The 72,089-nt window shown below is 38.1% G+C and overlaps 2 protein-coding genes across 2 annotated transcripts; both read right to left on the bottom strand.

Moving 5' to 3' along the window:
• Positions 1 to 48,311: 48,311 nt before the first annotated feature.
• LOC131924586 (protein NYNRIN-like) lies at positions 48,312 to 49,322 on the bottom strand. The gene has a single exon (XM_059279875.1). It carries the CDS (start codon positions 49,320 to 49,322, stop codon positions 48,312 to 48,314), a length of 1,011 nt encoding a protein of 336 aa, XP_059135858.1.
• A 13-nt stretch (positions 49,323 to 49,335) lies between these two features.
• LOC131924585 (uncharacterized) lies at positions 49,336 to 52,283 on the bottom strand. The gene is made up of 2 exons (XM_059279874.1): positions 52,118 to 52,283; positions 49,336 to 50,801 (listed from the first exon to the last, which is right to left on the bottom strand). Exons 1-2 carry the CDS (start codon positions 52,281 to 52,283, stop codon positions 49,744 to 49,746), a joined length of 1,224 nt encoding a protein of 407 aa, XP_059135857.1. The 3' UTR covers positions 49,336 to 49,743.
• Positions 52,284 to 72,089: the final 19,806 nt, after the last annotated feature.

Raw genomic sequence — 72,089 nt, 5'->3', positions numbered from 1 at the left:
TAGTACAAGTGTTTCCAGTTTATGGCTTTTGATATTCTGGGCAAATGATGATGATAATATAGACCATTCAAGCTGAATGATTGCAGAAAAGGTCTTAGATAAACTTTGAAATCATTTGGTAGAAGAAACAAAAACTGAATAAAACTATGGCCTAAAGAGTATTTTGGTTAATATGTATAAAAATAAACCCACTAAATTTTGTCAATTTCTTTGAAAATGTTCTGATGTCCTGATAAAAGTTTTGAACAAATTCTGACTATTTCATTGATTTTTTTCCATGAGTATTCTGATGCAGAATCTTGCCCATTTCAATTCTAGGATCAATACCATAGATAGCTTGTTGAAACTAGTTGTTAAAGTGGTACAGTGTTGAACATGATAAGATTTCTGAAATTGCTATATTCTATCATGATATGCCTCAAGGCTAAAGAAAAAACCCAGAAATTTGATCAGTATCAGTACAAGAAGTCTTAATGTATTGTGACCTCTGTGTTCTTGTCCTCTGGAAGAATTATAATTGCCACAGAAACACCCACTTGTTCTAAAATGAAAGGTGCATTTAGTAATCTAAAACTACAGGCGTGGTTAATGACTCCATTAAAGTCCTAAATGACAGGAGTTAACACTGGACATTTTAAGCCAGAGATTGAAGATGTGCTGTAATTTTTTAATTAAAACACTTTCATTGTACAAATCAGTGGTAAATAAATCTGAACAGCCAAGAATGTGTGTTGCTTTGCCCATCTGTGCTTCGAGTCCCACTACCATGGGTGAGGAAATGTTTCTTGCCAGAATTCCACATCCTGCTCTCTAGTGAATTAACCACACTTAGGATTTTTATTACAGATGAACACGAGCCAGCTGGGTTTCAGGCAGATTGGTGAAGTGAGACTACTTGAAGAAGGCATATGAAGTGGTGTCAGCCAATGGAGATTATTTCAATTTAGGTAGTTTTTGGCAAAAGCCATGTAAGCAAGAGCCTGATCATTATACAGTGTTATAATCTTTTCAAACATCTGACATTTGTGCATTACCATTATAGCAATCCAAAGCTATTAAATCATGTTGAAATCAACTGGAACAGGGTTCACATATTCTAGACTGGTAAAAGAGGGAAAATTTTCTTTCTTTTTCCTGCATGAGTTATGAGTAGCCTGACTGTAGAAAAGGCAGCACTTGGACAATTACATTCCCACAATATGATAATCAACACATACTTGGCTTGATATAGCCAGGAGCTTCTCTTCTCCTTTGCCATATTGTTTAGAGGCAGTTGACCTCTTCCATTGATGCTGCTCTTTCTTGTACCTCTGCTCCTCTGAATAAATCTCTCTAAAGATGAAACAACAGTGTTCTCTGTTCTCTCTTGTGCTTTTTCAAGGGTAGAGAATCATAAAATACCCCATGATTCCTGGGAGTAACTTCAAAGCCACATTATTTGTGCTTTCAAATTTTATCAAACTGTAATTGACTCCACAAACTGCTTTTTCCAAGTTTTATTTGGGTGCCATAAATCTTGGACCTTTGGGAGTTTGTTATTTTAGAATATTCATATCTTTAAATTGACACATAAGAATTATGTACCTGGGCTGAATAGATGGCTCAGTGGTAAAGAGTACTTGCGGCCCTTCCACAGGACCTGAGCCCAGTTTCCAGTACCAGCAGGCATATTGCAACTCCTGTGACTCTAGTTCTGGGGGATCCACTGCCTCTGAGGTCCTTGGATGGCTGCACTCACATGTATGTACCCCAGCTCCACACAATACACATAATTAAAAATAATATATAAACATAAAAATTGTACATACTTTATATGGTTTCTAGTTTTTAATATCATTGAATAATTTCAATACCATTGCCTTTGTATTTGAAGTATTGTTTCAGCTTAAAAAACAAGTTTTTTTTCTTGACTTGCTAATCACATAAATATAAGCAGAGAATAAGAAAATTATGTTGGAAGCTGGATGATAGACTTCTCTGCAAGCTATAGTTTTTTTGTATTCTGTCTCAGCCAGATGACTTCTTTAACAAAATAGAAAATATTAAAAATTACCACATGCTTCATACATTGAGTTCCAATTCTAAATCCACCAAAACAATTAAGTGCATCATATTAAACATTTAATCTTTTTAAATTACGTACTACTTTATCATTTGTGTGCTTTATTATATCTCTGCAATAAAATCAATTAAACTTTTGGTAGGACTTGTGTCACAATGTGCTGTAGCATGAATCTTAAAAGTTCTTATTAATAAAATCAAACCTGAAGCCAGGTATTAGGGTGAAGCTGGAAAATAAGAAAAGCAGAACAAGCCACAGCTAACCTCACCTGGCCAACTTCTCAGCTGATCTTGTTTCCTCAGACTGGAAGCCTCTGTGTCCTCATCCAGAATGAATCTCAGGTGAACTGCTGCTCAAAAGCCTGAAAGCTTAACCAGCCAAATGATTCTAGTTTCTGGTCTTCATGCCTTTTATATATTTTTCTGTTTTCGCCATCACTCCCTGGGATTAAAGGCTCACTTCTTGGGATTAAATGCGTGTGTCACCATGCCTGGCTGTTTCCAATGTGGTCTTGAACTCACAGAGATCCAGAGGGATTTCTACCTCTGCAATGCTAGGATTAAAGATGTGAGTGCCACCATTTTCTAGCCTTTGTATCTAGTGGCTCTTCTGTCTCTGACCCCAGATAAGTTTATTAGGGGGCACAATATTTTGGGGAACACAATACCACCACAAAGTGCCAAAATAATTTTCTTGGGAGACATGAAAATACAGCATGATATGATATAAAACAATAGTGTCTTTATCACAGATTAAATAAAAATGTCTTATCACACCATTTCTGACTAGAATCTGCAAATAAAGGTAGATGTTGTTACATTAAAGAACAAGTAAGGGAAACTATTGTTTCCCAGTAAACAAACAACATGCAATGTAAATATTTAATGGTATAAATTTCAACTGTTTGTCTCAATCTATCCTTGTAAACAGCCATGCATACCTACAGTTTCCTATATGTCAACACTTCTCAGGCTGACAAAGCTCCATTGAGTAAATAAGCCAGACTCAGAAAAACCAGACTCAGAAAGTTATCAACCACAATTTCCCTCATATGCCAAAATGAAAGATATATCATACCGGAAAATGGAAGAAGAGTGTTTTCATAAAAAGAGAAAGGAAAAATGAGTATAAAAGAGAATCATATGATTTTCCTAACAATACAGAGACTATGGTAATTCTGCTGGAGAAATAAATTTTTTTAGATAAGCTTTGCTCTGGAAAGCATTATACTGAAGTTGTCATGGATTTCAAATCAAAACTATAGTCTAACTAGAAAAAGAAAAGGAAAAATTTGAACAATTTAGTGAACTTACTGTGGATATTGCTAAATAATATCTAGAGTATTATGAGATTATGGGGAAAAAAGAAATCTACATAAGTATGCATTCATGAGACAACAATCAGTGATAAAAATGGAGTTGATAACAGTGTTGTGAAGCTCAAAACCAAAGAAGCTTATGATCATATTAGTAGCATCTTAAATCCTTTTAAATTTGTACTGGCTCACTTAGACAAGTGAAAAAGAGATAGGACATAAAAATATTAAGCCACACATAAGGCAAGTTCTTCAACATAAATTATATTTGATTTATCCTTTGCTCGAATGTAGAAAAGTTCGTCGAGGATAAACACAAATGTAATAGTTGGATCTTAGGATATGAACAACTCCCATGAAGAGGTTACATTAACAATTACATTACAATGCCATGAACCAAACCATCACAGAACTCAATGGCATATAACTTGTGTTTAATTTTCCACGTACTTGTCTTCAAGACATCTGATGTTCCTGTTGACTACATTTGCTTTACCTTAAGCTGAAAGTTAAGTCCCTTCTAAAACACCACATCTTTTGTTTCCTTAAAATAAACAGATGTCTCTAATGTATGTTCTTATGAGTAAAGAACTGTAGACAGTACATTTGCAATCTCTACTCATTTGCTATCAACTACTGACTAAAATAAACCATAGCCCATGACAATGCCAAAGATGTGACAAATACCTTCCTTCCATGAAACTTAGCACAACAAGGGAGAGTGATTTTTTTTTTTTTTTTTTTTTTTTTTTTTTTTTTTTTGGTAAATACTAGTCAAGTCTATCACTTTAGATAGTGGTGTCTTTCTATGAAAGTGAATATACCAATTCAATCTCCTGGAAACTGAGTCTGAGGCTAGATAGACAGGCAGGGAAAATCTTAGGGAAACCAGAAGGAAAATGAACCTATCATCCAGGAGTCTGGTTGAATCCTCTCGCCAGCAAAAATGCAAGATTCAGCACAATTAACAATCACTTAAGGCCTTTTCCCCTTCCCAGGTACAAAACTGCACTTTTCTAGTAATCTCATTAGGAAGCTAGTGAAAGGACACATCCTGACCAACCCGTGTAACTCCAGTGGCTCCTGGATTTATTTAGGAGATTATAATTCCATCCATGGCATTTTCAAATCCACCTCACTGATCTTATCAAAAGACAGAAAAAGACAATTTCTTAGGGGGAGCCAAAATGGCATATGTAACTAACATTAAGACAATAAATTACAATTCTCCTTTGAAAAGCCCATAACCACACTAGGTTGGCTCACGTTTCCCTACTGTTGTTTGGAAACCCATTCAAATTCTTAGGGATTTTGCACTAATACAGGCCCGTTAAAGAAAACCCCTACTGGTTCAGAGAATAGAATCTCTTACCTAGGTGGAGACTTAGTATGCTACTGGGCTGTGTCAATCATCTAACCAAGAGATGACCCCTAAGGAAGGAGGAACCATACCTAAGAAGTAAGGTTCACTGTAAGTGGTATTGAAGAGATAGGCACAGTAATTCATCCTTGAATGAAACACTGTGCTTTCCTTTCCCAGTTTTCTTGTCCCCAGTACCATAGCTTATAGGGACAGTGGAATGTGGCTCTATGAGTCTGCCAGGTTTTCTAAATTACTTAGGATATTTTCTTTTCTTCTTTCCGTGGCTGTCCTATTCATGCTTATACTGGTATGGAGCACATCATTGCCCTTTTTCTAAAACCCTCCTCCATGCCATATTGTTGCTTGTCCACCATATAAGTAACAGTTCTGTACTGGTTTAATTCAAGCAGCATATTTTCCATTCTCCTACTTGGGGAAGCTGCTGGGATTCATAGTTTGCCTGCTGTATAGATATATTTTAAAACATTTACAAAATTGTCCTTAAGCTCCATTTGAACCCCCTCCTTAAATTATACTAAGAACCACAGTAGAGGATCCTGATTTCCCTTGTAGGGACCAAAAATGGAATCCCAGAGTAACATTAGTTTATTATTACTGACTTTCTCCTAACCCTCAAGCTTCAGCTGTATTGAGAAAGCTGTAATTAAAAGTTCTACCTGTGCTTCATAGTACTGGGTAATTCTAAATTTTTTTTCATTTTTGAAACCTTAAACCTGAGTTTGGTCTGAGTTGAGGTCCTTAAAACATTAAGGGAAAGTTGGTCTGTTGAAGGTGACAAACAATGTTGCCTCACCAATGATAAGCTTACAGGCATGTGCCAGCATACCCTGAACTCTGTAATTTCTAACAGTAATGCATACAAATTCACTTTTCCTATGCTTATGAAAATAATGCTTTGTCAGACAGTGAGTTCCATTTCTGAGCATTCTTCTTTGGAATTTGTGTTCTAGATAAATGTGTTTCTTTGTAAGGGCCAAGACAACATCTCATCATCAGAAACTGAAGTTGGCCCCAAAGAAATGACCAGAACTGCTTAGATATTCCATCTAAATCTAGACTTAATATTAAATTTTTGAAAGTCAGCCCCTGAGTATGTCTAAAGTAAACAAATACATCCTATAGTGGAAAATATACTGAAAAGCAGAGCTAAATCAACATTTCAAGGGTGCCACATCAGCATAGGAAGAAAATGATCCTTGTCTGGGGAGAAAAGCCGGTTGCAGGAGATAAGGGAAGTCAATAGAAATTGAACTCAGACAATGTTTCCCTCGACTGCCAGGGAGCTTGTGCTCCTAAATTCTGAAAATGGGAACTCAAACTCTGCAATCCCAGATTTATTTATTTATTCATTTATTTTGTAAGCAAATCTTGCTTAACATCTAAGGAATGTCTGTATCTGAGGGTCCTCAGCATATTAAAATTTGCCTGTTTCCTTTTGTGAAACTCTCAAGCCTTTCTGAGGCACCATTTGTAGACTCTTACTAACACATGCTGGCATGTTAGGTCTTCCATGGTTTGGGCTTGTAAAAGCCCCTAAATTCTGTCTTTGTAATTAAATAACATTCACGGAAGTATTTATGCTTATCCATAAAAAAGGATGAGGGGATAACATCTTGAAACTCACGCTCCAGATTTATTGCTGATGGTTGCTGGGAAAATAAAACTGAAACTTTTAGTTTTGGATTTTGCTACTTAGAAATCCTCTTACTAAAGATACTAAGCAGTTATGTCTAGGTGCTAGCATACCCACCTTCACGAAGGTGATAGAACAGTCCTTTCATTTTCAAAGAAATCAAAATGCAATACTCAGTAGAAGCATTCTGCTCCAAGATTGCAAGGACAGAAAGAGAGGTCAACTCATCAGATGCAACCTACGGCTATATTTTCTCAAGTTGAACAAAAAGCATCTCTCAGTGACAGGATGTAATGGCGCCTTTGGATACAGAGTTTATCCTCATTTTACCTGGAAACTTTGGTGCCCACTCATTTTGCTAATTGGACCCAGTTACTCCCATGAAGGACCAAACTACTTGCATCTTCATAACAGGAAGCACTGTGAAGCTCTAGGAAGCATTGCTGACCTTATGTTTCCAGCCTCCCACACAAACTTGAGGATGGAGTTGTTAGCTTCCAGATTTTTACATTTCAAAGAGATGGCTTTTGTGCTTTTTTTTTTTCAGATAGGATTCTTAGGTAGGAAAGCTGACAAAAGATCTCTCTTCTTTTGAAAAGGATTTATATGCATTTCAGAAAGGAGATGATTTTTTCCTGGCTTTTTAACTTAAAAGCTCTAAAAAGAGGAGACAGACTTTCTTCTCTTATTTTCAGCATAGAATTAAGCCTTTAAATTTTGTTTCTATCTGATCTGTCCTCGTAAGATGATGCAGCTTGTAAATAGAGTATTAGAACAGCACTGGGCCCCAATGTCTTAATGGTCTAGACTATACAATCTTTGTCCCTAATGTGATAATCAATAAATATGATGAATGAGAAAGGTTAAAATCAGAGGAGGTTAACAAATGTGCACAGTGGTGAGATATTTGGGTGTCTCTAAAAGTGACAGAGTGTCAGGAAGCTAGGATCCTGGAAACTTGTTGGTAACCAAAAAAGCCTGGATATATTGGCTTTCCAGTTCTTGTCTAGTGAATTCCAAGAATGCAACTCACAGGCTGTAGGGGATGAGTCATAGACAGAAACTCATTATAGGACCATAGGTGGGAGCTGAGGAAGAGCAGAGCTCCTATATAGCAGAAGGAGTCCAGAGAAAAAGGGCACCATAGAGTGATAATCTGTAGTTGTAGAAATCGGGTGAAGTATAAGAAGAGAGTGAGAAGGTCCATACCTTCAGCATATTCAGTGGAGTGTCCATGTGTTTCCTCTCAGTTACAATCATGTGCTTACCCATAGATATTAGGCAGACATGCTCATATAGGAGACAAGAAAGATGCAAGAAGCAATACTTTCTTCTGGAGTTCTTGGTGTCTAGCAAGGACGTTCTGGGAACTACTTTTTTGAGGTTTATATCTCATGTATTTGTCAATGAGAAGATGAACAGATGAAGGGGCCATCTTTGTGCAATGACATCAGCTTTAGGTTTAAATACAGGAAGAACTGAAGTAGTGAGGTCAAGATGTTTGCAGAACTAAGTGTAACGGTCAAGGTGTGGTTTGGGTATCTCATTTCTGCTACTCTAAATTCTGTTACTGCTCACTGAAGATCATTTTACCTTTGCTACCAGAAAACTAGACAGAGTCCTTGTCTGAGTTAGTCAAGGCTAAGGCACTCCCTATGCTGTTACAGGATTGGAGGTCATAGTCTGCTTTCCAAAAAAATCAAGTTCATGTACTTTTCCTTGAGAAGCCAATTAAAACATAAAAAAGAGAGAGACAGAAAAGGAGATTCATTCAATGTGGTCACATTGGGAAGAACAGCAAGGAGATCCAGTGACCTATTCCAGTGCATCTTCAGGACTGAAATTAAAGTTTAGAAGGCCAGGGATATGTACAAGTCAGCAGTCCTGGTAAAGGTGCATTCTCAGCCACCTCCCTGCAATACAGTCTCTGACAAGTTGTAAATGTATTGCAGGGAGACAAGATTACCTCCAGGTGGCATCTTTTCCCTCTCACAAGATTCCTCAGGGGGTGGGGATAATTCCCATTTATTGTGGTCCAGTATTTCAGTAGTCTAGTCAGATTAAGAAACGCAAATGTCTTTTAACAATATATTCATTTCTGCCAGGTGGATTACAAGACCAGAAGAAAACTAGCAGTTTTTAACAGGATGATTAGAGAATATACTTTATAAGGGAATGAGGCAGGGAGGTCAGAAAAGAACTGGATGCCCAGAGCTTGGAGTTCTGTAGTTTTTATTGCAATTGCTGTGGCAATCTTCAGATGGCAGTACTAAGCCTGTGCTGTGTGGAAGGTGAAAACAGGCATATACAGCAGCGTCAGTGTGTCTACAGGTTTAGCTTGAGGAAGGACACGGGACAATATGCACAAAATGCGTCAATAGAGCCTTGAGTAGCCAAAGAGCCACGCTGTGTGCATAAACTAGGCAGAAATAACTAACCATTTGCTAGCACTGCTGGTGTTGTCTTTAACCTTGAGGTTAGTGAGCTGCCTTGGAATTTGTGTTTCTTAAAGAAAGGCCATGACTAGAAGTCTCACCCTCTCACACCCTGATTACCTTACGCTAACTCTTTGCTTGCCTCAGCGTGCATAGACATCTTCTCCCACCTAGAAATATGGACTTTTTTTTTGAGACAAGGTTTCTCTGTGTAGCTTTGCACCTCTCCTGGAACTCACTTGGTAGCCCAGGATGGCCTCGAACTCACAGAGATCCGCCTGGCTCTGCCTCCCGAGTGCTGGGATTAAAGGCGTGCGCCACCACCGCCCGGCAAGACTTATTTTTGAGATATGACAATATGTAAGTAGGATTCTTTGACCTTGATATATAGAAATCATATACTGGAGATTAAAATTTTATTCTATGCCCTTTTATCTTGAAATTCTGTAGCAGTTCTAATCAATGGTGGTGCAGGATTTGAAGACAGGAAATTTGCACAATATTCACATGGACATTTACAAAGTATAGCTTTGGCAATAGTCCTTACATTCAAGCCCCAGATATTGGGCAATGGCAGATGGAGAGGGTTTTGTGAGTCCTGCTTTATTTATTACACAATTCTAGTTTGACCTTTGTAGTTGTTGAGAAGAATGAGGACAAAATGCTTTCATGATGCTTTTTATTTTTCAGCCTCTTCATATGATTTTCTTTTTAAGATTTGGAATTCAGAATTCATACTAGGGTATATTGAGCAATTAATCACTTTTATATTGCTGTGTGTGCACCAATGAATATTTTTAATATGAAAATAATTTTCCTACTTTAATGATTCCTCTCTGAATCCTTTATAACATACTATATAAAAGTAGAGACACGTCTTCTTATCTTGTGTGGATAAAAAGCTACATGATTTAAACAATTTCCCCCAACTTTACAATAATTGCATTGAACAAGAATATTTTTTCTGGTTGCTTATATCGGCACTTTACACTTAAGAGGCTGTAGGCAGTTGATTATCTTTACTGGAGAAAGGCTTGTTCTATCTAGCACTGGGACATGAGCTGACCAAGCTGGTAAGTTGTTTTAGGCTTCAGGGAAGAAGAGAATGTATTTGCTGAGTTTTGAATGTCCTGGTTCTGCATTCATAACAGCCCTAGCAGAGAAGAGGTATGAGCTGAGCAGAGACAGCCAGGCCAGTTTACCTTTGAGACCACTAGTGTAGCTGGCACCTGGAGGTGGAGTTGGGAGCTTCTCTCTCTTTCTCAGCTGATTCCCTCATTCTAAGTCATCAGTAATAATGTTTTGCACTTTGCTCATCCATCATCTGAAAGTGGATTAGGAAAGTGACATAAACTGTAGTAGCTTTAACCTGCTATGCCCTTCCCAATGTAACTGCTTCTAACTCTAACTGCCTCCTAGCTACCCTACAGTCAGCCTTTTTTTTTTTTTTTTTTTTTTTTTTTCAAAATTACCGAGATTCTATCAGGTCACAGTTTGTTTCACATAGGCATAGCAAGATGTTCTTTCACGGGCTGAAAATATGATTAAATCCCCTTCCATGATTAAAACCAATTTTTAAAACATATACAGCTTAAGAGTTTTGGTCGATCCTGCAGGGTTGCTACTCATCTCTATTTTCTCAATCAGATGAAGATGTTTCCTGATTTTATATTCAGCCTGGATCCCAGTGGAACAATTGACGGAAGGAGATTAACACTTTTACACAAGTTATCATTAAACTGAGAAATCTACTTCTAAAAACAGGGAATGAGTGGTGGACATCTTTTTTTACTTTCTTTAAAATCTTCTTTATAACATTGCTTTGTAGCATAAATATATATATATATATATATATAATATATATATATGTATATGTGTATGTGTATGTAAATATATGGCTGTGATAATTTTAGTGGAGGTAAAAGACAGTAAGTAATTTCAACTACTTGCTAATTAACTCATAACACTGAACTTCAGCTATCAAGTAATTAGCCTATGGGGCTGACCACAGAAGGATGGGGCTGACAGACAAGATGGGGCTTATTCTGTTACAATAAGCCCTTTAGCTAGTTCTAGGTGTAGGATCTACTATTCTTGACATCATAAACATGGAGTTAAGCAGGTTGATGAATAATTGATAACTATTATTCTTCCAATTAACATATGTATTAAAAAGCATTTTTCGGTTTACATTTTCTCTCTTCTGAATCTCTCTGCAAGTCCTTTACCAGTTTTTCTTTCTATAGTAGCTTTTGTTTTTATTGATGTCTAGGGTTCCTAAAAATTTATCTCCCTTGTGTAATTGCAAATATATTCTCCCAGACTGTTGTTTGTCTATTAACTATTTTTTATAGTCTTCCCTCTACAAATGTTTCATGTTTTGTTGTAGCTGAATTCAACTATTGCTTCTATTATGGCATATTCACTCTTACTGTTCATTAGGAAGGATTTTTTCAGATTCACGATCATAAATTTGTTCTCTTAAGGTTTTCTTATAGTGGTTCTAGCATTTCATTTTGTCCATTAACTGTTTGATTGAATTGGGGACCCCCAATTCTAATGCACACACCCATTAGAAAATAGAAACCTATTTTTTTGTTTAAGGAAAAGTAAGTCTTTAAAACATGATACAGACTAAAGAAGTAATTTGATGGCAGCATACATGCCCAGTGTGCATAAAGATATCTAGTTGATACACACACACACACACACACACACACACACACACACACACACACATACAGCAAATATATGTTTTCTCACAAATTACAACAAATGCTTCCAGATATAAGGCCCTATGTCATTATTTGATCAGCTATCAACAATCAAGGTTTTTGCTTAAGTTAACTCGGTAGAATTTAAAGTTAAAGATATTTGGGTCAAAAACAGACTCATCAGTTGTACCTAGTCAATAATAAAGCTCAGAGGAGTGTGACTCAGTTTTATCCAATAAATTATTTGTCACTAACTTGACAAGGCCATTAAATCTTGGAAATTAATACATCTCACAATATTTTCTTGTCATCTATAAATATTATTACTTAAGAATGTTATAGATAATACTGATTGTCAAATTCATTTAATTGAGAAGAGCTTACTGGATTAATAAAACAAACCACCAGATGTATCTGTGAATGCTTTTACAGAGAGGAATGAGGGGTAGAAGATTTTACCTGAATTTGGATGGCATTACCCAGCTGGCTGGGATCCAACTGAAATAAGAGTGGAAGCCAAAGGGAGCTCTTTAGTACAGACATTCTCTCTCTATGTTTTCTGATTACCTTGCCCCACCCTGATTTCCTGACTTGAAACCTCCAAAATCATGAGACTAAATCCTTTCTTCCTGAAATTGTTTGCCTCAGGTATTTTGGTCACTGACAAACACAAATTCACATCTTCATGCATATACAAATATTACTTCAATAGATGTAAAATATGTGTCATGCTTTTCAGTAAAAGTCTATACAGAAGTCACGAGTAAACAAAATGATACGGAAAAGTGAGGTGTCCTTAAGAGTAGCATAGCCTTGGTTGCCTCAGGAGGGCATGGCTTGGAAAGCTAACTTGTCAACTAATTAAACAGGACAAGACCCAATGTGAGCAAGTGTCCTTCGGGTTCCTTACACCATAAACTAAAGAATAAAATTTCATAGAAGATGAGTTTAGGAAGGTTTTATTACAAGAGTATAGATGGCTGCTTAAGAAAAATAAGTTAGAAACCCTGAAGAGCAGGAACACATCCCAGAAATGTAGCTACAAGCTGTGAGCTTATAGGCTCCCTTTCTTTTCTTTTCTTTTCTTTTCTTTTCTTTTCTTTTCTTTTCTTTTCTTTTCTTTTCTTTTCTTTTCCTTTCTTTTCTTTTCTCTTCTTTTCTTTCTTTTCTTTCTTTCTTTCTTTCTTTCTTTCTTTCTTTCTTTCTTTCTTTCTTTCTTTCTTCTTTCTTTCTTTTACAAGACTTAGGACAGAAACTGGGTTGATTCATAAAGAAGTAAGAGTTGGTATATAGAGCTAGTCACTCTCCTTGCCTCGAACATGAAGTGTCCAGTTGCCTCTTGGCGTTTATTTGGTCCTCACATACGGATTCCAGGGAAGGATATTCATTGAAGAGAAAAAAATAAAGAGAAACCTTAGCAGGAACCAGAGCTCCCTTCTAAAACTTCAACTCTCCCATCTAAGAGAGAACGAAGGTCATCTCTAGTTCCTGACCAAGGACAAGAATTAGAATTGGGGTGCTTGCTCTAAAACTACCTGATGTATTTGTATCTCCTGTTCTCTCTCACACACATACACAAAAGGCAAGCTTATCTTTCATTAAAAACAGATAGTACCCAAGTGAACATAAATACAGAAACTGATTTGAGATAATATAATGGTGCTATGAAGAAATTTAAAGCAAGGTGAATGGATAGTGATATAGAAATGTAGGATATAGATATGATAGGATAAAAGGGTAGATTATTGAATATACTTTTAAAGAGCAACAACTTGTTTAAGGTATTATGTTTGTGCAGCTCATTTGATATATAATTAAGAAATACAGATTAATAATTAGTCATCTCTGATAATCAAACTTATAGTCATGTTAGTTAAGTTTTCCAGGTACACATAGATATATTTCAAGTAGGTAGGTAATCTTCAACTACATCAAAGACCCCAGAAGGATATAATATTATCTAAGTAAACAGGAAGAACATTGTAAGCAGCTTCCAAAAATCTAGAATGACAGAGACAGCTGCCTGCCTGGACAGTCATCCAAAGTTCCTCTGCAAAATTGGGGCATCTATCTTCACCCCATTGGCCTAGAGACTCTCAGTCATTTTTCTCTGTGTCCTGTAGAATGTCTGGCACTTTCTTCTGCAAATCAGGAACCTGAAGGACCTTTTTTGCCTTGCAATGTTCAGTGGTCACCTTCCTATGTGTCCTACATGTCCAGTCGATACAACATTTTGTCAAGCAGTCCAGGCAAGAACAGTTTTTTGCCCAAATGGCTATCTTTGCCAAGAAGAAGACAAACTTCATATGGAGTGTCTTCAATGCCCAACTTTCTCTCTGAAGTAAATCAGTGCTGCCTGGAGCAGACATGTTTAATTGTCCAGGAAAGTTTGAGTTTTTAAAACATTTTAAATGCCATATTCTGTAAGTCTTTGAAGTGTTTGAAGATTATTTAACTAATTGAATTATATCTATTTATACTTAGAAAACTTAATATGACTATAAGATTAACTATCATAAAAGACTAATTATTAATCTGTATTTCTTAATTATCCATTATAATTTAAATGAGTTGCACAAACATAATACCTTAAACAAGAGTATAAATATATATACAGTATAACAAAATTTACTTCAAATTTGTATCAATAAACTAAAATCCATAGCAATGCACATTATCTTAAACAAGTTGTTGCTCTTTAAAAGTAAATTCTATAATATACTCTTTTATCCTATCATATCCATATCCTATATACCTATATCATATCCCCCTTTCTTCTTTAAGAATCCACGTCACACATCAGGATAGTAATTGATAAGTGCAGTGAACTTTTTAGTGCAAGAGTCACTGACTAACATTTTTCTAAGAAGATGGTATTTGCTTAGAATTTGGAAAGAAATGTAATTCCATCTGTAAGATAGCAGCAAATCAAAGACTTTCAGGCAAGAAAGTCTCCTGTGTCCTGACTCAGAAACACATGGCAGACATTACAAACCTGGAGTGGTAGGCAGAGAAAGTAGAGTGGGACTGAGATTGGGTAGGGATGGACAGGAAAAGGGCTGGCAATCAGTGATGGAGAACTGAGCATGGGCATCAGCCTCCAACTGTCAGTAAGAGAGTGCTGGAAAGCTTTGGATGGCATAAAAATATGATCTGTAAATTCTTTAGAGCAAAACTATGGATCTTTGATGAAAATTAAAAGACAGAGGAAGAATATATACAAATTAATTTTCATAGATGGATTATAAGTATTCCACACAAGATGTTTATTTTATTTGAATAAACATTTTCTGGATGCTGCTAAGTTTAACCAATATATTAGATGTCATTAATTCATTTATTCTCTTACCTACTCAATTCTCAAAAATTTATTGAATCTTTACTTTGGTATACCTTGCTGGATACTAGAAGATTAACAGAAAACAAGAGATGTGATTCACATGGGGCAATGACAAATATTTACATTAACAGTAAAAATTACCTTATTAATACAAAATAAAACTACTAAGCAATCGCTGGAAAGAAAGCATAGAAAGTATATTTTATTAATTGACTTCCATTTATCCCCATCAAGCTCTTTCACAGTGTTATTCAGAATGGACTTTAGCCTTCTCTCACTGCTTCTTTGGCCCTGCACATACCCTGGGCATTTTGCCTTTATTTCCCATTGACTGCTTTGTTGACTTCAATCTGTTTGAGCTTGCTCCAGCGGTTTGGTGGGCTTTGGAGAATTATTAAAGGGATTTAACTATCTGTTTGCAGTTTATTAGAGAGAAAGTGTTAATTTGCTTCTTAGCATTTTTAATTAGCTCTGGAATCCTCTAAGCATCTTTGCAGTAATTCTGGGGAAACTCCTCTTTTGTGGTGAGTGCAATGATCTAATTATTCTTTCAGACATTCTGGTCTGATCTGTTTTTTATTGTAGAAACTGGAGAAATATATAAAAAAGAACCCTTAGCTCTCCTCAAAATATTTGCATTAATGGCAACATTTTACTGTTTATAGATTATTTAAGAGTGAAGTCTTATGACAATAAGGGTTATATCATTCAACATACATCCTCATCACATCTTATTTCTATTTAGAAATTTTTCATTCATTTTACATACCAACCACAGATTGCCCTCTCCTTCCTCCTCCAACCCCAATCCTCCTCCCACCACCCACACCCCATTTCATCCTGCAACAAGGTAAGCCCTCCCACAGGGAGTCAGCAGAGCCTGGTGTATTCAGTTGAGGCAGGTCCAAGCCCCTCCCCCTGCATCAAGGCGATCTCCCTCTCTGGAGGCTGAGGAGTTGGTAAGATGAGGCTGGCTGTGGCTTGTCGTGTTCCTCTAATCTTTCAGTTTTCACCCCAATATCTGGCTCTGGGGTGCACAAATAAAATATCACCACAGACAATATATGGTCAATTTTAGAGAAGGTTCCATGAGGTGCTGAGAAGATTAATTCTTTTGTGTTAGGATGGACTCCCACTACTAATGTTTGGAGTATGATGTGTGATTTAAGCTTTAGTAACATTTCTTTTACATATGTGGGTGCCCTTTTATTTGGGGAATAAATGTTCAAAATTGAGACTTCATCTTGGTGGAATTTTTTCTGTGATAAATATGTAATGTCCTTCCCAATATCATTATTTTTTATTTTTTTACATAAATAGAGAATAATGTATAATGTACAACACATGTGGTGCCAATTAAGTCGACCATACAATGCAATATGTGTGGGAGGGTGGAAATGAAACCCAACCTACTTGAGCCACTTTCTTACAACTACGATTTATAAGTCATAACACATTTTACCCTCACAGCTTACTGTGAATGACTGACCACTTTAAAGAAAAAAGGTTTCGAACAACATCTTTAGTGTTCACTGCAGGAAGTGTGGGGCTTTATTAGACTAATTAGCAGTACTAATCATGCTTTGAACACTGAAGACAAATAAATAGCTTTCTATCTCAGGGTCGATGATAGATTAGCGTTTGCTTCATCCCTTACATTCCCACTGTTAGTCAGGAAGACTTTCTGGAAAGGTCTAGACCAAATGCCTGGTGACCTAATACAGTGTGGTAAGGCAGAAGTCGTCCTTATATTCTTTAGCAAGGAGTTTTGGGAACACTCAGAAAGTGACCATCCCATTGGCCCAGAAAGTCCTATCTGGTCACAAGGGATTGACTTTTCTTACTAACAGACATGACTGTGAAGGAGTGGAGGACAAAAAGAAAAAGTTTTTCGTGCTGATTTCAAATGATCATTTGAGTAAGAAAGCAGAAACTGACCTGATCTCTTTAAAATTGATTTTAGTTTGAAGTTTAATTTGTTAGATAATAGGGTAGCTACACCAGCATGCTTCTTCAGTCCATTTGATTGGAAAGTCTTCTCCAGTCTTTTACCCTGAGATAATATCTGTCTTTGAAGTTGAGGTATGTTTCTTGTATGCAGCAGAAGGATGGATACTGTTTTTGTATCAAGTTTGTTAGCCTGTGTCTTTTTTATAGGCAGATTGAGTCCATTGATAGTAAGGGATGTTAATGACCAGTGATTGTTAATTTCTGTTGTCTTTTGGTGGTAATGTGTGTATATTTTCCTTCTTTGGGATTTGTTGTTATGGGGTTATCTATCGCCTATGTGTTCATGGGTGCATTTAACTTCCTTAGGTCGGAGTTTTCCTTCTAGTGCTTTCTGTAGGGCTGGATTTGTGGATAGGTATTGTTTAAATCTGGTTTTTTCTTGGAATATCTTGTGCACTCCGTCTATGGTGATTGAAATTTTGCTTGGCTGGGCTGGCGGCATCCATGGTCTCTTAGTGTCTGCATTATGTCTGTCCAGGACCTTCTTTCAGAGTCTCCATTGAGAAGTCAGATATTATTCTGATGGGTCTGCCTTTATAAGTCACTTGGCACTTTTCCTTTGCTGCTCTTAATATTCTTTCTTTATTTCTTATGTTTAGTGGTTTGATAATTATGTGGCAACGGAACTTTTTGGGGTGTCATCTATTTGGTTTTGTAAACATCTTATATCTTCATAGGTATTTCCTTCTTTAGGTTGGAAAAGTTTTCTTCTATGCTTTTGTTGAGTATATTTTCTATGCTTTTGAGGTGGTATTCTTCTTCTTATATCCCTATTTTTCTTAGGTTTGGCATTTTCATGGTGTTCCAGATTTCCTGAATGTTTTGTTTTATGACTTTTTTGGCTTTAGTGTTTTCTTTGAAGGACAAATCTATTTCCTCTATTGTATCCTCCACACCAGAGATTTTTCTCTTTCATCTCTTGTATTCTGTTGGTTGTGCTTGCATCTGTAATTCCTGTTTGTTTACTCAGATTTTCTATTTCCAGCATTCCATGGGTTTGTGTCTTTTTCATTGTTTCTATTTCAATTTTGAACTGTTTCCTTCACCTATTTAATTGCTTTTTCTTGGCTTTTTTTTTTATGGGATTCATTGATTTCTTCCAATTTTTTTTCTCATTTTCCTTAAGGGAATTTTTTCACTTGCTCTTTAAAGGCTTCTATCATCTTCATAAAGTTATTTTTAAGGTTGTTTTCTTCTGCTTCTTTCTACATTGTAATGTTCAGGTTTTGCTGTTGAAAAACAGCTAATTTGTAGTGGTGCCATATTGCTCTTTATGTTGTTATGTTTATTTTAGCACTGGTGTCTACCCCTCTCTTCCTCCAACAGGTGCAAAAGGGGTCTGTGTCTGAGGGAGCTGCTCTTGGTGCAATCTGTGCTTGCTGTGTCTATGTTTCAGGGGGGCACTAGGGGTCCAATCATAGCTCTTGGTCTAATTGGAGCTGGTGAATTCTGTGTCTCAGTGAGCAGCTGAGGTCACATGGGGCTGGGTAGGTTTTGTGTAGGGAGTGGGTCTTGTAGATTGCAGGGTCCAATGGTAGGATTTTGGTGGGGAAGGCTGCCCACAGAAGTCTTCCTTGCTGGCCTGCAACTGGGGCAGCAACAGGTGGGGGTAGAGAGGCACAGGTTGTACCTCAAGACCTAGGTCCTAGAGGCAGGACTATCTGGGTAGGAGAAGAGTCACTTACTTCTTAGTCTAATCAGAGCTGGCAGATTCTGTCTCCTCATCATATCTTAAAGATGGTGGTGCTGTATTATAAACATTACTGGTTTTGAAATACTGATGGTTATCTATTAGATTTGAAGTATATGATTTTAAAGAGTTGGTTCTCATTAGTTTGAATAAAGTGTAATTTCAGTAGTAATAAATAATCATCATGGATCATATTTTAAACATAACTCTGGATTTTCATTTTTTGTAAAGGAAATCATTTACTATCTTAAAATACAATTGTTCCTTTGAAATTTAAGTATTGTCCTCATAAAGAACAATATGGTAAGAATGCTAATTTTATATAGAGTATATACATAACTGTATAAATATAAATATAAATGTATGTATATATAGTTTACCAGTCAAAACTTATTTATTGAGTGAAGCTCTATGGTATTTTATACAGATATCACAAAGGTTATAAAACATGGACAGAAATGCTAAAAAGAAGAAAATAAATTTACCAATTGAATGCAAATGCATACTCATGGGACAATTGTTAATTGCATTCCAAGGCATATAATTCATGTAAGAATATGTTAAATTTGTGTTCTAAAATGTGTAGTTATAATGAAGCTTATAATAGTGAAACACAAAAATAATAAATATATACAAAATTGTGTACTTACTACTCCTTATTTCACACACTTCAGAGTAGGCACTGCACATTCATTCCCACCCCATTGTTACCATAATCAAACCAAATGTAACTCTACATAGAAAACCAAGATTGATTCCATTAGATCTGGCTTGATGGGTTGAATCAGGTATAGAGAGTATTTTGTATTTTTATTAAGACTTCTGCGGTTTGCTTTGTAAAATTTAGATCCCACAATATTAGAGACTCACTTATTATCACAAATTGACTTCTGTCTGGAAGGTATTTCATAAAGCACCCCAGATAGCCTGTGGGAAGACTATTACTTAACATCCTGAAGCTTGGACAATAAGCTTGATGCTCCCCATTTCATTTCATATTACTTGCTTGTACATTAACTAATTTGATCTCTTTTAGAGTTTTTAAGGAAAATCACAAAAGTTAGTTTTAAAATGGTTCACCAGGGCAGGGCAGATGGCTCAGCAGTTAAGAGCACTGGCTGCCCCTGTAGACCATCAGGTTAGGTTTCCAGCACGTATGCCAGGTTTCAACCATTGCTAAGTCCAGTTCCAGGGAACCCAGTGCCCTCGTGTGGCTTCCTCAGGCATCAGCTAGACACACAGTGCATATGCATGTACATACATGTAGGAAAAATATCATACACATAAAATACACAGACCATGGATTCAGTAGGACCACAGACTCAAACATGGTACCTGGCTGCAGCATGGATCACAAACATCAAAGTAGCCTCAGGTGGCTGCACAAGCCTCACACATCTACATGGTCCCTGGTGGCCTATTTCTTTTTCTAATGAGAGACAAAAGAGAGTTGATCCAGCCAACAGGGGAAATGGGATGGGGGAATAGGAGGAGTAGAAGGAGTGGAAACTGTAATCAGAATATATTATGTGAGAAAAAAAATCCATTTTCAGTAACAAAAAAGTAAATTTTAAAAAATTTACAAAAAGAACCTAATGTTAAATATGCAAATCTAAGGAAATTTGTGTCTGACGTTGGTGTTTTGATACTCAGATAGTTAAGTTTCAACATTTAAATAAATTAAGCTTGGAGAGCCTTTGGTTTGGGATATTAAAAACATCTTATGAGGAAGTCTGTGGAAAAACCCATACTCTGGATATGAATGTGATAATATATGATCACAGCCAAAACATTCACAAGGCAGAAACAGGAAGATATGAAAGATCAACTTAGTTTTAGGAACTTTCATCAGAAATGTTCAACTATCAACTTTTATCTTTTTTCCTTGTTTCAAAAAAAATCCTAATGATAAAGTATAACATTTCCACCCCAAAATGTTACTTTATGGTATTTTCTTTGTTTAAGGTCTGATTGATTATGGTAGAAAAAATGAATGTTCTTAATATAGACCTGGATTCTTGATCACTTGTGATCATGGTCCCTACATGGCTAAACTTCATTGTTAGCTTAACTAGACTGATAATTATGTAGGAAACACATTTCTGGATGTGTGTCTGGGGATGTGTCTAGAGAGCTTTAACTGAGGAAGAAAGACCCACTTGAATGTGAGAGGCACCATTCCATGTCCTTGGGTCCTAGACTGAAAAGGAAGGAGAGAGAGAGAGAAAAAAAAAAAAACCAACAAGCAAATAACAAACAAAAAAAATGGCTGACCTCTGACCTTTAGATTTGCCCTTTCTATGCTTCTGGTTGGTTCCACAGACATAGCTCTTTCTGCCATCGTATTTTCACCATTCATTATGGACCTTGTTATAGATGTAATTCTAAATGGTCTTAGTAAATAAGAAATGCACAGCCAAATACAGAGTTAAAAGCCCAAGAGATCAGAGCCTTTAGCATACCACTTGCTGCCGTCGTTCCCTGGAGAGAGAGAGAACTTTTTCCTGTGTCCTGTCTTTTTATTGCCTTTCTGTTCTGCATTCTTATTGACTCTAAACCCAACCACATGACTTCCTCATCACTGCCTGTCTGTATAGACCTCTATGGCTCATACAGAGATTAAAGTTTCGCATCACCAGTTGGCTGTGTCCTTGAGCACACAGAGACTCTGCCTGCCATGTGATCAGATTAAGGGCATGTGCCACCACTGCCGGGCTTCTACTAAATGGTTTGCTCTTAGCTCTGATCCCCAGGCAACCTTATTTATTAACATACAAATAAAATCACATTTCAGCACAAATAAAATGTCACCATACTGTGTCCTGAATTATTAGCCAAAATAAACTCCTTGTCACAGTAGGACCTGATGTAACAAACAGTGTCTGTTCCTCTGTGAAATAAAAATAAGAAAATATTATAAACAACAACAGGAAACAGAAATGTAAAAATACCTTATTTTGTCTTTATGAGTACAGGGTAAACCTTTGCCTCCCTTTCGTTGAACATCAATTCTGTAATATATTCAGCAAAATTGATAGAAAATAACCCCTTTAAACAAGAATCTTCTATCCTTTCAGATTTCCCAGGAAATAAAGACTTGGCACTTCTTTGAGGTTTTCCTTGAAACATTAGGAACCTAAGAAATATCTCACTTTATAACTGAGAGGACATTGTAAAGAATTTAACATATTTTCAGCTTCTTTTACAAACAGGTAATACAAATGAAGTAAGGTGCAATTCACTTCTCAAATGTCCTGCCTTATCTTCCATACTTTTGAACAAACATTAACTTGTAACTTGAGGATAATACTTAACCACATCTGTCTGGCAATTATCACCCAAGAAGAAGATTATTGTTGTTACTACATCAATTGTTACCTTGTTTCTATTCCAGCGAACAAAACATTAGTTATCAAAACAAGTAAGAAAGTAAGAAACCAGTGTAAAATTTGAGAAATCAATCATTAACTCGAAAAAGTTTTGGATGCAGAAGAATTGTTTTTTATTACTTTGACAAAAATGTGTGAGCATGAAGTTATTTCTTGATGCTGTAAGTTTACAACCTATGATTTAGTTTAGTTAAAAGAAAACACACATCAGAAAAACTAGTTAAGAGACTAAGTGTTGTACAGACATCAGAATCAGTTTCGCTAGGATAAAAGTGATTCTTCTGTATGCCAAAATTTTAAAACCATTGCTTGTACTTTAAAATTTTTATTTTTACATTTAAAAATTGTGTCTGGGAATACATATGATAGTCTCTATTTCTAAGTTAGTAATTTGGGAATGTCAATACTTATAATGATTATGTAAAACTGGTGTTGTGTAGAGAGCTGCGTGCAGCCGTGCCTCAAAGATGGCGCTGGCTTCCGCCTTCCACCCTCCAGATGGTGAGTGCTCTCTGTGATAAACAACTCCTTATTTGGCTAAGGCTAGGATCTGGCTTGCTTCCTCATACCTGGACCTATCTGCAGTACCCATGTGGCAGACTGGGGTTGGCTACCCAGAGGCTATTTAGGTTGTGGGTTGGCTCTCCTTGGGGTCAGAAGATTGTCTCAAGGTTCCTGAATAAACTGCTTGGAGAAGAGCCTGGAGTTCCCCCTTTTTTATTTCTTGCAACAGGCAAGAGTAGAGGCCTGATCTCTGTAAGATAGAATCAGGGACATTGTACTGACCCTCACTTAGGCATCAGCCACCTGAGGAGTGCCAGACCTGTCCGATACCCTTTTCACAGAGTTGGGACATGAGGTATCGACCCACATGCAATCAGGCGTGCTCTCCTTGGGGTCCAATATGCAATGGGCCCCAAGTGCAGTGCTTAAGCCTTGAATCCCGTGCTAGGGAACTTAATGCTTCATGGTGGCCAACCATGCTTGAGGGGACTGGCCCGCCTCGACAGCTGTAAAGGCCTGAATGATCATGGCTGCATTGCGACGCTGAGAAATCCTAAGCCGGCAGATACACCATAGGCAAACCAGAGAAACCAGCACCATAAGGCCAGCTAAAGCCCCTATGCCCGCCCATTCCTTAAGATGATTCATGGCCATCGAGATCCACGAGGACAGTCCCTCTGCCAGTCCAGCGTCCACTCGGGTAGAATTCACGGTGACAATGGCCATCCTCAATTGCTCCATCATATTGTCAAATTCTCCAGAACAATTACCTAAAACATAGCTAGACAATTCTTTAGATAAATTCGCTGCATATGTGAAATTGTGATATTGTATGCTAGTAACACACAGGCCAGCATATTTCCATTGACACCCCAATTGGGCGAACTGCCAAAGCACGTCCATCTGTTCTTGGACCAGATCGATGCGTTGATTTACGGTCATCAGGCCTCCTTTTAGCTGAGCATTTATGCCCTTTTGGAGATCCAAGGCTTGGGCCACATTGGCAGAAAGATTATTCAAAGTTTGTGCTGTTTGCACCGTATGACTCATAGCTATGGCGGCTGTGGCTGCCCCTGCAGCCACAAGGGAAATAGCGGTAATGATAGCGGCAGTAATACCAAAGTCTCTCTTATTCCTGAACAAGGTCATAGCATGCGGGGCATCAACAGGTACAGGCACCCCGCGAACCAGCTTCCATACAGGCCTGACACCAGCTTTGAGTGTTCCTTGCTGGAAGGCGAAGTCTAAGTCCCTGCCAAGTTTCTCCCAGGACGGGATGGTGAGGCTGCCCGAAACTGCAAACCAGGGAGATACAAAGTCACACTCCTCTAGGAATCTCTCTAAGGTACTTTTCTTAACCTTTAAGTTCTTCGATCTGAGCAGCTCACTAAGAGCCAAAAAAATTGGGTGCCAAGAAGAGGCGCCCATAATTAGATCTAAAATTTATCTACCTTTTGGTTCGCTCATCTGCGACCTTTTTACTTTCATTTTCGGTTCGCCACACCGCGAACTCTCTTCGCTCTCTCTTCGACTACAGAGAAGACCAATATCCCCGCTTTTGTCGCGGATCCCCACCTTACCTGGGGACTTACCAGTGCACTGCCCTGACTGCGAAGAGTTCTGAGCCTTCAGGAGACAGGAGGGGTAAAGGCTCTCCGTACGGGCCACCACTTGTCACGTCCGTCTCGACCAGCAAGGAAGACGCAACACTAGGCTCTTCTCCAAGCAGTTTATTCAGGTACCTTGAAACAATCTTCTGACCTCGGGGAGAGCCAACCCACAACTTAAATAGCCTCTGGGTAGCCTACCCCAGTCTGCCACGTGGGTACTGCGGATAGGTCCAGGTATGCGGAAGCAAGCCAGATCCTAGCCTTAGCCAAGTAAGGAGTTGTTTATCACAGAGAGCACTCACCATTGGGAGAGTGGAAGGCGGAAGCCAGCGCCATCTTTGAGGCGCGGCTGCACGCAGCTCTCTACAGTGTTGAATTACCTATTTTGTCTTAGGTGGGGTTGAGTCAGGATTGCTCTATTTAGCTTATGCTGGTCTTGGACACAGTCTGAACTTCTTGCCTCAGCCTCTTAAGTGCCATGATTACAGGTATGAACCTGATTTAGCTTCTTTTTTAAAAAACTATTTCTATTTTATAATTAATTTAATTTTACATGTCAGCCACTGATTCTCCTGTCCTCCCTTCTCCCACCCACCCCTAGCATTTCCCCCTAATCCAGCCCCATTTCCACCCCCTCCAAGGCGAGGTCTCCCCTGGGAATTCAGCCCAGCCTGGTAGATTCAGTTGAGGCAGGTCCATTCCCCTCTTCCCTGCATCAAGGGTGAGAAAAGTGTCTCAGCATAGGCCCTAGGTTCTAAAAAACCAGCACATGCACCAAGGACAGGCCCCAGTCCCACTGCTTGGGGACCTCCTAAATAGTTCAAACTCATCAACTGTCTTACTTAACAAGAGGACCTGGTCCAGTTCCATGTGGACTTGGTTCACAGTTCATGTGTTTCTGTTAGTTTGACTATTTGTCCCTATGCTTTTTCCATCATGGTCTCTATATCTCTTGCTCATATAACCACTCCTCTCTCTCTCTCTGGTTGGACTCCTGGAGTTCCACCTGGGGTTTGGCTGTGGATCTCTGCATCTGCTTCCACCAGTCACTGGATGGGAGTTCTATCATGATAGATAGGGTGTCTGTCTATCCAATCACTAGAGTAGGTCAGCTCGGGCTTTCTCTCAACCATTGCCAGTAGTCTATAGTGGAAGTATCTTTGTGGATTTCTGGGGACCTCTATAACACTCTGCTTCTTCCTATTCCTATGGGGTCCAAACCTATTATGGTATCTTCTTCCTTGTTCTCCCACTCTGTTCCTGATCCAGCTGGGACCTCCAGCTCCCTAAGCTCTCTTTCCCCCGACCCTTGCCCTCCATTAACCCCCATCATGTCCAGTTTGCTCATGTAAATCTCATCCATTTCTCTATCGTTGGTTGATCTCTGTGTCTTTCTTAGGGTCCTCTTTAGTAGGTAGCCTCCCTGGAGTTGTGAGTTGCAGTCTGGTTATCCTTTGCTTTACATCTAGTATTCACTTATGAGTGAGTACATACCATGTTTGTCTTTCTGAGTCTGGGTTACCTCACTCAGGATGATTTTTGCTAGTTCCATCCATTTGCTTGCAAATCTCATGATGCCATTGTTTTTCTCTGCTGAGTAGTACTCCATTGTGTATATACACCACATTTTATTTATCCATTCTTCAGTTGAAGGGCATCAAGGTTGTTTCCAGGATCTGGCTATTACAAATAATGCTGTTATGAACATAGTTGAGCATGTGTCCTTGTGGTATGATTGAACATTCCTTGGGTATATGCCCAAGAGTGATCTAGCTGGGTCTTGAGGGAGATTGATTCCCAGTTTTCTAAGAAAGCGCCATATTGATTTCAAAAGTGGCTGTACAAGTTTGCATTCCCACTAACAGTGGAGGAGTGTTCCCCTTGCTCAACATCCTTTCCAACATAAGCTGTCTTCAGTGTCTTTGATCTTAGCCATTCTGACGTGTGTAAGATGGTATCTCAGAGTTGTTTTGATTTGCATTTCCATGATGATTAAGAATGTTGAGCAATTCCTTAAATGTCTTTCAACCATTTGAGCTTCTTCTGTTGAGAATTCTCTGTTTAGCTCTATAGCCCATTTTTTTAATTGGACTGTTGGGTTTTTTGATGTCTAATTCCTTGACTTCTTTATATATTCTGGATATCAGCCCTCTGTCAGATGTGGGGTTGGTGAAGATCTTTTCCCATTCTGTAGGCTGTCATTTTGTCTTATTCACTGTGTCCTTTGCCCTACAAAAGCTTCTCAGTTTCAAGAGGTCTCATTTATTAGTTGTTTCTCTCAGTGTCTGTGCTACTGTTGTTATATTTAGGAATTGGTCTCCTGTGCTAATGCGTTCAAGACTACTTCCTACTTTTTCTTCTATCAGGTTTAGAATAACTGGATTTATGTTGAGTTCTTTGATCTACTTGGACTTAATTTTGTGCAAGGTGACAGATATGGATCTTTTTGCAGTCTTCTACATGCTGACATCCAGTTATGCCAGCACCATTTGTTGAAGATGCTTTCTTTTTTCCATTGTACAGTTTTGGCTTCCTTGTTGAAAATCATATGTTCATAGGTGTGCAGATTAATGTAAGGGTCTTCAGTTTGGTTCCATTGGTCCACATGTCAGTTTTTATGCCAGTACCAAGCTGTTTTTATTACTGTAGCTCTATAGTAAAGCTTGAAGTCAGGGATCGTGATGCCTCCGGAGGTTGTTTTATTGTACAGGATACTTTTGGCTACCCTGGGTTTTTTGTTTTTCCATATGAAGTTGAGTATTATTCTTTCCAGGTCTGTGAAGAATTGTGTTGGGATTTTGATGGGGATTGCATTGAATCTGTAGATTGCTTTTGGTAAGATTGCCATTTTTACTATGTTAATCCTACCTATCCATGAGCATGGGAGCTCTTTCCATTTTCTGATATCTTCTTCAATTTCTTTTTTCAGGGACTTAAAGTTCTTGTCATACAGGTCCTTTGCTTGCTTAGTTAGAATTACTCCAAGGTATTTTATATTATTTGTGGCTATTGTAAAAGGTGATGTTTCTCTGATTTCTTTATCAGTCATTTGTCATTTGTATATAGGAGGCCTCCTGATTTTTTTGAGTTAATCTTGTATCCTGCTACATTGTTGAAGTTGTTTATAAGCTGTATGAGTTCCTTGGTCGAATTTTTGGTGTCACTTATGTATACTATCGTGTCATCTGCAAATAGTGAGAGCTTGACTTCTTCATTTCCAATTTGTATCCCCCTTGATCTCTTTATGTTGTCTTATAGCTCTGGCTAGAACTTTGAGTACTATATTGAATAAGTATGGGGAGAGCACACAACCTTGTCTTGTTCCTGATTTTAGTGGAATCGCTTTGAGTTTCTCTACATTTACTTTGATGTTGGCTGTTGGCTTGCTGTAAATTGCCTTTTTAATGTTTAGGTATGTTCCCTGTATTCCTGATCCATACCACCCTGAACGTGCCTGATCTCATCTGATTTAGTTTCTTTAAAAGATTTACTTTAGTTTTATTTCTGTGAATGTGTGTCTGGCACATGCATGTGGATCTTCTTCAATGCCCTAAGAGGTTGTTGGATCCCTGGAGCTGGAGTTACTGAAGATTACATGAGTTCTGTGAACCAAGATCTTGTGCCTTGCTAGAACAGTATATGCTCTTAGCCCTAAATCATCTCCCAGACCCTGGTTTATATCTTCTTAACAGTTGTCCAAATGTACCTGTCTGGAGCTAGAGATGCAACTTTGTGGTGGAGTTCCTGTCTCACATGTTTTAGTCCCTGGATTCCATAGTTAGCATTGTATGGAATTACTTCAATTTATCTTAGAATTAATTCTTCTTTCTAAGTTTTGAGAATAAACTTAAATTTCTATTAAGTGTTAAAATAATAACAGCACTAGTAGAAAGTTTTCACAATGATAAAATAGGAAATTTGATAAATTTATATCCCATTGTCTAAAAGACATAAACTTAATAAATGATATATATTCTATCATATGTAAATGAATGTGTATGCAAGCATTTTCATAATATGTTCTAAAAACTAAAACTAATTGAGATAGCTTAAAATTTGTACAATTTGCAACAAAATATCAACTAATAAAGTTTTATTTTATTTAAATGAACATTTCAAGTCCAGGAAATGGGACAAAACAAGAAAGTCACTTTGGTTACAAACAATAATAGAGTTATAGTGTTAAAATATTTATCTCTTTTACAGACCTATGCATACAAGGAAAAGTGTATAAAAAGAATGCATCTTAAAGATACAGTTTGTTGTGACAGGTCTAGGGGTTTTCAACTTTAGTTTTCTGAAATCAACACACTGTGTCCCTCATTTAGGAGCCTAACAAGGCTCTGATCTTGCACAAGTGCTAGAGATTTAATGATTCGGGTAAAAATTATGGAATGATGGCTAGTTTTCTTTTTGTTATATTTGAAATAAATGATCCCTCTGAAAACAACAGTGTAAAAACTCTAACCTTGCAGAAGGTACTGAAATATGGTGACATCTATTCAACGTTTATTGGGTACCTGCCAAGATTTTCAGCTAACAAACTAAATAATCCTATAATTTCCTTCTTTTTATTTCTCTTTCTAAGTTCACTTGGAGGACATAGTTTGCTTTATTGTTTTATTTTTCCTTAAGAAATTTTCTTCTCACTACACATACAATCCACAGATCCCCCCTCGTCCCTCCCCCAACCCCCAGCCCTCTTTCCTGAGCCACCCCACATCCCCACATCCCCCAAATTGAGGTCTCCCATGGGGAGTCAGCAGAGCTCAGCACACTGAGCCTAGGAAGGTCTAAGCTCCTTCCCACTGCACCAATGCTGTGCAAGACATCACACCACAGGCACCGGATTCCCAGAAGCCTGCCCATAGACCAGGGACAGATCCTGATCCCCCTGCCTGGGTGCCTCCCAAACAGTTTGAGCCAAACAACCATCTTCCATATCCAGAGGGCCTAGTCCAGTCCCATTGGGGCTCCACAGCCACCAGTCCACAGTTCATGGGCATCTACTAGTGTGGCCGGTCATCTCTGCAAGTCCTCTCATCATAATCTTGATGTCCCTCACCTGCAGTATCTCTCCTCTCTCTCATCAATTGGATTCCTGGAGCTCAGCCTGGTGCCTGGCCTTGGATCTATGCATCTGCCTCCATCAGTCACTGGACAAAGGCTCTATGATGACAGCTAGGCTATTTGCTAGACTGGTCACCAGAGTACACCAGTCCAGACACCCTCTGGACCACTGCCAGCAGATTAAGTTGGAGTCATGCTTGTGGATTCCTGAGAGCCTCCCCAGAACCCTGCCTCTTCCTATTCCCATGATGTCCTCCCTGCCCTCCCACTCTGTCCCTGCTCCAGGTTGACCATTCCATTTCCTTATGTTCTCATCCCCCACTCCTTGCCCTCTGCCACCACCCCCCACACCCAGTCCACTCATGTAGATCTCATCTAATTCTCCTTCACAGGGTCATCCATGTGTCCTTTCTAAGGTCTTTCCCTGTTAGCTAGCCTCTCTGGAGTTGTGGATTGCTGTCTTACCATCCCTTCCCTGACATCTAGTATCCATTTATGAGTGAGTATATACTATGTCCTTCTGAGTCTGGGTTATCTTACTCAAGATGATATTTTCTAGTTCCATCCATTTGCCTGCAAATTTTATGATATCATTGTTTTTTGCTGCTGAGTAGTACTCCATAATAGGCATTTTATACATCAGCAAGGGGAAACACAAAAGACCTCCCCCTTCCAATATCAAGGTATAAAGTACCAACAAGTGTAGTCCTTTCAAAACACCTGGTATCCACACCTTTGGCCAAATCATCCTATTATGCAGCCCTGCTGGGCAAAGCAAGCTCAGACTTTCTGACTTTGAGTAAGGCCTTACTCAGTAGGCTCTGTGGGCCCCTACAAACTACCATTGACATTTCATTTTAAAGAGTTGCATACATCCATACCTAACTGCAAATAAGGGTAGTCTAGGGATTTGAAATGGATTTCAGCAACATACCTATGGACAAATGGAGAATTACTCGTTATTCTTTGGTGACCTGCCCTTTATTTTAGTATCCATAAACAGTAAACATGAGCCTTCATCTCAGATTCTTGATAGGAGCCTTGATTGTTACTAGTGGTTCATACATATTGTAGTAGTTCGAATGTAGTTGGTCCCCTTAATTTCATAGGTAGTGACACTGTTAGGAGGTATGGCTTTGTTGGAGTGGGTATGGCCTTGTTAGTGGAAGTATATCACTGTGGGGGCAGGCTTTGAGTTTTCCTACTCTTGGGATACTGGACAGTCAGTCAGTCCACTTCCTGTTGCCTGCAAGATGTAGTACTCTCAGCTCTGGCACCACATCTGTCTCCACACCACCATGCTTCCTGTCATGATGATAATGGACTGAACCTCTGAAGCTGTTAGTGAGCTACATCAATTAAATATTTTCTTTATAAGAGTTGCTGTGGTCATGGTGTCTCTTCACAACAATAAAAATCCTAACTAAGACACACACATTCTTGATTTGTAAATTATTTTTGTTGGTCACTTATCACATCAAACTTTAAAAGTTTTGATCCTTCTTGTATATCAATTGTCTTGGATTTTCTTACATTATCCAGTGGGAACTTACCTGTCAGAAAATATGAAATATATACTATCTTCCAAGTCATTATCAGATATTGTGTTAAATGGAGCATGGTTTCCTTGATTTTTGACTTTAAAGGAACCATGTTACAACAAAGAAAAATAATTAATTTTAGCAATTATCATTATCACTGCTAATCCTAAAATTTCTGAAGAATATCTACCCCTGGCCCTATGAAAATAATTTCTAAATAGTTTTATTGTAGTTGGGCTATTGTATCACCCATGTTTCCAAGGTCATATACAAGCCAAAAACATAGACATGTATTAGTCAAAAACAATAAATTCCTTTTCTCCAATGCACCAATCGTTCAAGTTTAATAAACTTGTACTGTAAGCTCAGTGTTCATTGAGATAGAAACCTCCTCTATGTAAGAATAATTGACACTGCATTGAGATTGTGTTTACACAGAAGTGATGTTTTTCACAGTTCCTATGTTCCTGTATATTTCTTATGAACACATGAATGAATTTTCTGAAGGGGATTTTTTTCTGAGATTATTTAAATGTGCTTGGCATGGAATTGGCCTTGTCTACTGTTTTATCCCATCCTGACACAGGTAACTGTATTCAAGTCAGTTGTTGAGAAGTGTGCTCATTCAGTAGTTTCTTCTCAGTGTTCTGTCCTTTTCTTATCATTTGAGTATTTATATTTTATAGAGACTTAAATTATAAGGTGATATCAATGATAATGGCATGCCTATGTTTTTCATAGCTTTTGTCATCTGAATTTAGAAATCTATCCCTGTCTCAGATTTTATTGTTTGTAGAGGATAACAGTTGTGACAGATATAATTAAACCTGTTCCAAGCCAGTGAATCCTTTCCCAGAACAAATATCTATAGATTTCATGCTGGAAGACTTCACCTCTTAGGAAATCAAAGAGCATATGAAACAGAAAATTAACTAAACACTGAAGAAGGAATTGAAATAGCATTGCCAAAATTTTTAGATACACTTTTCTAAAAGTTATGTTCAACAAAAATGGAAGAGTTATGATCTACAAGTATTATCATGACATTCTCAAAGACATGGCTTAAGACTATACAACATAGGCATTTTCTTCTCTATCATCTAATTAAGAGTATTTTTAATTGTGTGTTCTATGTAATGAATTATTATTGATATCTTCTATTATTGGTCCACACATCAAGGTTAGTTGTACTGTTCTCAGAGACTCTTTTTGTGGGCATCAGAGAAAATAATATCTTTCTGAGAGCATGAAATGGGCTTTTATACTCCATGTGGAAAAAGACACATTAGGGATACAAATACACAAGGAAAGGAGACTCTTTCTCAGTGTGGAATAAAAAATAACCTGCATGGTAGACATGAATAATCTAAGAAATAAGAAAAATAGTTGGAAAAATACTTGAAAATGAGCTCTAGGTTCAATGAGGGATCCTGCCTTTAAAAAAATAGACTTCAAAACCAAAATTAATAAAAAGAGATAGGGAAAGACATTGCATACTCATCAAGGAAAATATCCACCAGTAGAGCCTTTCAATTCTTGACATATAAGCTCCAAATACAAGGGTAACCAAGTTTAAAAAAGAAATACGATTACAGTTTAAATAATATATTGACCCTCACACACTGATAGTGGGAGACTTCAGTGTCATACTTCCATGAATGTATAGGTCATCTAGACAAAAACTAAACAGAGACAGACAAATTGGAGCTAACAGGCTTATAAGCCAAAGAGACATAACAGATATTTACGGAACATTTCACCCAAACACAATAGAATATTCTTTCTTCTCAGCACCTCATAGAACTCTCTCCAAAATTGACCACACAAAGCAAGTCACAACAGATACAAGAAAATTGAAAAAAATCCTCTGTATCCTGTCACAGGAACAAAGATTAAATCTAGATATCAGCAATAACAGAAACTTATAAACTGAACAACTCTCTACTGAATGAAAAAAATGATCAAAAGAGAAATAAGAATTTAAAGACTTTCTAGAATTTTATGAAAATGAATACATAGCATACCCAAACTTATGGGACACAATGAAAGTGGTGATAAGAGGAAAGTTCATAACACTAAGTGCTTACAGAAAAAAAAAAATTGGAGAGGTTTCATAGCAGCAACTTAATAGCACACCGGAAAGCTCTAGACTAGCATTTGTCAACATGTGTGTTGCAAACTCCTTGGGGGTTGAAATATGCTTTCACAGGGGTCTCATATCAAATATCCTGTATGTCAGATATTTATATTATGATTTATAACTATAAATTTTATGGTTGGGGGGTCACAACAACATGAGAACTGTATCAAATGAAACATTAGGAAGACTGACAACCACTGCTGCAATCCAACATGAAGTAAGCAAACCCAAGAGCAATAGATGTCAAGAAATTACTCTCTATGGAAAGAAAAATGGGTCAAAAGAAAATTTAAAAAATTAAAATATCCAAATGAATATACAGTATATCAACATTATGAAGAAGGTACTAAGAGGAAAAAATTGGAAAGATCTCATACTAGCAACTTAACAGCACTCCTGAAAGCTCTAGAACACAAAAAGCAAACTCACCCAAGAAGAGTAGATGGCAAGAAATAATCAAACTGTGCACTGAAATCAATAACAGAAAAAAAAGAAAACAATACAAAGAATCAATGAAATAAATAGTTGGCTCTTTGAGAAAATCATCAAGATAGACAAACCCTTATGCCCTCTAACTAAAAGACAAGGAGCGAATATCCAAATTAACAAAATCAGAAATGAAAAAGTGACATATCAACAGATAACTAAGAAACACAGAGAATCATTAAGTCATACTTTAAAAACCCGTGCTTCACCAAACTGCAAAACCTAAAAGAAATGGTCAATTTTCTTGCTAGATACCATTTACCAAAGTTAAAGTCAAGATCAGATAAACAATTTAAATAGACTTATAGCTGCTAGTGAAATAGAAGCAGTCACTAACATCTCCCAATCAAAAACAGCCCAAGCTAGATGATTTTTAGTGCAGAATTCTACCCGACTTTGAAAGAAGAGTTAGCTCCAATACTTCTCAAATTATTCAACAAAATAGAAACAGAAGAATCATCACCCAATGCATTTTGAATCTAGAGATACCCTGATAACCAAAGCATATAAAGACTCAAGAAAGAAGAGAATCATAGATGTATTTCCTTTATAAACATCAATAAAATACTCCAGTCTAGATATGAAGGTTTGTGCCTACTCAGTTTGAAACTTGTTACGCCATGTTGTGTTGATATCCCTGGGAATCCCAATCTTTTCTGAAGGGAAACAGAGGAGGAGTATATCTGGGTGAGAGGGGAGGAGTCAGGGAGGACAGGAGATAGTGGAGGGAAAGGGAAGACTGATCAGGTTATAATGTTTGAAAGAAGCATAGGAGAGAAAGAAAAGGAAAAACATTTTAAAAATACAGATTGAATCCAAGAACATATCAATAAGTCCACCCACCATGACCAGGTAGTCTTCATCCTAGAGATGAAAGGATGGTTCAGTACATGAAAATCAGAAAATGTAATCCACCATAGAAACAAATTGAAAGAAAAAATACACAATCACCTCATTAGATGCATAAAAAGGTCTTTGGTAAAATCCAACACCCCTTCATGATAAAAGTCCTGGAGAGATTAAAGATACAAGAGAGATACCTAAATATAATAACAGTGATTTACAAAAAGCAGATAGCCAACATCAAATTTAATAGAGAGAATCTCAAAGCAATTCCACTAAAATCAGGATTAGGTCAATGTTATTCATTCTCTCCATATCTATTTAATATAGTACTTGAATTTTTAGGTAGAGTGTTAAGACAACTGGAGGAGATCAAGGTGGTACAAATTGGAAAAGAAGAAGTCAAAGTTCTAATTTTTGGATGATATGCTAGTACACGTAAGAGGCACTAAAAATTCCACCAGGGAACTCCTACAGCTAATAAACACTTTCAACAAAGTAGCAGGATACATAATTAACTGAATAATCAGTAGCCCTCCTATATACAAATGACAAATAGACTGACGAAAAAAAATCAGGTGTAGTGGGTAGCCATTCCAGCTTTGTTCTGGAAGTTCCAACCCCCATTGAGACTTCGGCAACTGTCACGCCTACAAGGCGGGGCCAAGGGAGGCGCCTGGGGACCCGAGATCCGGATCGGCGAACGCTCGCTTGGTTCCAGGACGCTGGATGGTGGAGGTAGACAGAGGAGAGCTCCAGAGAACACCGCTGGACTGTGATACACCTTCCCCAGACCCCGCGACCTACCTATCCCTTAATTTGTAAGTTACGCCATTAAATAAATCTCCTTTTAACTACGTGGAGTGGCCTAAATAATTTCACCAATAATCAGGGAATCAATATGTTTCATAATAGCCCCAAATAATATAAAATATCTTGGGGTAACTCTAACCAGGCAAATGAAAGAATTGTATAGTAAAAACTTCAATTCTATGGAGAAAGAAGTTGAAGAAGATACCAGATGATGGAAAGATCTCTTACTCATAAATCTATAGTCTTAACATGGTAAAAATGTCCTATAGATTCAATGTAATCCCCATCAAAATTCTTTACAGACCTTGAAAGGACAATTCTCAATTTCACACTGAAAAACAAAAATCCCAAAACAGCTAAAACAGTGCTGAACAATAAAAGAACTGCTGGAGGCCTCACCATTCCCAATATCAAGTTGTACTACAGAGCTATAGTAATAAAAACCACATAGTATTGGCATTAAAAAAGACACATAGATCAATTGAATTGAAGACAAAGACATAAACAGACACATTAATGGACAGAAATACAGATTGGGAAAAATACAGCAACTTCAACAAATGGTGTAGATCTAACTGGATGCTGATATGTAGAAGAGTTCAAATAGATCTCATATTCTTCACCCAACACAAAACTCATGTCCAAGTGGATCAAAGACATCAGCAGAAAGCCAGACACAATGAACCCGACAGAATGGAAAGTGGAGAAAATTCTTGAATGCACTGGCTCAAGAGAGGACTTTCTGTATATAACACAGATAGTGCACACACTCAGATCAACAGTGAATAAGTGTGCCTCCCTAAAACTGAAAAGCTCTATACAGCAAAAGATACCAGCAACAAGACAGAACAGCAAATTACAGAATAGGAAAATATTTTTCCAACTCCAAATCTGATAGAGGATTAATATCTAAAATATATAAAGAACTCAGTAAACTAGGTATCAAAAAAACCAAATAATTTGATTAATTTGATACAGAGATACAGATCTAAAGAGAGAATTCTCAACAAAGGAATCTCAAATGGCTGAGAAATGGTTTTTAAAGATATGTTCAGCACTCTTAGCTACCAGGGAAAGGTAAATCAAAAGTACTTTGAGATTCCATATTATAGTAGTCATAATAGCTAAGATCAACTACACAAGTGACAGCTAACACTAGTGAAGATGTGAAGCAAGGGCAACACTCCTCCATTGCTGCTGGGAGTGCAAACTTGTATAGATACTATGGAAGTCAATATTGGGGTTCCTTAGGAAATTGGGAATTGATCTACCTCAACATCCAGATATTCCACTGCTGGACATATCCTACCACAATGACATTTACTCAACTATGTTCATTAACACTCTATTCATAATAGCTAGAGACTGGAAACCACCTTGATGTCCCTCAACAGAAGAATGGATAAACAAAATGTTGTACGTTTATACAATGGTATATTACACAGCTGTTGAAAAATAAAAGATATCGTGAAATTTTCAGGCAAATGGATGAGACTAGAAAAAAGTAATCCTGAGTGAGGTAACCAGACCTAAGAAGACAAATATGATATGTATTCACTTATAAGTGGATATTGACTGTTAAAGTAAATGATAATCAAGCTACAATCTGTAAACACAGAAAGGGTAGGTAAGAGGAGGGATCTAAGGTGGACACCTTGGATCTCCTGGGAAGGGGAAATAAAATAGATTTCAAGAGTGGGCTGGGGGCAAGTGGAGATGCAAATGGGAGAGATTAGGTATAGGGAAGAAGGGATGGAGGAAGAGTGTGCTTGAAATGAACGCTGGAATACAGGTTCATTTAGAAGGTGGTGTGGAAACCTGGTACAGTGTATATTTCCTGGAACTGATGAAGGTGGTCCTATTGAGGACTCCTAGAAATGAGGGAAACAGAGTCTCCACTGGCCATCTCTTGTATCCAGGCCAGGCTTTCAGTTGTGGGGCTGGGTTGCATTGCTTGAGTATGGGGCCAAGAGGGTCCCATAGAATTCCTCAAACAATTCAGGCTGATGCTTAGACAAAGTGTTGCTCTCTACAAACTAGCAGTGGGGGAGGGGCATTGTAGAGGATGACATTCACACAATTCACTGAACATGGAGAAGTCTGGCTAGTGCCTACATGGAACATTTACCCCCACATTCTAGCCTCTTTGGTACAGGGAAGTATTCTGCAGACTACTGGAAAGGAAACATAGACCCCCAACCCACACTCAAAACCTTTAACCTACAACCTGTACTTCCTGCAAAATTTGTAAGGGCAATAGTGGCACAAAACTTGTGGGAGTAGCCAACAAATGTCCAATTTGAGTTAAGGCTCACCCGAGGAGAAGGAACCCATACTAGAAAGTGTTTGAGGAACACAGAACCAGAGTATATAGCTGAAAAAAACCTATGGTAAAACCAAACTTTGCTGGTCTAAAATATAAAACAAAACTAATAAAATGAATCCTAATGATATTCTGCCATATTCATCTATTAATGTCCTATCCAGCCATCATCAGAGAGTCTTCTTCTGGCAGAATATGAAACCATAAGCGAGACTTATAGGCATACGTTATGCCCAGAGTGTGTATAAAATAAATTTCTCCATCAAAACCTTCCCCTCAGAGTTAAGGGAATCCCAAAGAAGAGGGGAAGAAAGATTGTAAAAGTCGGAGGGAATGGAGAACAGCAAGGCCCTCTGAGTCAACTAAGCAAGGCACATATGAGTTCACAGAGAAGCAGCAAGTACAGGGCCTGCACGGGTCTGCACCCGGTCCTCTGCATATACATTATAGCTTTCAGCTTAGTATTTATGGGACTCCTGATTATAAGAATAAGCCGGTCCCTCATTCCTTTGCCTTCTCTTGGAAATCTTTTCCTCCTGTTGGTTTGATTTTCCAACATCAGTACGAATTTTTTTTCCTCATTTTATTACAGTTTATTACAGTTTATTTTGTCATGTTTGGTTCTTATCTATTAGTCTATTCTTTTCTAAGGAGAGATAGAAGGGAAGTAGATCTGAAGGGGGAGGGAGGTGATGAGGAACTGGAAGGAGGAGAGAGAGGGGAAATTATAAGGATATACTAAGTAAGAAAAACAATCTATTTTCAATGAAAAAAGATATGAAAACCAATTGAAGAATATGCTTAATGCAGACCTCTGGCCTCCAGATACAAGTGCACACACTTGCAGGACACCTGTATAAACACATAGGCATACACATTTGTTCACACACACACACACACACACACACATATCTCTCTCATATATATATATATATATATATATATATATATATATGATGACATTGTGCAAAATACTGCATATTTTGAACTTAAAGTTTTACTTAATCACTTTCGTTATTCAAATGTTACTTTGTAAAAAGTGTAATTATATCATGTGTTGTGGTAAAGTTCTTCATAATGTTAAAGGCTAACCTCATTGTCAGAATTTAATAGAAGTATTTAGCTGCTTTTCATTGAGGAATGACAACTACTGGAAAAGAGGTTTGTTTATATTTATCATGTCTAAATACATTTAGACGTTGATATATTGCAAAGCAACTATGAAAAATCATATAAAATAAAGATATGCATTTAAATATATAAACATATAAGTTAAAGTATTTTATACATTACTAGCAGACAACAAAAATCTTCTTTAAATAAACATGCTACAAAGTACAATAAGAATCCATGTAATCTTAGACATGTCTAGACCAGGCAATGTGAAGGTTAAGGATTTCAGATCTCTATCACTGAGTGTCAGTGAGGCAAGTAGGGTTGGTGTGAGTGATATAAATGTGAAGGTGGTTTGTGCTGTATACAAGTCTGATATGTATAGATTTAGGATATTTTGATATGCATACTCTTGTCCTGTTTGATTCACCTGTACATATATGACTTACATGCTTAACATGAGTTTCTGGTATGATAAATTAGTGCATACACACATTATCTGTACATACCTGTGTTGCTGAATATTATTTTAAGATGTGTTACATTTGTTTATGCTGTGTAACATTTGTGTAATGATCAAAGGTATGTTGCATGTTGCATTTGTTTAGATCTGTGAAGCTGTGTCACTGTGCCTGTCTAAAATACATGATTGATCTAATAAAGAGCTGAACAACCAATTAGCCAGGCAGGAGAAAGGATAGGTGGGGCTGGCAAGCAGAGAGAATAAATAGAAAGAAAAAGAGAGAAGAAAAGTTTAGGAGCCATAGAAGGAAGAGGACTCTAGGGCCAGCCCCCCAGCTTAATAGCAAGTCATGGCATAAGAAGTAAAGAAAGGTATACAGAAATAGAGAAAGATAAAAGTCCAGAGGCAAAAGATAAACAGAATATGTTAAGAAAGGCTGGCTAGAAACAAGCCAAGCTAAGGCGAGGCATACATAAGTAAGAATAGGCCTCTGTGTGATTTATTTGAGAGTTTGTGGTAGGCCCACTTAAACAACAAAAGAGTAAAGAGCCCAAAGAGGTAAAAAAAATGCAATTACATTTTTGTGTGCTAATTAGGGGCTTCCGAATTTCCATGTGAAGCCCAAGAAAGCTGACAAAAGAAAAGACAAAGAAAAGAAAAAAAGAAAACATGCGTACTTTAAGGGGTGCTGCTGTTCAGCTGGCAGAGCAGCACTAAATAGAAGTGGCAAGCTAAGTAAAAACATTTGTGGCAGTGCAGGTACTGGCTTCCATAGTTAGGAAGGTTGAATACTGCTCATGGTCATGCATGCACATTCAACCAGGCCTTGGGCTTTAGGCTTGGCTTTCACTGCTCCAGAAGCAGGTTGAGCCAGTGCATAGAGCCATGCAGAGGACCCAGCTACATCTTAGCAATTTAAAGTTTGCGTACAATGTCAAAAAGGACTAAAAGATATGCAATAAAAGAGGTCCAGAGGGAAACAAAAAACAAAAAACCTCTAAACAGGTTTCAGCATATTTTACAATGTGCATAGACTTAAGAAAGAAAGAAAAAGGGCATGGACAGTCATAGAAAGAAAAAAAATTATTTAAAAATAAGAGTAAAGTCTTTAATAGATAAGTAAAGTAATATAAAAAAGTAAGCTACATAGATATGGGAAATACACAGTGAGTCTGGATCCTATGTGTTGTGTTGATTTTAAAATTTTGGTTATTGGTAAGCAAATAACAGGTCTAAGAGACATGGGATCATGAACAGGACTACAAAATTGAATGGACCTAGATACTTTAGGGCTATCTTAACTTTAAAAAAGAAGTAAAAAAATGTGTTTGTCAAATGGAAGTAAAAAATGCTTTCAAGAAGAGGTTTTGCTTTTGTTTCCATAGAAAACAAGAGTCTGTGGATTTGTTTCAGATTAATATGAGTCAGGTTTGATCAAGGGAGACCTTCTGAAACTTGACAGGTGATTATCTATCAACAAAGGTTATAGTTGATCATACCAGGACTTGGCCATTATCACAATTTTTATCAGAGACCCCTAAAAATGCCTTAACCCACAGACAATAGGAAGCAGTCTAGAGAAAATGATGCCACAGACCCAACTGTGTAGTTAGAGTTTTCTCCAGTCCCACTTGTGCCCGCAGCCACTTAGAGCCAAGTAAACACACAGAGACTTATATTACTTATAAACTGTATGGCCATGGCAGGCTTCTTGCTATCTAGTTCTTATATCTTAAATTAACCCATTTGTATTAATCTATAAGTTGCCATGAGGCTTGTAGCTTACCGGTACTTTTACATCTTGCTTCCTTTGTGTCTGGCTGGCAAGTCCTGACTCAGCCTTCTACCTCCCAGCATTCTCCTCTCTGCTTATCCTACCTATACTATACTTCCTGCCTGGCTACTGGCCAATCAGCATTTTATTTATCAATCAATCAGAACAACATATTCACAGCATACAGAAAGACATCCCCAGCACAAGTATTTGGGGTGTGTGTGGGTAGTTGTGGTGATATTTTATTTGTACTGAAATATGATTTTATTTGTGTGTTAATAAATAAAGTTTGCCTGGAGATCAGAGGTCATATTGTGAGCCATAAGCAGAAGTCAAGCGGTGAGAGCACATGCCCTTAATCTGATCACATGGCAGGCAGAGTCTCTGTGTGGTCAAGGACACAGCCAAGCATGGTGACATGAACCGTTAATCCCAGTACCAACCATAGAGACCTGGAGGTCTGTACAGACAGGCAGTGATGAAGAAGTGGCTGCACTTAGAGCCAATGAGAAGGCAGAACAGAAAAGCAACAAAAACACAAGTCAGACAAGAAGAAGCTCTCTCTGGGGAAGCAACTACAGCGAGGTGGTAAGCTAAGGTAGTCGTGGCTCTTCACTAGTTCTCTGATCTTTTTGGCTATTACCTCTGTATTTGGCTCTGTGTTTCTTATTTAATAAGACTGTTTAGAAATTTATCTACAGGTAGTCTTTGATTATTTGGTGGTTTTATGGATGTTTGTTATCATTTAGGGGAATATAGTATATTGCTACAAATTTAAAATTATTTTTGTTACACTGTATATATGTTTTTACTCTTGTTTAAGGTATTGTACTTATACAGTTCATCTAAAAATTCACAGTAAAGTTCTAGTTTCTGAATGCTATTATTATAAACTATTTAGGATAATCAAGAAACATAAGTTAGTAGTTGGTCACATATAACAATCAAATTTGTAGATATGTTAGGCATATTTTCAAGCTCATACAGAGAGTATAATTTAGATAGATAAATGATCTTCAATCACTTCAAAGACCTATAGAATTTGGCATTTAAAATGTTCTGTTGACTTAAGGGTTTTCATTACAGTGAGACACATCTGCTTCTGGTAGCATGAATTTACTTCATATAAGGATAATTATCATTGAAGAAACTCTACATGGAGTTTGTTTCTGTTCTGCCTTCTCATTGGTTGTAAACCCAACCACATGACCTCCTAGTCACTGCCTGTCTATACAGACCTCCACGTCTTCTATGGCTGGTATTGAGATTAAAGGCGTGTGTCTCCAATGCTGGCTGTATCCTTGAACACACAGACATCTACCTAGCTCTGCCTCCCAAGAGCTGAGATTAAAGGCATGTACCACTACCGCCCAGCTTTTGCTATGGCTTGCTAATAGCTCTGACCCCCGGGAAACTTTATTTATTAACATACAAGTCACATTTCAGTACAAATAAAATATCACCATAAATGCATTCTTAGGCATGAACAAATATTTGGAAGACAGTTTAAAAAGGTCCATTTACCTCAGCAACAGAAGTAAGTCCTCTTCAGGGCATCTGACCTGCCCATCCATGGGTTTTTTGCAGTATCATGTTTGAATTCTTTCCTGTGGATTGAGCCTAAAATCTAATTAGAAAGCTTTTATGCCATTTATTAGTCTATTGAACATACTTTTCCTGGCAGGTTGATATTATAGATATTATAGGGCTCACATCTGGATAAGACTGTGTTGTTTGGCACTATCCCTGGTGAAATAAAAACAAATGTCTATTCACCTTAGAAAATGAACTGAGCCGGGCGGTGGTGGCGCACGCCTTTAATCCCAGCACTCGGGAGGCAGAGCCAGGCGGATCTCTGTGAGTTCGAGGCCAACCTGGGCTACCAAGTGAGTTCCAGGAAAAGGCACAAAGCTACACAGAGAAACCCTGTCTCAAAAAACCAAAAAAAAAAAAAAAAAAAAAAGAAAAAAAAAAAGAAAATGAACTGGCAACTGTCCAAAGTAAAGATAACGTTGAAGTCCAGTTGAAAAAGGAATGAGTTTATTGGTGTTACTTATAAGAACATCTGTGAGGTGTTACTTATAGGAGCAGAAACAACTCACGAAGAGTAATATCACTAATAGCTAACTGTGGCAAGAGTGACAGCTCCCCAAATTGGAAACGTGGAGTACACTGCACAACCTGCAGTCAGCTTAGGAGATTGGAGAGTGCCCTTCCCAAGGAGCTCAGTGTGTCTGAGCCTCTCTCAGGTAGCTTGTCTTGTCTGAGAATGTCTCCTGGCAGTCCTTACTGCTAATATATGTTTGGTGAGATAGATGTCTAGAGATCTGGGTCAGTTTCAGGTATATGCTGAAGCTACTGAGTCGTTTACTTCATGAACTTATGGAACTTCCCTGATGTATGGAAAACTTCCCCTCCCTTTAGATTCTTAGTATTCTAAATAAAGTTTGGGATATCCTATTATTTAATTTCCTTTTAACTTCCTGAGTCTTAGCAAGATTTCCTCCAAGATGGACTGCTTTAGATGAAGCTGCTACACAAGCATGTTGAAGATACATTTTTTTTTTCTGACAACAGCCTATGTTGTATCTTTTGGTACTATGAAAGCTAGCTAGAAAAGAAGTGTCTGTTTCAGTAACAGCTTTATTTTTCTCTGCCTTGTAACCAAAGTACATGGTCTCTTCAGGAATATAGTTTTATCATCTACTTCTGGTGGACATCAATGTGATAGTTTAAATGAGAATGGTCTTTGCTGCTGTGAAACAATTCTTTTCTACACTATGAATACGTATTTCTCTCATTGGTTAATAAAAAGCTGACAGGTTAGTAGCTGGGCAGGAAGTTGGGGCAAGAAAGCCAAACTGAGAATGATGTAAAGGAGAAAGGCAAAGTCAGGAGTCATCCTCCAGAAGCAGAGGAAGCAAGATGCAAATGTCATACTGAAAAAGGTACCAGGCCATGTGGCTAAACATAGATAAGAATTATGGGTTAATTTAAGTGTAAGAGCTAGTCAATAATACGCCTGAGCTACCAGTCAAGAATTTGTAATTAATATAAGCCTCAGTGTGTTTATTTGAGAGTGGCAATGGGATGAGGCAGAACAGAGAAAAGCCTCTCTTTACAGTTTGCAAGATCATATGTTTGAATACTTGGTCTCAGTTTGGTAGAACTGTTTGGGAAGTAGAATGTAGAGTCTTGTTAGAAGAGACGTGATTTTGGGGGCAGGCTTTGAGGTTTTAAAAAGCTTGCATAATTCCAAGTGTGACTCTTTCTCTGTGGCTACTACTTGTAGATCAGCATGTGAGCGCTCAGCCATTCCATCACTATGGCATCATGAATGCTATCGCTCTGAATCTGTAAGCCAAATTAAATGCTTTCTTCTATAAGTTGCTCTGGGCATAGTGTTTTATTACAGCAATAGAAAAATAAGTGAATCCAAGAGTAATGTCCAAATCCTATATCATTTTGGTGACTTCTGAGGCCTCCCTGATCAACAAATCATAAGTAACCATCTCATCACCTATAGGATTTTTATTTAATGATGCATGCCTTTTGGAAGCAATATTGAACACCCACACAAAGCAACTGCTTCCAAACTCTTATTTTTTAATTATATATTTTATTTAGCTTATAAAATATAGTTTTTCATAAATATTTTTCATAACCCCTTTTAACCATTTTCCCTTCATAATTATCCTCTTTACCCAACCCAATATGCACTTAAAACTTTCCACATACTGATTTTCACAGTATTGCCAGTAATCCCGTCCCTCTTGTTTCATATCACTTATATTCTACTTTCCTTATCATTAAGCCCTGTTTAATGACCTCTACAGATACTCAAAGTTAAAAATATAAAAATAAAAATCCACAGCTAGGTTCCACATATGGGAGAGGATATGCTGTGTTTGTCTTTTAGAGAATGGATGACTGCACTCAGCATTGCTTCTGTTTGTTTTTTTTTTATTTCTATACATTTTTTTTTCTGGAAATTTTATAATTTTACCTTTCTTTACAACTGAACAGTTTTTTAGAAGTAACATATTTTTATTCAGCTATCATCAGCTGATAGACATCTGTGCAATTTCCATTTTCTGCTATGGTGATTAGTGCAGCCAAGAACACAGATGAACACACAGCTCTATAATAGACTATGAGTCCTTTGGGTATATATCCAGAAGTTGTATATCTGGATCATGTGGTAGTTTACTCTTTAGGCTTCTGACTAACCTCCAGGCTGATTTCCACAGGATTGCCTTTCTCTCTCTCTATTTTTTCCTTTATTCGGTAGAAATAGTGGGGTTATGTTTGTTTGTTTGTTTGTTTTTTCTGTTCTAAGGTCTAGTCATCTCCTAAATCTGTTTTTATTTTTCCTGAGTGAAAAGTATTTGTCCTAAAGTATCATGGCCAGCTTCCTCTTCCTTGTCCGTAGTCTTGTCCACAATTAATGTTATTAAAAGATGATACCGGTGGACAGAGGTATATAAAACATTTAATATTTATAAGCACAAAGCCAATAAAGTCCCAAATTCTGAAAAAAATATTATATGAAATGAAAATAGGAGTTCCAGAGAGGCAACATACAGGTAAGTGAAAAACAACACAAGAGATAAAAATAAATTATGCTGACATCAGGAAGAATATATTTCACACCAGTTCAAAAATAAACATGAAAATGCTACATAGTAGCTTTTTGGCAGCTGGTTTAGTGAAATGGCTAGGGTTACAGTAACAACAGATTGGATTTTACAAAGAGATAATTATTACTGATAGGAAACAACAGCTGTGCAGTAGCAAATTCCATCAAAATTTCTCCTAAAAAAGAGAGAATAAATGAATATATTGAAAATAATATATACTACTTAGTATTCCATCTTTAAAATACTGGTCATAGGTATTTTAAGAACACTTGTACTTTCAGGGCCCATTAATTTCCACTTATCAATGAAAAGATAATAAAAATAAAACCATAGATAACAGTTGATTCTTTGCGTGCACATTGATTATTATATTCTTAGATACTATATTGATAACCATTAGACTTACCATTCTTAACATTGCTTACACACAGATGAGAGAGAGAGAAAGAAAGTGGCAGAGATAGAGAGACAGAAAGGGAGAAGGAGAGTGATTGAGCCAGAGAGAGCGAGAGCGAGAGAGAGACAGAGACAGAGACAGAGACAGAGAGACAGACACACACACACACACACACAGAGAGAGAGAGAGAGAGAGAGAGAGAGAGAGAGAGAGAGAGAGAGAGAGATTGTATTGTTGTAAAGAAAAGTCAACATCCAGAAAATAATTCTGATTTTCCTCTGAGTGTACCACAGGTAAGTCAACTGCAGACATGTGTTCATTTTATATCTGCTTGTCCCATGATTCTGAGAGCACCTCACATTGGAATTATTGCCTTCATTGTTTTACATTGCAATAAATATTAATCTAGGTAAACAGGAGAAGCAAACTAGTTTGTGTAGCAATATCTCAAAGGCAAGAAAGACCTTCTACTAATCTTTTCATTATTAAACATTTATTTTGCTTCAATATGTGTGACTATGTCAACACATGTCATGTGTGTGTGTGTGCATGCCAAGAGAGACTTGAAGAGGGTATTGGATCCTGCAGTGCTGGAGTTTCAGGAGCCCAAGAGCCACCTGTGTTCAGTGCTGGGAACTGAGCTCTGATCCTCTACAAGAAGAAAGGTTCTGTTAAACCTCCAGCCAACTCTCCAACCCTGCAGTCTTTTTAACCTAGAGGAAATATTTGATAGTGTTTCCAAGCTCTTACAAGACAATACTTGCAGTAACAGCTGAATGCTAAGAATTATCTAAATTCACAGCTCACTCATGACTTTTCCTTGCATATAGAAGAAGCTGTGTGATTAAATTTGGCAAAGGCTTTCAGAAAAGAAGTAATTGATGACTTGTCTCTTTCACCCAAACTGCAGAGGTTGTGAAATCAGAGGGGAGATCTAATAATGATAGTAAATTCCTTCTACTGCATCATTGAATGACTGCAAAGAGAACTGTCTTAGCACCAATGTTGCATAAACAAAAAAGAAACATTTTTTTTTTTTTGGTATTAAATCCTGTAGATTTGGAGATTACTCACTCTCTTGACAAAACTATAGCTTTATTCCAACAAAGGATTACAAGTCTCACATCTCAAACAAGCATTCCAAACATGCTCTGGGACTTCCAAGCATGTCTATATCCTCATATGTCTTTTAAAGCTTTTAATGTTTTATCCAACCACATCTACTGAAATGAGTATTCTTGAAAACATAAACTCAAACTTTACCTTTATAATAAATTTATAAAGACTTTCTATATTTAGTTTATTCCCCTGTTGATCTGAGTTTACCTTCTGAAAGACCCCCGGAGGAGATCTTCCCTCAGGAGAGACCCCAAGTCCAAGGAACACACCGAAACCATGGATCAGATGCAAACAGCAAGAGGGTTTATTCAGATACACAGGTACCCGGGGCAACAAAGTCTCAAGGAGGACTTCCGCGCCCTCCTTGGGTAAAGGGGACTTTTTATAGGATCCCAGGGGCAGAGGCACGGTTACAGAAGCGAGAAGCATAGTTACAGGGTTCCCATTGGTTGATTCAAAGAAGGCCAGGGTGAACTTGGGGACATATTTTTAATTCTCGGAAATTTGATGTGTGTGGCTGACTTGGCCTTGGGGGTGCTTTCCCAGCCCAACTGTTTACTCCCCAAGGCCAAGTGGCCAACCATAGATATCTTATTTTGACTCAACGGTTTCTCTCGCAGGGCGGGTGTTCAGGGTGGGTGTTTCCTTGGTCCCAGGCTTTTGCAGCTGGCTGATTACGGTTTATGCCAAGTGGTTTATCTAAACGTACATTTTGCAGTTAGGCCAAGGACGCCCTGTTTTTCTGGTACTTGCCTCGCAGAATGGTGTTTCTTATGCTAAGTAAAAGCCTGCTATAAGTGGGGTCTTTCATTCCCCCATTTTCTTCTGGTCCCAAAATGGAATCTTTCATTTTAGGATGGAGAATAAGGGGTCATCTCCATTTCTGACTGTCTTAGCCTCTGATATTGTTGGGTCAGGACCAAAGCCTGGACAACAGAAACCCTGTCCTTGACGAATTGTATTAATCTATTGAAGATGCATGGCCCAAATATTAAAATGAGCAGGAGGATGATTAGGGGGCCCATAATGGTGGAGACAAGGGTGGTGAACCAGGGTGACCTTTGGAACCATCCTTCAAACCATCCCTGTTGCGATTCGAATAGTTGTTGTCTCTGTTTCAATCTCTCTCTCAATTTAGCCATGTTATCCCTGACTATTCCAGTATGATCTGCATAGAAGCAACATTCTTCTTTAAAGGCCGCACATAGGCCACCTTCTTGTAGAAAGAGGATGTCTAACCCTCTCCTGTTTTGTAAAACAACTTCAGATAGAGATGTAAGGGATTTTTCTAGGGCACTTATAGATTCCTCTAGGGCCTGGATATCAGTATGCATGGCTGCTTGAAGTTGTCTAAATTGACTGGTCTCCATGAGGGCTGTAGTCCCCGTACCTACCCCCACAGCGATTCCCCCCATGGTGATCCCTCCCAACAACAGGGCTAGAGTTAAGGAAACAGGCTCTCTGGTGATGCCCCTCCTATTGTCAGGAGGGCTATCAAGGGGATTAAGGGGGCCCACGGGCGAGTCTTATCTTTAGTGGGTTTGGAGAGCGTCGAATCCTCCATGTAGACGTCTCGGTGTTCTCAGCTTCGTCGAGTTCTTTGGCAGCCTTTACATGCGACGCGTGGACCCAAGCTGCTATCCCGTCAACCTTGAGTGCGGTGGGAGTTGTTAACAAGATGGTGTACGGTCCTTTCCATCTCGGCTCTAGGTTCCTGGATTGATGGCGTCGAACCCAGACAGAGTCCCCAATCTTGAATGGGTGAGGCACCACCGGGCGGGTCAGTTGTTCCCGGTAGGCATCGGCCAGGGGTTTCCACATCACCTTCTGTACCAGTTGGAGGGCTTGGAGGTGCGCCTCCAAGGTAGGGCTAGTGGCAAAAGAGGAGATATCAGGGTGAAGGAAATTTATAATTGGTGGGGGAGCCCCATACAGAATCTCAAACGGGGTGAGGCCATGGGGCCCAGGAGTATTCCGGGCTCGGTAAAGGGCTAGTGGGAGTAGGAGCACCCAATCTCTAGTGCCAGTTGCAAGCGTTAATTTGGTTAAAGTCTCCTTAATGGTTCTATTCGCGCATTCTACCTGTCCTGAGCTCTGGGGGCGGTATGCACAATGGAGTTTCCAATCGATCCCCAATAGCCTGGCCACCTTCTGACTTACCTGGGAGACGAAGGCGGGCCCATTGTCTGACCCCAATACCTGGGGCATTCCATACCTGGGAAAGATGTCATCCAGGAGTTTCTTGGTTACCACGTTAGTGGTCTCCTTCTTGGTAGGGAAGGCCTCTGTCCATCCTGAAAAGGTGTCTTCCGCCATCCGGAGGGCCTGGGTTAGCGCAACCAGTTCTGCCTTTTGGGCCGATGTACCGGGTGGCAGCGGCGCCCAAATTACCTCTGATTCGGTGGTGACGGCTGCTCCGGCCCTCCGTTCTCCTTCTTGGAGGAAGCTGCTCCCATCCGTAAACCAGATGAAATCTGTCCAGATGCCAGCTGAACCTTTCTTTCGGTGGTCCATCGATACCTTCTGCTACCCGTGGCCCCCTGGACCAAAACTGTGCGGTCACTGAGAGAGCCTCCGGTATGAGTCAGGACTGAATGTTGAGCCCCGGTGTCCACCAAGAAGGTTACTGGCTGCCCCCCAATCTTGAGAGTTATCCTAGGCTCGGGGGGGGGGGCTCCTGGCCTTGACTTCCCTAATCCTCCAGATTGAGGAGGTCCGTGGCCCTTGGCTTAATTCTCCGAGACCCTTGAGGTTTCCTTGGGCAGTCACGAGCCCAATGTCCCTTCTCTTTGCAGTAAGCACACTGGTCTTTGTCAAGCGGTATCCTTCTTTGATCTCCCATCCTAACTCCCTCTCTGCCCTGTCCCTGAGATATTACAGCAGCCAGGACTTTATTTATTTCTCTATGACGTTTCCTATCCCTTTCTTCCTGTTTCTACCACATCCTCTCCTCCCACTCTTCGGGAGTTTCTCTTTTATTAAACACTTTCTCTGCTTCTTTCAATAAATCTGACAAACTGAACGAATGCAATCCCTCTAGTCTCTGTAATTTGGCCCTTATATCTGGACTTGACTGATAGATGAAAGACAAGATGACGCCTGGCGCCTGTCCTGGATCTTCTGGATCATACGGGGCATACATCCTATAGGCCTCTTTGAGTCTTTCCAAGAATGCTGCCGGCGTCTCATCCTTTCCCTGGATCACATTTCTAACCTGAGCCAAATTGATAGGGCGTCTAGTAGCCCCCCGGAGACCCTCTAAGAGCAACTGGCGATAGAGACGTAGGTGCTCCCTACCTTCTGGGGTCACGAAGTCCCAGTTCGGGCGGGTGAGGGGAAAGGCTGCATCAATGATATTAGGCAATTGGGTGGGTCTTCCATCGTCTCCAGGAACCTGCTTCCGAGCCTCCAAGAAGACTCGCTGCTTCTCCTCCACCGTCAGGAGGGTCTGCAATAACTGCTGACAATCCTCCCACGTAGGCTGGTGGGTCATTAAAATGGACTCAATCAGGTTAGTCAAGGCAACAGGGTCCTTAGAGAAAGGAGGATTATGCTGCTTCCAGCTGTAAAGATCAGAGGCCGAAAATGGCCAGTATTGGAGCTGGTGATTGGGGCCCTCTCGGAGGGGGAAGGCTCTGGATTCTTTGGCTGGTTCGTTGCGCTTTCCTCGGAGGCGACCGGCAATTGGGGAGGGAGCCGGAGCCTCATCCGCAATTGGGGAGGGAGCCTGAGCCTCATCCTCCCGCTGTCCCTGTAGAGGATGTGCGGGGGCCGCCGGTGGTTCTGGTGCCGCTGCGGGGGCTGCCTGTTCCCCTGGTCCCCGATTCCCCGGGCATGGCAATGGGTCCTCTGTCAGGAGGTCAATAAGAGGTGTATTGGGGTCAGGGGGAAGGACAGGGGTCTTAGGGGGATCCTTTCGTGGGAGAACAGGGTAAAGGGAGGAGGCAAATGTGAGGCTCAAGGGGGTGGTGACAATCTGTCCCATGGCTGTTTCTAGGAAGAGAATGGTTAAACAGAAAACGAAAAATGACAGACAAACACAAATAAAGCTAACACGCGCTGCGCGGCTTTGGTTCCAAACTGAAAGCAAAAACTCAGAAAGAGAGTGCGAGGGTCCGGACCCCTCATCTCCTACCAACACCACATATCCCTCGGATACGTGAGTGGCCCCGAAAAACCGTGCCCCTGAGGGGACTTCAGACACCCGTGGAACGTCTTCCAGGGTGCTGGTGGGCGAAGTCCGAGCTCGTCAGCTCCTTCAGCCCCACCGCCACAGACAGATTACCAGATGCGCGCAGACAAACAAGCAACAGTCAGACAAGACAGGGATGACATATACCAAGGCCGGCTGGCTTACCTACTGATGGTGGGTCGGTGGTCCCAGGGAGGGGTCTCTAATCTCGGTGGGACCTCCAATGAAAGACCCCCAGAGGAGATCTTCCCTCAGGAGAGACCCCAAGTCCAAGGAACACACCGAAACCACAGATCAGATGCAAACAGCAAGAGGGTTTATTCAGATACACAGGTACCCGGGGCGACAAAGTCTCAAGGAGGACTTCCGCGCCCTCCTTGGGTAAAGGGGACTTTTTATAGGATCCCAGGGGCAGAGACACGGTTACAGAAGCGAGAAGCATAGTTACAGGGTTCCCATTGGTTGATTCAAAGAAGGCCAGGGTGAACTTGGGGACATATTTTTAATTCTCGGAAATTTGATGTGTGTGGCTGACTTGGCCTTGGGGGTGCTTTCCCAGCCCAACTGTTTATTCCCCAAGGCCAAGTGGCCAACCATAGATATCTTATTTTGACTCAACGGTTTCTCTCCCAGGGCGGGTGTTCAGGGTGGGTGTTTCCTTGGTCCCAGGCTTTTGCAGCTGGCTGATTACGGTTTATGCCAAGTGGTTTATCTAAACGTACATTTTGCAGTTAGGCCAAGGACGCCCTGTTTTTCTGGTACTTGCCTCACAGAATGGTGTTTCTTATGCTAAGTAAAAGCCTGCTATAAGCGGGGTCTTTCACTTCTAATATCAGGCATAGACTTTTACCAGATGCCTCAGCTTGTTCTGTGATGTCAAAATAGAAAGATAGATAGATAGATTAAAATGAATAAATAAATAAATAAAATTTTAAAAATGAGAAAAGAACAAGATGGAATAAGAAAGCTAAGATTATTACTGTTTAAAAAAGACATGTTTATGCTGGAGAGCTCACCCTGGTGGTGAAGACAGGGGAGAGCTGGCAAGCTACCCAACCCTGCAGCTACCCAGGCCCAGAACCAGGATTATGTGTTGGCCCACCCCAACATTCACCACCTTCTGTGATCTCCTGGAGTGGGGTGGTCCTGTAGAACCAGAGCTGCATGATCTCCATGGCACAAGGCAGCAACAGGATAACCAGGAAGAGTCCCAGTGACTGCCGAGCATCAATGGGAATGGTAGAGATCAGAGGCCTCAAACCGGAGCAACGATTCTTCGTCATGAATGCCTGCATGATGTAAAGACGTGTTGATAAAGAGGTTTACTGCATGACTTACTGTGTCACACTGCAGCTTTCATGACAAGATTTCCCTTAAATTTTATTTTGTTTTATTTATGTATTTATTTATTATTTATTTATTCAGTTATTTTGGCCGGGGAGGTTGCAGGATCAGAGTGCAGATGCAAGGAGATAGAGGGGAGATGGGTGGGATAAGGATACATGATGTGAAAGACACAAAGCATAAGTAAATAAAAAGTTTAAAAAAAGACCGATGCTTTTTATCCCCAAACTTCAAAGCTTTAACCAAAAGATATAAATGGAAGTCATTTGCTACGTACCTGCCAATTGCGATGTACCAGGCAACTGGCCTGCTCCACAATTGTTCCATTAAGTGAAGAATGACCTACCTCCACCTGTTGTCTACTCCCAATTAACAGTTGATTAACGTATTGAGAAAGTGGCTTTTGGCCCAGGATAAAGTGCTATTATTATTGGGAAAAGCTCTTTCAGTTCTACACAGAGACATTTTTCTAGACGGCTAGCTGGTCCTCCTTGTCTATGTCTGGAATCACCATCACCATTTATGATATTTTCATTAGAGATGTTTTGGAGTGTTTCCAGAGCTCACACATATGCAGAATATGTTCACTTACTTGCTTCTCCTTCTGCTCAAGGGTATCCTACAATAATTGGTTGGTCCAACAGGTTTTGTCCTTGTTTACTCCCCATGAGTTGGGATCTCACAGATGCTAGGCTCATATCTAGCTTAAGTCATTCATTTTGTTTAATTTGCCAGATTGTATGAATAAGTTTACTATCTACATTTAATTTTATTTTTTGCAAAAGTCCTGGATGGAATGCTAAATCCCAGGGTATCCCATACTTCTTAATGCTGCACTTTTAAAATTCTGGACCCAAGTCAAAATCCTATACTTGACCTTTCAATTCTGACGTGGAATTACAAAGCCCTCACCTATCATCTGCATTAGGAAAACTGCCCTCTTCACACTCAGCTAGAGCTCAGCAATCAACTCTCTCCACTGCTATGAGGGACTTGCTCATATACACACATGTATTCCTATTTCAAATGCCTCACTTTAAAGGCCTCTTTCATCAGTAGGTAAGATCAAAGGTGCTTTTCATCTCATTATGCCTATCCTTCTTCCTGGGGCCTTAACAAAAGACCTTTCTCCACTCAGGTTCATAGATCTCCCCCTCTTTATCTCCTAAACCTCCAAGGTCCATAAAACAGCTAAAAGGATTATATCATAATTGCTCTGCAGCAGTGAAATATTTTCAGAACTTGTATACCTGTCATTGGAGTAATCTTTACTATTCTATGAACAAAAATGAAATATTTTTGATTTTCCACTTTCGTCTTATTTTTTTCATGCCTGAACTATCATAGAAAGTAATTGAGAACAACCCTTCTGCATATCCTCCGCCTCTACACTCTCTAGTCAGGAACCCTAGATCTATACTGCCAACTCCACTCACCCCTGTGAACTGCCTGAGTGCTGCATATCTGGTACCTGCCTAAAGCGAGAAATCCAGAGAGTCTGCTTAAAGAGCAAACAAATTTATTAGGGGAGAAAAACTCATGGTACAGAGCAAAATTGTCGCAGGTTCTGAAACGCTGGGGCACAGTCTCATGTGGTTCCTGCCTTCTGAGTCAGCCCCACATCCAAGTCTCACAAAGGAGTGAAGAGAGAGTCCTACCTGCATCTCAGATCTTAAGGGTAGCGAAGAGGCCACGCCTGTACTTCAAGGTCATAGGCAGATAGAGCAATTACCTGCTATGTCTCTAGGGCTGTGCTTCCTGGTCATAGAACAGGTATTCATTACACCTGTCTGATGGCCCCCATTCATCTCTTCATGTAAGAACCCCAGATTCATGCTACCAACTCCATCAATCCACACCAAGGATGTTCTGTCACTCTTCTCTAGTCAAAGACCTGCATATTTTCTCTGCCAACTCAGCCCATCCATGTGGCCAGCCCTATGGTCTCTTCTCTCCAGGTAGGGATCCTAGACTCAGCTCATCAACTTTAGAGGCTCTGGATGACTGAGAGGAAGTTCTTAGCATCTTCCACAGACTCCTACAAATTGAATTTAAGAGTCTCCTAACTCTATAGAAAGTTTGCTTCTGGGATAAGAAAATTCACTTAGCCTTTTTGGAGGAAGTGTATCATTGGGGATGGGTTTTGAGATTTTAACAGCACATGCTAGGACCAGTATTGACCTTTCTATCTGCATGGCTGCAGATCAAGTAGTACTCTCTTAGCCACATACATGACTCCTTGAAACCATGCTTCTTGTTGTGATTATCATAGACTAAAGCTCCAAAACTATAAGCAAACTCCAATCGAATGCTTTCCTTTATATGAGTTTTCTTGGTCATGCTATCTCTTGCCAGCAATATAACAGTAACCAGGACACCCACTCTTAACAATAGGCAGATCATCTGGAAAAACTAACACAATGAAACTCTGCAGTTAAATAATATCACACATCAAATGAGCCTAACATCTACAGAACATTCTAACTAAACAAAAAAAAAATGCATGCTTTTCCCAGTAATCCATGGAATTATCTTCACTATTGATCACTTATTAGAATAAAAAGCAAGTCTCAGCAAACACAGGAAACTAAAATTACATCCTACATGCTGTATGACCAACATGAAATAAAGATGCATATCAAAAGGCATCAAAACCATAAAAGGCACACAGGCTCATAGAAACTAAGCAAAGCATTGCCCAAAGACAATTTAGTCAAAGAAGAAATTGAGAAGGAAAATTTAAAAATTTTAGAATTGAATGAAAATAGAATCACAACCTACTAAAAAGTCTATAGAAAACAAAGGGGTCTTAGGAGAAACATTTATAGCACTAAGTCCTTAAATTAAGAAATTTGAGAGAACTAAAATTACTAGATCTACTGCTCAGCCCAGACACATCCATCTTGGGTATAGACTCAAAGGATTCAATATCTTTTTGTTGGACACCTTATGATTGGACATAATTCACACCCTACAATATGAAACTTATACCAAACACCATCATTGGGCCTAAAATATGTAGCTAGACATGTCATTGGCCCTATAAAAGGACTTACTATTATTATTATGCTAAAGGGGTATATTATTAGACCAGCTGCTATTGACTTAAAATTATACCCATAGCTTAATAATGCACCTGTTTCCTCTTATCTGAAAAAACTTTTTTATTTTTTATTTTTTTGCCAGCAAATGGTGATCAACACAGTGACTCCTAACTGGCCAATGTTCAGACAATAAGAGATTTTGAATGATCACCCCTAAATGAGACATCCATATCACACCCTGTCATGTTTTTGGGGGTGGGGTTATTTTGTTGTTGTTGTTTTAGACAGGGTTTCTCTGTGTAGCTTTGCTGCCTGTCCTGGATCTCTCTGTGTAGATCAGGCTGGCCTCGAACTCACAGAGATCTACCTGGCTCTAGCTTCAGAGTGCTGGAATTAAAGGCATGCTCCACCACCACCACCCTGCTCCCTGTCATGGTTTTAATGAAAAGGTCCTCAATAGACCCTTATATTTTAGTACTTGATGCCCAGTTGGTACAACATTTTGTAAAGGAGCGAGGAGGTATGAGCTTGTTGAAGACAGTGTGTCACTAGGAGATGGGTCTGAGGTTTCAAAAGCTGATGACAATTGCAGTTATCTGTCTATGGCTTGTGGATCAAATGTATGTGGCCAGATACTACTTCAGCACCATGACATCTTGCTGCCATGCTCCCTGTCATTGTGATTATGCATTCTAACTCTATGAACCTGTAAATCACAAAAAAACCTTTTTTATAAGTTACCTTGGTCACCATATCATATCACAGCAATAGAAAAATAACTAAGATACACTCTCTCTTTAAAAGGCTCAGTGATCATTAGTGGAAAGTATAAGAATCAGAAGTGAAGGATAACTATAAGGAAATATTATTTTTTAGACACAGCAAGGCAGCTGCCCTATGATCTTACTGAATATAAAATGTGTCACATATTAGTAATGTGGAAAATAAACAGTTTTTCCCAGAAATGTACAGTCAATTCACCATGGCATAAGAGCTATTCTTAGTTACAAACATAGACCCAAGTAATATAATTTAGGTTTCAAAAGTTTTTTTTTTCATAGTTTTTATATCTCTTAGAGCTATCACTTATTTTCACCTTAATGTATTAATATATAAATCTACTTATAGTTTTAAAACGTATAGGCAATTTTATGTAAATATGATAAAAGACTCTGCCCTCAAGTTAGGCAGACTTTTTAGAACATACACTAATTTAAATGGTTACACAATGAAGTTCACAATAAAACAGCTAGTACTAATGAATTAAAAAATGACTCCAATGTTAACACTGACTTTCTGAAAAAACAGCAACAGTATACTTCTTTGTCTTCACACAGAGGTTCTTCAATTTATAATAAGGTTAAACTTTTTTTTTTTTCAAGACAGGTTTTCTCTGTGTAGCTTTGTGTCTTTCCTGGATCTCGCTCTGTAGACCAGGTTGGCCTTGAACTCACAGCAGAGATCCGCCTGGCTCTGCCTCCCGAGTGCTGGGATTAAAGGCATGCACCACCACTGCCCGGCTTGAAAAACTCATCACAATTTGAAAATATTGGAAGTTAAAATGCATTTAGTACATTCGGCCTATCAAACATTACAACTTTTCATAGTCCATCTTACACATTCTCAGAAAACTTACAGTGGCCTACAGTTGAGAAAAACCAGCTAATACAAAGCTTATTTTATTATAAAGTAATGAATATCTCATATAATTTACTAAATGCTACAAAATAGAAAAAAAAAACAAAATCATGTAATCTTCAGGTAAATGAATGATCCTAGAAAACATTATACTGTGTGAAGTAACCTACACACACAAAGACAAAGGTTCATGTCCTCTCTAATCTGCTGTTTCTAGTTCTAGTCTTCACCTGTGAGTGCATAACGTGTAGTGACTACAGACACAAGGAAACTACAAAGGGAGAGAGTAGGAAATGGGTATAGTGCTTTTTAAGATGAAGAACAAGCTTTATTATGTCACACTAGGGTGAATACAGTAATAATAATAATGCACCATATATATACACATACATATGGTTGCGTGTGTGTGTGTGTGTGTGTGTGTGTATCAAAATAGAAGAATTTTAGAGTACCCATTAAATGAAAAGAATTAATAGTTTAAGGTGGTAAATGCAGTAATTAACCAAAATTTGATCATTAGGCATGGTGATTTGTACTTGTGAAAATAGCTCTATCCATCCCTACCTTTGCATTGTCTGAAGAACGATGATCCTAAGGACGAGTAGTTTAAATTATTGGCACAGTCCTAGTTTGAAGGAGTAGAGCACAGAGCTGAACTTGGGGCAGACCAGTTTCAAGACTGAGCATTGCAGGTCACCTAAGACATGAGAGCTGCAGAGAGAATGTTGCTCGTTTTCCATCTGTCTCTGAACATGAACTTACTGAGCTGACTGTGTTCCATGCACTGGTCCTTCAGTTTTCCTAGAATGGAATGTTTTACTATTTCTACTAGACAGACTGTAGTCATCCAGGTTGTTTATAGTTCTTGCCCTGGATGGTTTTTCTGTCAATTACTGAAAAATCTCAGCTTTCTATGATGATACGAAAAAATCTCACTGGTTTTAAGAACCCATGAAGTAATATTTAAATTCAGGCTTGAGGTTGATCCCCACTTACTCTCTCCCACTTACCTACTGACACATTGAAGTAATTAAGTGAATTCATTTTCAAATGTAAGATTTCTTTGAGGAATAATTTCTTGATATACATTGTAACATACACACATATAGAGCTGCATATCATTAATGAGAGTAATCAAGGCTATATTTTAAATATTTTCCCTCAGTAAATGAAATTGTAAATAGCACTCTTCAGGTACACAAGTGCTGGTTCTATAGCAGCTGGTAGAGGTAACGTTCCTTCTGGTGTCTGTGATAGATGTTGACAGAGAAGTGATCATGAGCTCTGCTGCGATGTAAGGTTCATCACAGAGCCCTTTTGAGCTTGACAAGTGGAAGACATGCTTTATGATACAGGAGACAATAAAAATTGGGTATTGGCAATATGACATTGAAAGCTAAAATATGAATCAGTCTTATTGTAGAAAAAACAAAGAAATATATGAAGTTCTTATTGAAAGGAAAGTAAGCCCAAGTCTATGTTATTACTTTTAATGTGTTTCTCTCCCTCCCTTCCATCCACCTCTCTTTGTCTCTCTGTCTCTGTCTCTGTCTCTGTCTCTGTCTCTGTCTCTGTCTCTCTCTCTCTCTCTCTCTCTCTCTCTCTCTGTGTGTGTGTGTGTGTGTGTGTATGGGTGTATTTGTGTGTGTGTGAGAGAGGGAGGTATTTGTGGTGTATGCATGTGTGGTATTTTTACACGTGTGTGCAGGCACCTATTTCATTGTGCCCATAGTGCCCATACAAAAGTCAGATGAGGACATGATGCGGTCCACTAATTTATCATTCTGATCTCTATTCCTCTGAGCAGGCTCCTTCTGTAGTTATAGAGCCAGCAAGCTTCAGCAAGCCTTGGCAAGCCTCCTAACTTGTCTCTACCCTCTACAGTGCTGGGTTACAGGTCCTAGCACATGGTAATGCTCAGCTTTTTAAGTTACAATGGAGATTTGAACTCAGGTCAGCATGCTTGGGCTCTTAACTACTGAGCCATTTCCCCAGCTCCAATGCTAATATTTTAAATCAGATATAACATATATATAAAAGGACATACAGTTTGTTAATTTGCCAATATAATAAAGCAGATCTTGACTTATTATTATTTTGACAGTATAAGTATAAATCACTGCAAATTTAATGTCCATTATTATCCTAGACATTAATTAAACCTTTATGGTTTCATTATCTCATACTAAAGTTAATAGACTTAAATGGGTGATTTAATAAATTAAATCAAACTTCTTTGATTATTTAGGCTTACAAATATCTTTCTTTCAAACACAATACATTTTGTCAGGATATTTCAGCTTTTATCAGCTAAAATCATATCCTAAAATATTTTCGACAGAAATAGCATTATTTTAATTTTTGATGGTGAAGTACTTCACTTTAATTTGCATTTGTTAGAATAGCACACTGTCATGCTCTGAGTTTCATGTGTGGTTGGGGTTACAAGTAAAACCAGTTCTAATTCAAATATTCTTGGTGAATTTTATTGCTTTGCCTTGTCATTTATCTTAACTGTAATAACTACAATAAAATTTCCCGGAGGTCCCCCACATACATAAAAACGCTAATGTCAGAAGTCATCAATTTGTAGAGAATGAATGTGCTGAGAAGCCACTGTGACTCTGGAGGACACAGGACATGGCAGGGTCAATTTAGCTTCCCCATCCCTTTTCATTAAAACAGATCATTATTAATTGGGTAGTCTGTAACACTGTGATCCATTCTAGACAGCCATTATTATAGATTTGTGAAGGTCACCATGTAATGTATTATCAACTTACAGTGTATCTTAAGATGTGAAAGGGGACATAAAAAAGGAAAAGAGGGATCAAAAGCTTTCAAAGACATTTTCATTTCAATGTTAGGTTGTCTTTCACAGAGGGTTCCTCTTTTTCATTAACCTTGAGGTATATATTTTCTGATTTTTAGTAAAAATTTAACTTCTCACTTAAGTATTTTGTCATTGTAGTGAGAAAGGGTATAAAAATATACATACTTTACAATCAATATTAAGTTATTTTAGTATTTTCTCTTTTTAGTAATCTAAAGCATGTTAGTTTTATGCTCAGCTATATGGAAGTGTTTCCTTCTTTAAAGAAAGATTTATTTCTTGTTTCTAATATTGAGCAACTTCTAGACAACAAAATAGTGAAGAATATGAGTCCTGAGAATATAGAAGAAGTTGTTGGGGACCTCAAACCTTAAATTTTCAAAAGAAAAAAAAAAACAGAGAAATGTGAAATTAAAGGAAGAACTTGGTTGTGGCCGAATTTTTATCCTTTGAAAGAACTGAAGTTGTTTGACCTTAAAGGAGCTTCCCATGTTTGGATGCTGGTGAGACATTTCTTACTTGTAGTCTAAACCACTAGAGGTATGGTCATCTTTTCACTAAAAAGGGGCCATTGGGATGGCTCTTGGATGCAGCGTCCTTTTAGGGATAGGAGCTCTCCATACGGCCTCCCTTGCCTTATGTTCCTGTAGACTGGGTGCTTTGATTAGAATATAGTATGCGTCCATTCTCCAAAACTTCACGTGTTTAAATTTAATATCTGCTTTGATGTAGTGAAAAGAATGAAATTTAATTCAACTTTCCTGTTTAAAAGTTAAACTTGCCGGGTGGTGGTGGCGCACGCCTTTAATCCCAGCACTTGGGAGGCCAGCCTGGACTACCAAGTGAGTTCCAGGAAAGGCGCAAAGCTACACAGAGAAACCCTGTCTCGAAAAACCAAAAAAAAAAAAAGTTAAACTTTTGAGAGGTGATGACTAGAGAAGTTTATTGTGGTGAGGTCTCTATGAGTGAATCCTGGCGGCATTATGGGATGAGAAGAACTATTCATTACACACACACACACACACACACACACACACACACACACACACACTACCACAGTCATATAAAGCTATCCTCAGATATAAATTCCTTTAAACAGAATCCTGAGCCCAAATCTACCTCTTATTTACAACTTACCATCTTTGTGGCACTACATTCACAACAACACAAAATTGACTGAGACACCCAGCCATCACTCTGCTACTCTGTTCCTCACAGGGGGACAGAGAATCACAGAAAGGCCATCCAAAATTCTGATATTTTCAGTATAATAGGCCGTGTTTCGTTTCTTGCATAACACTCTCTTCTGAGTTCTCTATATCTCTTTCCTTTAGTAATTTGTACAGAATAAAAATGCTGAGAAATGATACAATTTAAATTTTAATATTATAGAAACAGTTCCCTGGAATGTAGTTCTCCTTAAAATTCCCCTCAGCTCATAATGCCCACATATGTAATGCTTTCATCATCTGGCTCCTTTGATTTGTTTACTCTCCTTTTTCTTTGCATATGCACAAGCTGTTCTAAAATTTTCTTCTATTTATTTTTAAATTTAAATCAACTACTTGTGCCTATTTAAAGACTTGTTCCTTTGTAAAGCCCTCAGCCTTTACTATACTCTATACTGCTTATACTGCTTATACACTCTAGCTCTCTGGTTTGAGTTTATTGTTCCTACGTATTAGGAGATGCTTCTATAATAAACGCTGATTTGGTATGAGAACTAGTGACATGGCACTGGAGAAAGATGCAGAGGAAGAACTAGAAATGCAGAGTGCAAATTATTTGGGTACTTATCATAGAAGATAAGTTGTGAGTGACATCCAAATAAATACCTACATTTTGAGTCAGAAGGAGTTTTTTGTACAGCAGTTTGGACAAAAGTGCTTTATCTAATTTAGAATGTACGTGATTCATCCCACGCAGGTATCAAAGATCTAGGCCATTCCTATTGTCATCGTCTAATTTTTTGGACCAGCCATGCCTTTTCCTACTTATATTTCACTGGAAAAATATGCAGGAAGAACTGACTGGGGGTACTACAAGGCCTTCTTGATAGTTAAAATTTACTGTGGCTGCAGTCATGCCAACAACACACACACACACACACACACACACACACACACACACACACACAAATCAAATACACTCCTCATTCAAAATGTTCCCAGAATCCCTGAGGGCTTTGGGTTGTGTGTTTTAAGTTATGTGGCCGTATTAAGATATGCAGTGTGTCCATCAACAGTTGAGGCACACACATGAAGAAAGACATGGAAAATATGCAAATAAAGATTCTCCATTTTATTTCCATCAACATCACACACACACACCCAAATAAAACCCTCAATTGAGCATTTCTCTATAAAAGGACAATGTGAGGCAGAGTATGAATTTGAGTTTTTATTTATGAATTTAATTTTCTTTTGCATTGCATCTTGGTAATAGTTGTGCAAATTAAAAAAAAGAAAAGAGGCAAATTTCACTCTTTTCACTGCTTTCACTCCTCTCTACTTGTACAAATCCCATTCTGATTATGAAATAATAGATTACATGTGTTTACTTTTCTGGCCACACAAAATGAGAAGATAGAGATTCTGCCTTGGTATCTTGATCATTCACTTTCACAGCCAAACAAGACATGACAAGGGCAGTACAGTTTGTAACCCTTCTCCTTTCTTTATCGTCGCACCAACAACATGTGGGTAGAAAGATTCAACACTACACAGAGATCATTTATCTGTGAGGCACTGTTATAAAAGCCTGGTTCTAATGATAGCAAGACAATTAGGGTCTACTTTTATCTCTGTGTTTTTTTATTTATTTTTAAGTTTTCTTGTATTTTTATATTATAATATAATTATATATCCCCCATTTCCATTTCTTTATACTCCATAGCTCTCTTTGAAATTTACATTCTCTACTTTCATTAATCATTGTTAGAAGCATAAATATATAAGTATATACATATATATTTCTAAATATAAACTTTCTAGTCTGTATAATCTATGTATGTTTCAGAAGCTACATCTATAAAGTGTTAACAAATGACTGACTAACATGAGCCAAACAAGGACAACAACAATAGATATGATAACTTGAATGAGAGAAAGATTCAGTCCTACACAAATAACTGCAGGCAACTAAGGAATACCGAGAAAAGGAGAAATAGTCTCCTCCAATATATCCATTTATTTTAAAAGTCCAAATCCCATTAATGAGAGGCAAGATACAATGTACGCTTCCTGGCTTGATTTGCTTAGGGAGATCTCCCATTGCACTCGTTATTCCTACAAATTACATTATTTTATGGTTGTTAATGGCTAAATATCTCACCCGTAGATGTACATGCACTTACAGATGTCATATTTTCATTTCTTTGTGAGATCCTCTGCTGACAGCCTAGCTTGACTCTTATGAACCATGCTGGGATAAATATGACTATGCAGTGTTCTCAATTATATGTTTCCTTTGCTTTCCTCAGATAACTATCCCCAAATGAAAGAGCTGATCATATAATATTTCAGTTTGTAGGTTTTTTATAAGCATTCATATTTACATACATATTGGATGTACTAATTTACATTCCTATTCATAGGATAGAAACGTCCCATTCTCTCCACACCCTTGTCAGTGTTTATTATTATCTTGATGACAGTCATTCTTATTGGGGTGAATGGAATCTCAGTGTAGTTTTGATATGATGACTAAAGATATTGAAAATTTTACTGGTCATTTATATTTTTTATTTTGAAAAGTGTCAGCTTAGTATTGACCAGCAAGCATTAAGGATCTCTGCCCCGTGACATCCCAAATGTTACAAGTGAAATAACATTGGTAAATTTCTCCAGCCCGTATGTTTCCCTTTATATTTCATATATATATATACATATACATATATGTATATACACACATATATATATATATACATATACACAGACGTGTGTGTGTGTGTGTGTGTGTGTGTATGTGTGTGCAAGTATCTCTGTGTAATCTGCTAAATAAGTTTGCTTTGGGCATATTCCTAAGAGTGATATAACTGGATCATGTAATAAATCAAATTTCATTTTTTAAGGAAACTCTACTAGCATCTGTAGTAGCTGAATTAGTTTACACCCCCACCATCACTGTATAAGGGCTCCTTATCCCCACAAACTCATCAGCCTTTCTTATCATTTGTTTAGTTAATGATTGACACCCTTACTTTGATGAGAGACAATGTCAGTGTATTTTTAATTTTCATTTATCTAATTTCTATAATTAATGAATAATTTTGGACCATTTGTATTTTTGTTGTTGTTTTGTTTTGTTTTTTGTTTTGTTTTAAAAAAATGTCTATTCATATGATTGGATAAATGGTTTCAATGGTTAAGAGCAGGGTTAAGAGCAGGTGCTTCTCTTCCAGAGGAATGGAATCCTGATCTAAAGCACTAGTTCCAGGGGTACTGATGAAGTTTTCTGGTCTTTGCAAGTAACAAGTACTTGTCCAATATCCATACACAGTTACAGACATAGATACAATTAAAAATAAATGAATAAATGAATTGATTAAAACAAGGATCTCTGCCCATAAAACAAACAAACAAACAAAAAACGAAACAAAACAACAACAACAACAAAAAAACCTAGAGAATAAACTCAGAGTGGTTAGTTAGGAAACATGAGGCAGTTTATGTCTTTCTAAAATGAAACCAAGATCAAAGGCAGAACTCTGGGGGAAAGTGTTAGTACTGTGGTTTTATTGTTAATGACAATGAGTCAGAGGAAAGTGTTAAGAGAAAAATACCGTGATTTATTCCAGAAATATATAGCTTGATATGGTATCCACAGGTCACAAGTCCTCTGGCTTTTCATATGACAAGAAGTTTTAGAATGTTACTGGATATTCTTTTGTACTATAAACCCCTGTTATGTACCACACACTGTTTCCCCTATGAAGCCTGAAATGATGAATTAGACACACAATTCCCAAGTTCTCACAGGCTTCAACTTTGCAACATTTTATTCTTAAATAACTCATTGGAGTAGTATTAATTAAACAGTAATCAGAAAATAGTTTGGGAATGTAGTGGTATTTGCTCTGCCCATGACCTTGGCCTATAGGTCCCAAAGGGAGCAGTACTTTTTGCTGTTGTAAGTGACCTCTTAAAGGGAGCAGGGAAAAGGGGCATGTGACCATTTTGATATTTAATAATGTTCAAGTTTTCCACAGGGAAATAAAAGTCTTTCCAATAGCAATTTCTGAAGTCTCCAGAAAGAAGATGGGGCCCCAGAACAATGAATGACTCTATTCCATCCAGAAAGGTGCCATTGTACCTAAGGACATTACTCACTGATCAGCCTTGGACTGATAACTCTTTAGGACAGTTCCAATATTAGATGGTACAAAATCTCAGACAATCTTACCCATTACTCTGATATTGGATGAACACTCTACAGCTAATTCTTTTAAGACCTAACTATCTAAGCTTCCTTACAGGACCCCACAGAGATACTGTAAGCTCCTAAACAACAGGAAGCAATGACGCCCCTCTCCCAAAGGTTTCATGTTTCTCAGGGTTATGGATGGATGGTTATAGGGTGGAGAATGGAACAATAAAATTTAGACTCAGCATTCTCCTTTAGAAAAGAAAAAGGGGAATGGATCAGTATAATATATTTGGTAGATTATTGTATCTACTAGTAAACTGATTTAGCAAACTATCAGCCTTGGATAATTCACACTGATATGGATTCTTGTATATTGATACAAATGTAAACCATTCTTGTATTCCTATTTAAGATAATTTTATATTGATTGTATATATTTGTTGTATTGTACAAGTGTTTCTACTCCTGTTTGAAATATTTTGTATATTGATACGTATTAAGGATATTATTGTCATATTGTATATTGCACTATACGTTTCTACGTCTGTTTAAGATATTCTTTTTTGTATTGTCACAATTTTAAGGTCATTGCCCTTATATGGTACATCTGCTTACAGATTGTTTATCTTAATGTGAAGCCTTAGTCCTTAAGTTACTTAGGTAGATAATACTTACACAACTATAGTCACCCATGCTTGTCATTTCTATGGTTATGTTAGTTAGGTTCTCCAGATTTACAGAAACATATGTCAAATGGATAGGTAAATTTCAAATACTTCATAGACCTAGAGAATATGGCATTTAAATGTTTTGATAACTTAGAATTCAGTTGGTGTGAGACATGACTGCTCCTGGCAGCACCAATCTGATCCCAGGAGAATTTTGGGCTTCTAAGATATTTCCATTTGGAAGTTTGTCTTCTTCTTGGCACAAAAAGGCCTGCTGGGTAAAGAACTGCCCTTGCCTCAACTGCTGACAGTATGAACATTGTCCTTTCCAGACAAGCAGGACACAAGGAAAAGCGACTACTAAACTCTGCCAAGACAGGGTAAGATGGTCTTTCAAAATTCCTGCTTCTGAAAATGATTTGTCAGATATTCTAGGCTGGTAGTGAAATTGGATGCCCCAACGTTGCTGAGAACCTTTAGGTGACTGACCAGGCTGCCAACTGTCTCTGTCTATTCTCACAAGAATTTCAGAAATTGCTTGCTTGCATTTTCCATTTTCTTAGGTATTATTATTTTTCTTCTCAAGTCTTTGATCGAGTTGAAGACTAGATAGTTACAGTTACAATCTTCTCGTATCTTATCTAGAGCATATTAGTACTAGAGTTAGAATCTTCAAGATATGACAGCTACTGGAGTAATCTTGGTAATTTGCCATTTACCTAAGTTCTGGACATTCCTGGACATTTAACATGCCTTTCTTGTTTGATGTTATTCTTGTTGGTTGTAATTCCATTTCTTTTTTATGTTATTACACTTTGTTTTTCTTGGACAATATTTGATAATCGTTCTTATTGTATATAGTTTGCATTAAGTTTAGAACCTTGTTATTTAGACAAAACGGGGAAATGTAGTGATATTTGCTCTGCCCATGACCTTGGGCTATAGGGCCCTAAAGAGGTGGTAATTCCTGCCATTGTATATAATCTCTTAATTGGATATTAAGCCTGTCCTTTATTAACCTAATGACTTGGAAGAACTTATCTGACTGCCTTACCTCTTATCTGGATAATGTGGTTTAGCACTGTGGTCTCCAGTAAGAATGAATCACAAATATGCAGCAGGTTACACAATGCCCAATGTTTAACATCCGTTCACTATTAGAGTTACTAATATATTTTTCATTGTTATAATGGAGTACATGTTGATATTACTAACTCTTACTGAGCAAGAAGTGTTTAAGTGTATTTCCAAGGTGATCACAATCTGTATTGGTTGAGTTGTATGGAGGGAGGCTGGATGGCAGAAGGATAGAGCATACATTTTTATCAATCTAGAAAAGAAAGTTATAGCATAGACAGAGAAGCCTTAAGGCTATTTTGGGATGGGGTGCTTAAATATCACCATAAAAGTAATTCTGAGCCTAAGTTCAATAGTTTATTCTCCTATTCAGCATTTGATATTACAAAAAAGTTAAAATTCTGCTTTCAAAATTATTTTACTTAAAATTAGAATTAACTTAAAAGCAGAATTTTAAATTGTTGAAATAAACAGTCAACTTGTCTGTAACCTTAGATTTATGTATAGTTCTTTCATATTTAGTAGTATTTTGCTCATAAGCTTGATAAATTATCAGCATTTCTTCAATTCTTCACTTAAAACTGTGACAACATTCGTGTACATCCAACTTCATTCGACTTCATTGACTAGCTTGACAAATTCAAATGTATTTTAGGAAAACTGAACTTAGAGCAGGAAGTCATAGTTGTAATCTTCTGTCCATGAAACAAATACGATATAACACACTCTTGGATCCTTGTCTGAAGATATGAATTAGAGCCAGAGGTTATTGTTTCTTCCTCAGGAAGGTTTGTGTCTCCAGATGTAAAAGCCAAGAATATGAAATCAGCTTCATTGAGAGAGAAACTAGAGTAGCCCTCTCCTTTAGAGCTTCCATTTGATCCTGTTCCCCGAATAGGATTGATAGTTTTCAATTTTTTTAAGCTTCTTTCAAGATTTGTACTTCTTTTCTAATGAGTATATAAAAGTATTTTAAAAAGTCAAATATTACTTTATAGTGTTTTAGTAGCCTCTAAGAATTCTAATATGCACATACAACTAACATAGTTTAAAGTTATTCTCCTTTAAAATAAAAATGAATCATGTTTTCTTAAAAAATAAAAATGAGATTTTTTATCTGTTTATTTGCTGATGAATACCATAGAAGACTGTGCTTTGTGATATGCCTCAGGTAAATTCCTTGGAAAAGGTGTGAATTTAAATATAATTATTGTTATCAAATAAATTAATTAAAACTTTGAGAGGAGAGACAGTTTTTTGAATATTACATCATTTAAATATTACTAGGTTTGGGGACAAGAGAAAGAATATAATTACATTTAAAAATGGAAATCTTTCTTTAAGGTTATTTCTCCTCATTTCCCCATTATGGCAGGTTTAGAGATGAATGGTTTTAATTTTTTAACTTTTCTTGAGATCATAATTCTGCAATTTTCCTTTCTTCCCTCCCAATCCCTCCCATGAACATCTTACTCTCTTTCAAATTTATGAACTCTTTTCTTTAGTCATTGTACATGCATAAAATGTGTATGTGTGTGTGTGTGCGCGTGCGTGCGTGCGTGCAGTGCATGCGTGCGTGCGTGCGTGTGTGTGTGTGTGTGTGTGTGTGGTTTCCTAAATACATAAATTAAATGCCACTCATGCACCTAAGGATCAGGGATCATTGCAGAGGAGGTGGCGGTAAAATTGTAAGGGCCGAAAAAATAAGGAGTTTGCTGTGAGACTGTCTCCTAGAAATGTCCGAAGTTACACCTATGAATTCTCAATGATATGGCTGCCTAAACATACTGTAGACAAGGAATACATCAATAGATATGCTAACATGGTTGTAGGAAATCTCAGGAGATCTCAACCCTAGACAAAGGACCACAGTCTTTGTTATTTTTGTTTCTGAAGTGCACATAACCTCACAAGAGAGTTTACAGAGCTCACAGTGGGGAGGAGTTTAAAGGAATCTGAGAAGATAGACTATTGCTGTTTTTCGGAGGCCAGCCTCCCTTGACTGCTGAGGTCTTTATGTTAAGTCATCTCCTGTTGCCAGGTGCCTTTCCACCATCAGCTATGAGATACAAGCACTCCTTAAAAGTGGCCCTCCATAGTCCTCTGTCTTGCCTCTCTTGCTTCTATTGCTCTCTTGTCTGTCTGTGTCTATCTGCCTGCCTCTCTCGTGTGTCCCTAATCCAAGACAGACTTTAGCTCTTTCGCTCTGCCCCTCCCCCAATAAACTTCTTGTACTGACTCTTTGGAATGTGTTCTTTTAGGGGCATTCCTTGGCAGGGTCGGTTGAAGGTATCCCTTTGCCACGTTTTCATACTTTCAAACAGAACACTTTTTGACTGCAGCAGGGATATTTCAAGATAGTTGGGAAAAGAAAACTTGCTGCTTCTTGTAGAATAGTGGCAAGAAGGAAGAACTTAGAAGATAAATTAAGAAACTAAAAAAATCTAGTCAGCCAACAAACCAACAAACACCAGGATTCCTGATATTCCCAAGCCAACTTCTGGAGAATAGAAATCTAACCCCATGCTGTCAGTAACTAGAACACATTTCATCATTGTTCGTCATCTAGATCAGAGCTTCTACTGTTAAGAAAGAAGACTGAATAAACCATGTAAGCATTGGCATCCCAGTGTCCTCTATTTATTATCTACTATGAGTACTCGACTCAAGTATACTATCAATTTGACAATTAAAGAATTATTTTAATTTTTTCATGCCAATATTTTCTGTTACTGAAAGTCATCTTTCCTTGTTAGTACAATTTTTGTACTAATTTCAATTAATAATAGATCAAAACATAAAACACAACATCATACTATCACTTAAGGATATTTAGATACTGTTTTTAAACTACTTTGATTAATATTAACCTGAAAAATCAATCTATCATTTCTCTTGCATGGTCTCATCTTCAAAGCTGCAGATTCTTATGTTGATCTCTTTCTATGTTATAAGTGTTGCACTAAGAAATTTATACTTAGTCTCCAATTTAACTCTAGAAAGCTATTCTTTTAAGTAGATGTCATAATAATCTTCATTGTAAAAATGCAAATCTGGCATCAGCCAACTTCAGTAACTCAGCGAGATGTACATAATTGTTATATGGTGATACCGTGAAGAGAACAAATCACTTAGCTTTTAGAGAAATGTTAAATAAACCACTCACAACTTCCACTAAACTATGCTCTAACAGTGAAGGCCAACTGTATACTTACACTGTTCCAATTTTCTTGTCAAATAAACTAAAATGTTTCTAGGAATGAACCACTTCTTATTATTTACCTTAATAACAACTCTACCTTATGCAAATATATACAGTAAATAAGCTTCTTATAAAATTAAAGTTGCTAAACATGAATTGCTTAAATAACCTTTGTTTGTTTTCAAAATTACCTTCAAGGCAGTTATAATTTTTTTCTATTAGTCTGATATCATTGTTCATATCTGTGTGAAACAGAGCAGTAACTCCTGGACAGATAATTAAAGTTAGGATAGTCTTTCCTGAACTTGCCACTTTAAATTATAATTACAATTTACTTGAGCATTACATACATGGGGGTTGCTGATAAAGCACGAAGAAGTTGTGCAGCTGATTTCCTGTGATGCCTTACCCTTTGCCCCATTGCCAAATGATAGAAATCCTGATTTTTACTGTTTGTCATGTCAACTCCAATTTTTTACCTGTGGCCAATCGTTTTAATTACTGGGAACACTGAAGTTCACATAATTTAGTTCCACGTGACAATATCAATTATATTTCCTTGCAAAAGTCCTGGCAAACTGCAGGACCACAGAAGCCAGCCTACACGGAAAGTTATCTTGTCTCTGTTTTGCTTTCAAATTTGGATGTTCATATTAGGCAAGAAAAATTATTTGGAGAAGCAACAATGAGTGCTGGTGTCAAGAAAACCTTCTGGATATTAAAAGATTTTGTTAATTCTCTTCTAATTGTCATAAAATACAGTGTTTCTGTGTATTGGACATGTTTATTGCCGTTCACTCCAATAGGAAATAGCCAGGAAGAAGAGTTGATTTATGGGAGCAGAGTGGACACATGGAGTTTCAGCACTGCCAAAGGTATAATCTACTGCAAACAGCTTGCTCTTTTCTTCTTCGGCTAAGGAAAATACTGCAGGCAAGAGAGAAGCTAGATCAATGGGAATACAAGTGGGTCAGTGTGTAATGGACTAGGACGCTTTGTTTAATCTTCAGAAGATGACTTTATTCCTTGTAGTAATTATGTTAGAAGCCTCCTGTGAATGGGTCTATTAATAGGTTTAATTCAAAAGCTAATAGAGGTAGTGACTTTGGGCAAATTCACAACAGAAACTATACCCAACTATTTTGGTACATTCTAAAGGTCAAGAAATTAATAGAAAATATTATTGTTATACTAAAATCTACCATGCAGATTATCACCTACACAAGTGTATTACATGTAAGCAGTATAAAGTACAAGCAAAAGAGAAATAAACTACAGGCAGAGAGACCATAGATTATACAGTTCAAGCTAGGATACTTCAAGCATAAAATAAGATTATCAATAAATTATTTCTGTTGAGACAATAGACATAAACTCACACAGTCTTCCACAAATTGAAAAGCGAGGTCCCTCAACCATGCACAAAACAACCCAGAAGATATAGTTTTTGAAGGTGTAAACGCTGTGACATAATCATGCCAGTAATGCATATTATTATTAGCGTGGTTACTTTAAGATTACCTACCAATTTTCATAGAAGGAGAGTGTCTCATTTCTCCTCTACCACTCCCTCAGTGACATGCGTACACAGGTCACTGCATGTCTTTCACAGCAAGAGGGCAACCTCATTTTTTCTGTTTGATTCTCAACCTTGTGGCTTTTCTCACACCTTGCTGTACTGAGATGGCACTTCCTGTGGTGTCTGGGGCCTTGCCTCACCTTGAGGTATGGTGCCAGTGGAATGTGGATGTTTCTGGAGGTCAGCTAAGTCTCAGATTTGACGAGTTCATCCCAGGGTCTTCTCAGTGATTTGTTATCACACCACAAGAAATATTAGGAGTTGAAATCTGTCCTTTGTTCTGTGGAGGACAGTTGATCTCTGATCCTTGACCTAGAGAATGGTGTTTCCCAAAGGT

This window comes from Peromyscus eremicus, chromosome 14 (genome assembly GCF_949786415.1).
Source record: "Peromyscus eremicus chromosome 14, PerEre_H2_v1, whole genome shotgun sequence".
NCBI classification, from domain to species: Eukaryota; Metazoa; Chordata; class Mammalia; order Rodentia; family Cricetidae; genus Peromyscus; species Peromyscus eremicus.
This window is presented reverse-complemented; position numbering and strand designations above follow the sequence as displayed.

Bases quoted from the DNA above. Each gene is read 5' to 3' on its own strand.
- LOC131924585 (XM_059279874.1), bottom strand. From the start codon at position 52,283: ATGACGAAGAATCGTTGCTCCGGTTTGAGGCCTCTGATCTCTACCATT. The intron at 50,802-52,117 runs GTGGTGAATGTT...TTCTCTTCCTAG, and splicing joins ACTCCAGGAGATCACAGAAG to AAACAGCCATGGGACAGATT.
- LOC131924586 (XM_059279875.1), bottom strand. From the start codon at position 49,322: ATGGACCACCGAAAGAAAGGTTCAGCTGGCATCTGGACAGATTTCATC.